General features: G+C 38.4%; 1 protein-coding gene and 3 non-coding genes across 4 annotated transcripts; 2 read left to right on the top strand and 2 right to left on the bottom strand.

Moving 5' to 3' along the window:
• Positions 1-13,230: 13,230 nt before the first annotated feature.
• Positions 13,231-14,422, bottom strand: LOC141714934 (uncharacterized). The gene is made up of 2 exons (XM_074518427.1): positions 13,907-14,422; positions 13,231-13,641 (listed from the first exon to the last, which is right to left on the bottom strand). Exons 1-2 carry the CDS (start codon positions 14,420-14,422, stop codon positions 13,231-13,233), a joined length of 927 nt encoding a protein of 308 aa, XP_074374528.1.
• Positions 14,423-39,371: 24,949 nt separating this feature from the next.
• LOC141715909 (small nucleolar RNA R71) lies at positions 39,372-39,478 on the top strand. The gene has a single exon (XR_012572651.1). It is a non-coding gene; the product is annotated as a small nucleolar RNA R71 (small nucleolar RNA).
• Positions 39,479-46,461: 6,983 nt separating this feature from the next.
• Positions 46,462-46,568, top strand: LOC141715335 (small nucleolar RNA R71). Its single transcript, XR_012572101.1, has one exon. It is a non-coding gene; the product is annotated as a small nucleolar RNA R71 (small nucleolar RNA).
• Positions 46,569-49,957: 3,389 nt separating this feature from the next.
• LOC141716134 (small nucleolar RNA R71) lies at positions 49,958-50,064 on the bottom strand. Its single transcript, XR_012572855.1, has one exon. It is a non-coding gene; the product is annotated as a small nucleolar RNA R71 (small nucleolar RNA).
• Positions 50,065-72,089: the final 22,025 nt, after the last annotated feature.

The following is a 72,089-nucleotide window of genomic DNA, read 5'->3' as shown; positions in this document are numbered from 1 at the left end:
GGACGCAAGTTTTCCTAGACGTTGTTAGGAAACTGTCTCCTAGGCGTGGATCAACAACGCCTAGGATGTATTGAGCAACAAAAATTCTGTTTTTCTGATTATTTAAAAAAATAAGAAAATTCCTTAAATATTTTCTGAAAAATGTTAATATTTCCAGAAAATTAGGGAAAATCCCAGAAAATTAGGGAAAATCCCAGAAATTAGGGAAAATCCCAGAAAATTAGGGAAAAATCCCAGAAAATTAGGGAAAATCCCAGAAAATTAGGGAAAAATCCCAGAAATTAGGGAAAAATCCCAGAAAATTAGGGAAAAATCCCAGAAAATTAGGGAAAATCCCAGAAAATTAGGGAAAAATCCCAGAAATTAGGGAAAAATCCCAGAAAATTAGGGAATAATCCCAGAAAATTAGGGAAAATCCCAGAAAATTAGGGAAAATCCCAGAAATTAGGGAAAATCCCAGAAAATTAGGGAAAAATCCCAGAAAATTAGGGAAAATCCCAGAAATTAGGGAAAATCCCAGAAAATTAGGGAAAAATCCCAGAAAAATTAGGGAAAATCCCAGAAAATTAGGGAAAAATCCCAGAAAATTAGGGAAAATCCCAGAAAATTAGGGAAAATCCCAGAAATTAGGGAAAATCCCAGAAAATTAGGGAAAATCCCAGAAAATTACGGAAAAATTCCTGGAAATTAAGATAATTCCTGAATAAAAGGGAAAATTCATTGTAAATGTGTAGGTCGCTCCACACTTTACGGAAAAATGAAACCCTGTAAGGGAACGAATAGACTTAACTTCTGCGAAACCTAATCGATGTTTCCCAAAAGTTGGGGGGCAAATGATAGGGATAAATAAATTATGATTGTATTATTAAATACTGCATTAATTGTACAATTTGTGGGCTGCTAGACCCAATAAAAAGATATATGATACTCAGACCAGAAAGGTTAAGCCTGATGGACCAGATCAGGCCTGATGGAATAAAAAAGGCCCAAAAGCCCTGATTATTAATTAATTTCGTAATTAATTAATAAGGGACAAATCAGATGTTGAAAAGAGTCCCGATAAGGATATAAATCCTTGGAGATTAGCCTCAAGGGGACCTAAAAGGATAAGGAATCAGTTTCCTACTATCTAGGACTCCAAAGTCCATTCTAATTATGAGACTTGCCCAGCAAGTCTCCTATACCAAGTCCAATTCAAGGACTCCCAACATCTATATAAGGGGTCTCACCCCCACCAATCAAAACTACGTTTTTTGGCTTGATTCTCTAACTCACAGAGATACGTAGGCATCTCGTAAAGGCAGAATTAAGCTACGAAACACGAGAGCAGCCATTAAAGGTCTTGAGCTCCCGAATCTTAGTAATAAATACAGCAAATAATAACCTTAGCTTTCTAGCCATTTTTTGATCTCCTCTCTCTTCTCCAATCCCGTTTCGGGTGGGAAACTTCATGACTGAATGGTAGGAAGAGGGGACTGCCTTGAAGGCATGTATCCCTGTTCTCCCCATGATAGCATTATAAGTTGAACTAGCCTTCACCACCACAAAATCCAGCATCTGCGTTGCTTGCCTTGGCTCCGTACCTATGGTGGTTGGTAATTTAATTATCCCTTCCACAGGACATTCTACTCCAGCAAATCCATATATCGGCATGTCGGTTGGTGTCAACTGGGAGTCGTTATACCCCATCCTTAGAAAGGTGTCGTGGAGCAAGATATCCACAGAAGCACCATTATCCACAAGGACCCTCTTAACCGGGCTATTTCCTATTATCGGCGTTATGACCAGCGGGTCGTCATGGGGAAACTTCACACCCTCTAGGTCGGAATCATCAAAAGCCAATGTTATTTCTGTCCTGGCCCTCTTCGGGGCTTCTCCAACAATATGCATAACCTCTCTAGTATATGCCTTTCTGGAATTTTTGGACAATCCAGCAGCAGTTGGACCTCCAAAGATCGTGTTTATCACAGGCCCTCGAGGTCTCGGCCCTCCATAAATGGTGTTTATAACTGGTCCTCTAGGTTGGGGATTCCGCCCCTGATCATCTTGGTCCCTCCTACGATCTTCAAAGTTCTTCCTTCCATTATTATTTCTGTCTCCTCCATCTCCAGTATACTTGTTCAATCTTCCTTTTCGAATCAAAAACTCAATTTCATCTTTCAACTGCCTACACTCATCGGTGTCATGGCCAACATCTTTGTGAAACCTGCAATACTTGCCCTTATCTAGCTTGGCGGGATCAGCCTTCAAGGGCTTAGGCCAGCGAATATCTCTGTCTTTCTCAATCTCCATCAAAATCTGACTTCTGGGAGCATTCAGCTTAGCGTATTCAGTGAACTTTTGCCCAGGTCCTCCCTTCTTGGGGGTTGAATCAGGGTTTTGTTCAGTTCTAGGATATTTATCCTTAGCGATATACTCCAAATCAGTTTTTCGCTTCTTGCCTCCAGTGGGCTCATTACTTACTACAGTCTTCCTCATACTTTCTTCAACCTTAATATACTTCCCTGCCCTCTCTTGGAGCTGCAACATGCTCTCAGGGGGTCGTTTGGCCAAAGACATCTTGAAAAACTCATCCCTAGTTCCTTGTTGCAGTGCTATCATGGCTACCTTATCATCAAGGTCTGGGACTTTTAAAGCCTCCTTTGTAAAACGATTCAGGTAATCTCTTAAGGATTCCTTAACTCCCTGCACAAGACTCATAAGAGATGCTGAACTTTTCTCATGGACTCTTCCACTGATGAATTGCTTAATAAAAGCCTGACTTAATTCTCTGAATGATCCAATAGAATTTGGGGGTAGGCGACTGTACCATCTTTGAGCCATACCCGACAGGGTTTGAGGAAAGGCCCGACATTTTATAGCATCGTTCACGGGTTGCAGCAGCAGTGCATTAGAGAATGTCCTAACATGATTAGCGGGGTCTCCCGTGCCATCATAGGCTTTGATAGTGGGCATCTTGAATTTCCTTGAGATATGGGCATTCATTATCTCTTCTGTGAAGGGTGGAGTTGGATCATCAGGATCTCCAAGGGGAAGGAGATTGCTTGGATCAGTTCTTGGGACAGCAGCCCTTCTTCTTACCGGACCATCCAGGTCTATGATAGGAGGAGGATTTCTCCCCCTAGGAGGTATGTGGGATCTGGTGGCTTGGTGAGCCTCCAAATCACGTCTCAGCCTTTGGATTTCAGCCTCATGAGCCCTGATCTTTTCCTGCACTTCTTGGGGATTCGCCCCTGGGGTGCTTTGGGGGCGTTGCCTTCCATCGGCCATTGGCTCTTTTCCAGGACGCCTCCTTCTCGGGGCCACTTCATCATCCGAAGATTCGGAGTCTCTCTCAGTGTATGGACCAGAAAATTCCCGATCCTCAGGGATAGGATCCAAACCTCGTATATAGGGGGGCGACCGCCCTCGTGCTTCGCTTCGCCCAGCATATCCACTTCCTCCAACCTCAGGGTAAAGGGGCATCCCATAAGGGGGGTTAGTAGTAACAATAGTTGAATATTCATACCCGACGGGTCGAGAATTCACAGGTATATGTATTTGTTGAACTTGAGGATTCGTACCTTGAATAATCGGGGGAGTTGTCCCTTGTGGCTGAGGATGAGTTGCCCCTGTCTGGGCTTCCCCCTGAGTAGATGCATAAGTTGAATGGGGAGGAACCTCCACGGTTGATGAAATCACCTGGGTTGTCCCTGATGGTGTTCCCTCCTCCAGAGTGCTGGTTGTTCTCCGTGTTCTCGCCATGGTTGTTGTTGCCTTCCCACAGACGGCGCCAAATGTTATGGATAAAAAGCTAAGGTTATTATTTGCTGTATTTATTACTAAGATTCGGGAGCTCAAGACCTTTAATGGCTGCTCTCGTGTTTCGTAGCTTAATTCTGCCTTTACGAGATGCCTACGTATCTCTGTGAGTTAGAGAATCAAGCCAAAAAACGTAGTTCTGATTGGTGGGGGTGAGACCCCTTATATAGATGTTGGGAGTCCTTGAATTGGACTTGGTATAGGAGACTTGCTGGGCAAGTCTCATAATTAGAATGGACTTTGGAGTCCTAGATAGTAGGAAACTGATTCCTTATCCTTTTAGGTCCCCTTGAGGCTAATCTCCAAGGATTTATATCCTTATCGGGACTCTTTTCAACATCTGATTTGTCCCTTATTAATTAATTACGAAATTAATTAATAATCAGGGCTTTTGGGCCTTTTTTATTCCATCAGGCCTGATCTGGTCCATCAGGCTTAACCTTTCTGGTCTGAGTATCATATATCTTTTTATTGGGTCTAGCAGCCCACAAATTGTACAATTAATGCAGTATTTAATAATACAATCATAATTTATTTATCCCTATCACCTATAAACAACTTATAAGTTGGAATTAAACCAAAGTCACTTATAAATCTATACTACAACCAATTTAGACTCTAACGCTCGCTTTGCGCTTACTGATTCTCTTAAGTCGCTCGAGTACCCTCGGCTCCACCATTTTTAATAAATTAACCATTACGAGTTTTAAGGCAATTCTTTCGCGAGTACCTTACCAACTGCCTAATCCACTTTACATAAATGTTTCATACCCCAATTAGTCATTTAAGGTCCTTAACCAAGGTTTCAAAGTAAGGCGAGGGGTAATGGTTCGGTCGCGAAACGCCGTTACTTAAAACGGTCGTTTCTCCTAAACCGTACATCGGAATCAAACGAACTACATATCAAAATGAAGCTCGTAACATGAACTATCTAATCATGGCAATGGTCAAAACCTAGAAGTGAGTTCACGGGTCCTAATGTTGAGAACAAAACAGCCTAAAGTAAATCGGACATTACGACGGCTATATTTACGCAATTTCCCAAATTTAAAACACTCCAATTCAACCCACAATCAATCCACAATCACAACCCAATCAAAACTCCATCCATACTACATCATAACAGCCCCAACAACTCAACATCAACAATTTATACTTATTCTTAAACTTGAATTTAACTATACTTAAGTTTATTAATCAACAATCCAAGAACTACCACTCCAAAAACTTCCCAAAATCAACTAATCTCTACATTTACAACTAGCAAACCTCTCATGAATTATAACAACAAAACTAAACCTAATTACTCAAATAAAGTTAGGGTTTGGAGGGGTTACACCTTCCTTGGAGAGTGGAGAATCAAGGGAATGGCTTGGAATCACCCTTAAAGTCCTTATCCAAGCTTAATCTGAACAAAACTTCAAGAACAAAAAATTTAGTTCTTGAAAAACACTATTCACCATCTTCTTCCATGATTTTTAGGAAGAGATTGTGGATGATTTAGGAGCTTAAACTTATAGGATATTCATAACTATGCATAAGGAGTCTTAGATAAATATCTTGCAATTTAACGAAGCCTGGAACTAGGTTTTTGATTTTTCTTTCTCTGGAAAAGAAGAGAAGCCGTGAGCAAAGATGAAGAATGGTGAAAATTTTTGTGTTTTTGGTGAAAATGAAGTGTTGGCTTGGTTGGTTGACCTTTTTGATTTGTTTTGTTACCTTTTTACCATGGTAATTTTTGTGTGGTTCTAATTCAACCAACAACACACTTGCTTGGTCATGCTTATGTCACCATGTGATGTCACCCTCCCTCCTTTGTCTTCTTCTCATTGGTTTGATGACATCATCCCCACTAATCTCTTTGATTAGCTTTTAATTATTTGGCTAATGACCGCTGATCTGTTATACGGTTCGCTTAACTTTCATTTTCGTTTATCGTTTGAGGGATCATACCCGGGATCTTATTACATAGGTTCCCTTAACCTTTCTCAATACATTATATTCCTTTTATGATCCTCTATTAAAATCCTTGAATTTAACTCCTTTTTATCCTGTTACCTTATACTCAATTCTTTCGATATCTGGTGGATATTCGGGAAAAATCAAAGTGTTCGGATTTGGATTCTGACGATCTTTACATACACTTATATACCACATAGAGTACTAATAATATCCCAGAAGATCAATAAAAGAACCCCTACATAGTGTGGCATGAAAAGTTTTCTTATTCAGCATAATCAGCAAAACACTATTCATAAGGGTTTCAAAAATTCCAAAAATTGGGGTTATTACAATTTCTATTGACTGACAAACCTCTTGAAGATGTTACACAGAAACATCTTGATAAGGTTATATCTGTTCAAGTGGTACTGGATGCTCATGACAAGCATAATGTCAAAGAAAATCTCATTTTATTTCTTGAAGATGAAAGAACATATCAAATGTCAGAATCAGATGTGCTGAACAAATCCCTGAAAGAACTTCAATTCTTTCATTATCTTTTAGAGATAAAGTCTGATATTACCAGGAGATGGTCAAAATTCATATTGAAGACCGTAAGAGATAAAGCAAGAATTTCTGGTTTAAGGGTTACAGAATTCATTCCAAATATAGTTGAAGATGATGGAAGTGAAATTCCAATGAAGAAGGATTCTGCTAAACTTGAAGTGATTTTGAAAGAGAAATGTCTATGCTACAATGAAGATTCTTCTTATCCAAGGGTAATAAGACTGGGTGATGGTTTAGAAAGAAACCATATTTCTGCTCTAAGGACTGCAATATACCAGATTGGAAGTCAGAGTAAAGAATTGAAGAAAGTCAAGACTATATTATCTCAAGTCCTGAGGAATAAAGAAGAAAAGCTAATATCAAACTTTGTCAAGAATCACTTTGGATTCAGATTGACTCAGTGAGATTGGTAAAAGCTAAAAGGACTGTAGTTGTAGTTAGCTATCTAGTTAAACTCTTATTACATTTGTACATAAATGTTTTTGACATCATCAAATCTATTAACTTGTATATTTTGCATAATTTACAAGTTGGGGGAGATTGTTAGATATATTTGAGATGTCATGTCTAATATGATTTGTGTTTAGTTTTCAGAACTTAACAACAGGACATATCAGGACTTACTGAAATCAGGACTTACTGAAGTCAGAGCTTAATATCAGAACTTAAGGTACATATCAGTACTTAAGTGCGGGAAGACTTTCAGTTAAGAAATGAAGCTGATTTACAGGAGAAGATCGAGACTAAAATAATAGAAGATATGCATGGAAAGAGTTAGAGGACTAGAAGACTTGTAAAATATATCTAATTGATATATTTTAGGAGACAGAATTGTATTCCATATCAATTAGAATATATCTTGTAACTGTGTACTATATAAACACAGACTTAGGGTTTACACTATATGTGTTATCATTATCGAGAAGACTATACATTGTAACCTAGCAGCTCTTAGTGATATTTGTTCATCACTGAGAGAGAACAACAGTTCATTTTGTAACAGAATTTATTAAATACATTTGATCTTTGTTACATACTTGTGTTGAAATCGACTTGATTGTATAAACACTGTATTCAACCCCCTTCTACAGTGTTGTGTGACCTAACAGTGTGATAGTTAATATTAAATGTGAGAGACTATGTGGTGTTCGAGGATTATTTGTATAATTAATTATTGATAACTCCTGGTGGCGGGGCTGCTCCTTCATTGCCGCGCCTGGATCCTTCGCTACTGTGGTGGTGTAGCTGTAGTGGGGCTCCTACAAAACAACACCAGAAGGGGGGTTTGGGTCCCGCGGCGCCTCGGCGTGAGAGTAAGAACTCACTTTTGAAGAAGATGAATATAGAAAGGAATAAGAGATGGCTGTGTGTGTAAGAATGATTAACCCCAAAACCTCACCTTCCTGGGCTATTTATAGCCCCAGGGTAGGGTTTTGGGGTTGATACCTTTAAATCGTAGTCGTTGGTTCTGGGAGCGGAGGACACCTGGCTGGAGTGGATGCTTTACACGTGTCAGTACGGGACTGGCTGAGGAATGTTTTGAGGATCCTCTGACACGTGCCCTGATTATTCCCATGATTGATGTGTGACAGTTGTCCCCATCATGTGCTTGGGCCAACGTCTCACGTGCTGGGATTTACCTCATAAGAGAATAAAGAAAGTAGCCTAGCAGAAGGTTAGGCTTGCGGGACTGAGCTGGTTAGGACTGGTAGCATGCGGGACTATTCCTTCCAGGAGCTGTGTGGAGTTAGGAGCCTAGGAGTAGCCCTTCCAGAAGCTGTATGGGGTTAGGGGCCTAGGAGTAGTCCTTCAAGGAGCTATATGGAGTCAGGAGCCTAGGAGTAGTAATCCTAGGAGATATATGTACCATCATGTGCCCCCCACTCCCTTATACAGATTTTCTGGATGGGGGAGTGAATTTGGGTTTGTTTGTAGGATATGAGCTTTGATTGTTTTATTTAGAAGAATTTGTGCTTTTCTTGACCCCCAGTCCAGATTGCGCTGAGTTCTGGGTAATCTGGACTAAGGTTGTTGTTTTTTGGAAGAGCTGAGCTTTTATTGCCCCCAGTCCGGATTGCGCTGAGTTCGGAGAATCAGGACTAAGGTTATTGTCTTAAAAAGGAGCTGAGCTTTTCTTGCTCCCCAGTCCGGATTGCGCTGAGTTCGGCAAATCAGGACTAAGGTTGTTGTCTTTGGAAGGAGCTGGGTTTTTCTTGACCCCCAGTCCGGATTGCGCTGAGTTCGGCAAATCAGGACTAAGGTTGTTGTCTTTGGAAGAGCTGAGCTTTTCTTGCCCCCCAGTCGGAATTGCGGTGAGTTCGGCGAATCAGGACTAAGGTTGTTGTCTTTGGAAGGAGCTGAACTTTTCTTGCCCCCCAGTCCGGATTGCGTCGAGTTCGGCAAATCAGGACTAAGGTTGTTGTCTTTGTAAGGAGCTGAGCTTTTCTTGCCCCCAGTCTGGATTGCGCCAAGTTCGACAAATCAGGACTAAGGTTGTTGTCTTTGGAAGTATTTGAGATTTTCTTGTTCCCCAGTCCGGATTGCGTTGAGTTCGGAGTATTTGGACTAAGGTTGTTGTTTTTTGAAGGAGTTGAGCTTTTTTTACCCCCAGTCCGAATTGCGATGAGTTCGGCGAATCAGGACTAAGGTGGTTTTCTTTGGGAGGAATTGAGCTTTTCTTGCCCCCCAGTCCGGATTGCGTTGAGTTCGGTGAATCAGGACTAAGGTGGTTGTCTTTGGAAGGAGTTGAGCTTTTCTTGCCCCCAAGTCCGGATTACACTGAGTTCGGAAAATCAGGACTAAGGTGGTTGTCTTTGGAAGGAGTTGAGCTTTTCTTGTCCCCAGTCCGGATTGCGTTGTGTGAAGGAGTCCGGACATGGAAGTTGAAACGGTTTTGGGGAATTTCCCCCCAATTATTTGAATTATTACAGCTGTAAGAATGTGGAGAGACGTGCCTCATTATTAGTTTTATTAAATACAGTTTTGATGGGCCGTTCAGATCTTTCCACGTGGCATGGTGTTATTATTTCACCGTGCTTATAAAAGGCACCCCTGGGGCTTTACTTTTTCTTTTTATTGCTTCGCCTCTTTCTCTTCTCTTTTTCTCTCTTTGTTTGAAGCTTTTCCGGTGTTCGTCGCAGAAGTTTCCAAGCTCACGACTGTTGATCGAGCGTCCCCAATCTCTCCGTAATCTCTACTTTGTAAGCTATTTTCCTTGCTTTTCTATTTTTCTCCTTTGTATTTTCCTCGATATTGTTTAGTTTGGATTGATTTTGTTTATGTCTCTGTGGGTTGTTTATTTTGTTGTGTTTTGTTTTTGTTGAATGTTGTATATGCGTGTATGTATATAACTTTGGGTGTGATTTGCTTTTTGATTCTTGTTGATAGTGTTTCTGGGTTTAGGGATTTTTGTTTGGGTCTGGACTTGGTGGCTTAGTCCGGACTAGGGATTTTGTTTTTGGAGTTTGTAATTGGTTACTGTTTTTGTGTTATTGCGGGCTCTGGGTTCAGAGTGTTAGGCTAGTTGAGTAGTCTGGAGTGGTTGTTATATTTTGGGTTTACGTTTGACTTGTAATAAAATTGAACATAGGGTAGTCCGGACCATGTAGCTTTCAAGATAAATAAACTATAGATTTTTAGACTAACCTTTATCATTTGTTTTAGGTTTATGGTCCGGACTAAAGCGCGTGCCAAGGCATACATAACTTGCTACCCGGGGCCGTCAGGTTCAGATTTGGAGTCCCCCAGTGATTCTGAGTGGGTTGAGGTGGGGAAGAAGGCTTCTACTTCGGATTCTGAAGCTATAACCAAGTTTCCGTTGCTAAGATTTCTTCTAAAAAGGTACCCTGCAGTCCGGAGGGTCTATGGGTTGAGAATCTGGGGTATTTTGTTAGCAAGAGTGATGAGATAGAAGATAGGTTTTATTATAGGAGCATTAGGTCCGGGTATGCTAGACAGTGAAATGCGGGTCCGGGACCTTACGATAGGGAAACATTTGATAGGAAATTCGCTGGCAGTATAGTGGCTAAGGAGCACTACGAGCTGAAGGATGAGTACGCTGCCTTATATCACGCGGCTCAGGATTCTGCAGTCCGGACTGCTTTTCAGTTGGACCCCCGGATCGAGTGGAGATGGCCAATTCCGGATGAACGGGTTCATCATAGACCGGCTGATGGGTTTGTTTCAGTGTGGCTGGAGCATCTCCGGTCCAGATGGAATCCTCATTGGCACTTGTTCCTGAAGCATCTGTGTAAGTACGTGTACAAGATCTCTCCGATGCAGATAACACCTAATGGTATAAAGTGGATGACTTGGTTTATTGCTACCTGCAATCAGTTTCAGGTGCAACCCACGTTCAAGCTATGGCATTATATCTTTCATCTGGTCTGGTCCAGTCAGTTCCCTCTCTATGAACTTCCGTTCCGGGCTCCGGAGTGCGGGTATGGTGGATCCTACAGGTCTGTAATCCAGCAATCTTCGTTGAAGTACTGGAATGGAGAGTTGATCATGCTCCGGGGTTTGGACTTGAACTATCTTCCCTACATTGCTGCGGAAGGGGTCCGGACTCGGTTCCGTAGGGTTGTGCTCTGGGGTGAAGCTATCCGGTTGATGTTTGCTTTTTGTGAATGTCCAGGTTTCCAAATGACCCGAGACACTTTCATGAATCATAGAACTATGCATAGGCTAGGCTGTAAGTAGTTTTCCTTTTTTTTCGGACTTCTTGTATGTTTCTTATATGCCTTCATCTGCCTTGATTCCTTATTGGTTTTGACTTGTGTTTTTGCTTTGTTCCTTTGTAGGTTTGCCGCACTATAATCCGGATATGTCGTCTTCAGCATATAGTGATGCGTTGAAGGGTCTTGGAAAAGCTTTCAAGTTTCCAAAGAAAACTGCTGCTGCTGGGTCCAGATTTTAATGCCTCTGTGGAGGAGGGATCCCAGAGTAATGTGGTTCCGAGACCGGAGCCCGAAGTTGATGTGAATCATTCTGCTCCGGAGCAGGATGATGAGATTGATATTGGAGATGAGTTTGCTAATCTTGAGGATCTTGGTCCTATAGGCAAAGCTCCGGGTGGTCATTTTGGAAGAAGGAAGAAGAGGCTTCGGACCCTTGGAAGCAAGCCTCCTCGGGCTGAAAACTTTGAAGCTGGTTCCAGGTCCAGGGCCGGTAAAGGAAAGAATGTTGATGATGAGAGTACGGATGTATGTGGTCCGGGGCTGGAGGATAAATTGCTCGTTTCATGGCTGGGATTCCTACTCAAGCTGACTGGAGGAGGATGAACTAGTTCGGATTTGATGCGACTATGAAGGAGTGTTCCCGGCTCTGGGGTCAGGTATATCTCCTTCTTGTTCTCGTTTCTTGTGTTGATTTGCCTTAGAATATTTTTCTAAGTTTTCCTTATATTTTGGAGCATGGTGGGTATATGGCCGGATCAGCTTCTCTGGCCTATAATGAGCTCAAAAATTCCCGGATTGCTATTGCTAATAAGGACTTTGAGATTGGCCGGCTCCGGGACCAGATCATTATTAAAGACACTTCTCTCTCCGGACTGAACCAACAGCTTGATGATGTCAGGACCCGGGCTGAGAATGCTGAAAAAGAAGCTTCTGATCTAAAGTCTGAATTGGCTGAGCTCCGGAGGCAGATGTCTGCTGTGCGTCCGGAGGCTGAAGTCATTGCGGAGTTCAAGAGATCCGAGGAGTATGACAAAGCTCTTGCCAATGTCGGTGCTCCGGAGATAGCCCGTTGCTGGTTGGTTGCGGAGCAACATAACAAGACCAATCCGGAGGCCGATTGGGACAGCTTTGTTACTGAGTTTATTAAGGCAAAAGAAGATTTTGAGCTTGGGCTAGGGGATCCGGAGCCGTTCGACGGGCCCTGCCCCAGTTTCCTGCCTGCTAATGCTCCGGAGTCTTGACTTTGTAACTTTGATATTTCTTGAAGACGTTTGATAACTTTGATATTTGTAATATTCGTACTTTGCTCCGGGCTTGTTCAAGTCCGGTGACTTTTTTAATGTTTGCTTTTCTTGCTGTTATTTTGCTTTGTTTTTGTAGTTTGTTTGTGCCTTAGAATATTTTTCCAAGTAAAAATTGCTTTACTAATCCTGAATAATTGCTTGTTCGGACTAGTAGTTAAGTTTTTGACTTGGCAAATTTATTCTAAGTAAAGATGGTTGCGCTAGTCCTGACTGGTAACTTGTCCGGACTAGTGGTTAGCTTTTTCACTTAGAAAATTTATTCCAAATAAAATGGTTGCATTAGTCCAGACTAATGGCTTGTCCAGACTAGTGGTTTCTTTTAGTTAGAAAATTAATTCTAAGTAAAAATGGTTGCTCTAGTCCTGACTAGCATCTTGTCCGCACTAGTGGTGGCTTTTAGTTAGAAAATTAATTCTAAGAAAAGAAAAAAAAATGGTTGCTCTAGTCCTGACTAATAGCTTGTCCGGACTAGTGGCGGATTTTAGTTAGAAAATTAATTCTAAGTAAAGATGGTTGCTCTAGTCCTGACTAATAGATTGTCCGGACTAGTGGTGGCTTTTAGTGAGAAAATTAATTCTATGTAAAAATGGTTGCTCTAATCTTGACTAATAGCTTGTCCGGACTAGTGTTGGCTTTTAGTTAGAAAATTAATTCTAAGTAAAAATGGTTGCTCTAGTCCTGACTAATAGCTTGTCTGGACTAGTGGTGGCTTTTAGTTAGAAAATTAATCCTAAGTAAAAATGTTTGCTCTAGTCCTGACTAATAGCTTGTCCAGACTAGTGGTGAGTTTTGCTAAGTATATAAAGGGGGAAAAGCTTTTCACTAATCATTCATACAAAATATAAGGAGACACAAATTAGTTTCTTGCCATATTGGCTACAAGATTTTTGGTTGCTTTTTTTGTTCTCCTACTGGTAGAATTTTCTTAGCCTTAGTCCATGCTAAGTGTTTGGGACTTCTGAGCCATCCACGTTCAGGAGTTTGTAGGTTCCTGGCCTGAGGACTTTTTTGATCTTGTATGGTCCTTCCCATTTGGGCATTAGTTTTCCAGTGTTTGTAGGATCTGAAGCTTCAGTGTCTCGAAGGACTAAGTCTCCAACTTGGAAGTTTTTGACTCTTGACTTCTTACTGAAGTGTTCTCTTGTTTTCTCCTTGTATTTTTCCATCCTTTCTATAGCCTGGTCCCAGACCTCATCGATTAGCTCAATGTTTGTTCTGAGTCCTTCTTCATTTGCTTCTTTTTCAAAGTTTATTGCTCTGTGGGAAGGAGTGCCCACTTCAATAGGAAGCATTGTTTCTGTTCCATAGCTAGCTTGAATGGAGTTTCTCCGGTGCTTGTCCTTGGGCTTGTCCTGTAGGACCAAAGCACACTTGGTAGTTCTTCTGGCCATTTGCTTTTGCTTTCTTTGAGTCTTTTTTCGATACCTCGGAGCAGGGTTCTGTTAGTTACTTCTACTTGGCCATTTCCTTGGGGATATGCCACTGATAATTTTTTGTGCTTGATCCCGCCTCCTGGAGGTAGGACTCGAACTCTGATCCAATAAATTGGGGCCCGTTGTCTGATACTAGGATGTGTGGTATCCCGAACCTTATCAAAATATTATCCATAAACTTTACGCAGTCTTGTTGATTGATTGTCCTCATAGCTTTTGCTTCAACCCATTTTGTCATATAATCAATAGAGACTAGCAGGTACCTGAGGTCTCCTTTGGCCCGGGGGAAGGGTCCCATAATGTCAATACCCCAAACAGCAAAGGGGATAGGTGACAGGACTGAGGATGATAAGACTGGGCTGATCCGGGACACATTGCTAAAAAGCTGGCATTCTTTGCACTTCTTGTTGAATTCTATTGCATCCTGATGAATGGTTGGCCAGTAGTAGCCTTGTCTTATAATCTTATGGGCTAGGGCCTTTGTAGACATATGGTCTCCGCATATCCCTTCATGCACTTCTGCCAAACAATATTTCGCTTCTTCTAGGCCAATACATTTCAGGATAGGAGATGAGAAGGTCCTGCGGTAGAGTATTCCTTCTTCGAGGAAGAACTTGGATGCTTTTGCTTTCAGTCTTTGAGCTTTTCCATTGTCTTCTGGGAGCTCTCCATTCTCCAAGTATTTGATGAAGGGAGTCATCCAGTTGTGATTGCTCGATCTCCAAGACCTCTCCGGATTGAATGGATGGTTTGAGGAGTTCTTCGAAATAAACTGAGCAGTCTAGATCTGATGAGTTCCGGACTAATTTGGATAGGGTGTCTGCTTCTTCTTTTTCTTCTCGACATATCTGAATGACTTGATGGCTTGGTATTGAAGCCAAGTAGTTTTGAACCAGGGCTTGGTACTTCGCCAGAATAGGGTCCTTTGCTATGTATTCTTCATTTGTTTGCTTGACCACTATCTGGGAGTCGTTGTAGATTTTTAAGTCCTGGACTCTAAGAGTCCTGGAGAGCTTTAGTCCTGCGATCAATGCCTCATATTTTTCTTGATTATTTGTTGCCGGGAAGCTGAAAGATATTGTTGTAACACCCTCAGATCCGGGGTCGGGGATCCGGGTCGTCACGAGTTCCATTTCCCTAAATAATACTTAACCTTAACAATCAACCAACTGCTGCGTACTGTGACCCCACAATACACACACACACACCACAAGCTATAGTCCCATAGATGAATACCAAAAATAACACAAGTCATTTTATTCCACAATTAAAAGCCATTACATCTTAAAAGGGTTCTGAATAAATTTACATATACCTTGCCATTATTACAATTCATATTATACATAAGTCTGGTTCATCAATAGTTGAAAACCTAGCCTATTGGTAGCTCCTACCTCAGCTACGGTGGCATCAACGCTTCCAGAGAACTGCGGAACGTTTCCTAACCACTTGCGAATTGGGAGCTTGGTCCTGTTCATCCTTTCTATCTATTGTTGTGTGATAAAAGAAGAAAGCAAGGGTGAGCAACAAGCCCACCGAAATAATATGCATAATAATTAACAATATATGAGCATTCTCATAGCACTCATGAAAGTCTTGGTCAAGAAGAAATGAACCAAGTTTGACCTCTTAATGCGACGAAGTCGCAAAATATTCAGTATATATACTTATATACTTTTCAAAATCTTTGAAATCTTCTGCCATGTATAACATACACAGAGTTCCAGTTTATAACTGTATAAAAATATCATTGCAAGGTGATCTCATATATCTAACCTTGTCTCAATGTTTTTCTGAAAATCTTTGTCATGCATAAGATAATCATTTACTAGATATAAGTTGAAAAGATGAAGTTACAAGATACTCCAATATACTTATATCCTTTCCGAATACTACTTGAACTACCACCGTTCAAGGTATAAATAGTTCATCACATATATGAAGCTACAAGGCATAACTTGTATAGAATCAATCTTTGAAATATCATTCAAAAGAAATGAAGTTACGAGATACTTCATTTGATGGAAACATCATTTTGAAAACTCGACCCTGCCAACACTCAACAATCGCCCAGCCGTAGCCTTTCTATCGAAGTGCTCTGGGTAGTGTTGCAGAAATATCCAACTGGATGATGAACTCATTACGGGAGTTTGTCGCGCCAGGAAGACCACTATTTACTTGTCAACCGAACACTGGACTCCTAAGGAATGTACCGTCTTAGCGGAACTTCCAGGCCATTTGGGCCAATATAATAAGGCTGGGCCGGCGCCACTCGACCACTTACGCCACTCCTAGTTCATATATAAAATACACCACAGGATCGGATCCCTCAGGTTTTGAGCGAGTATTTAAATCCCCTTCGAAAGGAGGATCTTAAATATAAAAATGAGTTTTGGGATCCGCCCTAACCTTTAAAAAAATCATTTTTGAAGACTCGAAAACATTTTTAAGAATGTTTGGAGTGATGCTGATTTAATAAAATAAATCAGTCCCAATATATTAGAAAATATATGAATATTATTATTTAAATAATATTCCCATAAAGAATAATCTTTATAAAAATAATCAAAGTAGAAGTTTTAAAACTTATACTTCAAATGAATATTAAATAACCAAAGATATACTTATACGAAAGTACTATCTTTATTTGAATAATCAAAAGTGCGTTTGATTATCGACACATTATTCTTTAATAAAATAAAGAATATTAATTAGTAAATAATCAGAGTCATAAGTCCTCGAATGAATATTCAAAATAATATTCATTAAATAAAATAAACGGAGTCATAAGCCCTTGAATAAATATTCAAAAAAATATTCATTAATAAAATAAACGGAGTCATAAGCCCTTGAATGAATATTCAAAATAATATTAATTAATAAAAATAATGTTATCGAATAAACCTTATTCGATTAATAGTTTTGAAAACTCTGACTAGTTTGCACTTTCTAACTCTCAAGTCAATCTTCCCACATTGTGGTTCTACCATCAAACTCTGACTAGTTTGATAGCCCTTCTCCCAAGCACTTGTCCCTTTTCAATCTATAACCCTTCCTGGTTGCTCCATATAAGTTACGTCTGGTTGCATGTCTATGCTCTCATATGCCCCTATTTGTCTGGCATCCGAATTATACTTCCTTAACATTGATACATGGAACACGTTATGAATTTGCTACAGGTTCGGGGGTAGGGCTAGCTCATATGCTAACTTCCCAATACGTCTTAATACCTCAAAGGGTCCAACAATTCGTGGGCTTAGCTTTCCTTTCTTTCCGAACCTCCTCTATCATTTCCCAGGGAAAACACTAGGTCCCCTACTTCCTATTCTTTGTCCTTTCGTGTCGAATCAACATACTTCTTATGTCCATCTCGGGCTACTACCAACCTTCCTCTGATTAGATCTATTATATCCTTGGTCCTTTGGACCACTGCTGGTCTAAGCATCTTGCGCTCTGCAACATCATCATATCATAAGGGAGATCGACATTGTCTTCCCTCAAGGATCTTATAAGGCGACATCTCGATAATGACATATGATCTATTGTCTTAAGAAAACTCAATCCGCGTTAAGTGATCATTCTAAATTCATTCAAGTCTATTGCACAGACTCTCATCATAGCTTCTAGCACTATGGCTTTTGCTTCGCAATACCCATTCTTTTCCAGTTTATAGTCATTACTATCTTCCGTACATAATACTATATTGGTTACACTTTTGCTCGTTAGCATTCTATAACCTTTTAATAACCACGTCAACCTTAGTATCACGAACGTGTTTCCATTCCGAATACCACCATAACTTTACTACTCCTTTTTCAGCTGTTTCTATTTTCCAAAGTTTGATCAATCATATAGAAGTAAAGGAATTTGTTGAGAGATCACTATGATCATGAACACTTGTTCTATTGCATAGTTAGTACAGAAGATGGCCAGCCTTTAGTACTTGACAAGCAATTAAACAACATGTGGTATCCTACTAGGCTTCTATCACACAGATAGATAGTCATTCGGCAATACCTCCCCTTTCTGGAAGGGTTGTTCTTCTCAGCTTACATGAAATGAAAAGGAGAGAAAAGAACGAATTGAAGAGAATTGTATAAAAATACTGCCACAAAATATCTGGCTTGGAACCTACCTCTGAACTATGGAGGTTTGTCATAGGAGAATAAAACATAAATGTATATATATATATCAACATCCAGTATTATCGTATCGCATTTCACATGCTTAAATATTTTTGCTATTCCGTCCATCATTCTATGGACCCATGCTCTCGCTCGAGCTTATAAACAATCACCTGTTAAAACTCCCTCGACAGCGAAAATTGAATCTGGGATTCATTCTAGACATCACCGTTACTAGAATTCTATGCTTGCACTGCAACCTTCCTCGTATAGTAATACGACTCTCTATTGATAAGAAGGAATAAGTATTCAATAGGTAGATAATCGACTTAATTAGTCTAACAATGATAACTTATACATCACCACAACCCGATTAGTGGTACTTAATATCAACATCCATTCCAATACAACTCTTACGGTTGCAATTAATCGGCTCATTACCCGCAGAATCATTCCTGCACTACTAGGGTCCACCGTTGACCTACTGTAGTCATTCATTTTCCATGAAGTCTTAATAGCTAACCATACAGAGTCCATACATCTCGTATCAAATTCTTCTAAGGAGGTAACATGATCACCTTTCATGATTCATGAAGAACACTCCTGATCCTAACGTACATTCATGACGTGAAACAAATAAAATTGCAGAAGAGTTTCAATGAAAGCAACGATAGCAGGTTAATACCATTATTAACCATATGTCTTTATTAGGAGACATGCAGCTCAAAGGTTCATTTAGTCCTTTCGTAATATGGTCCTGGCTTATCTTAAGATATGACCCTCTAAGATAGATAACCCGCTCACGGTGATTACAAAAATTAATATTTACCCAACTACTATCACGGTTGAGTATCGCACAATCATCAGAAGGAATGTCAATCTTCCACACCATAATACAATCTTCACGGCCTTAACCATTATCACTATATTCCTCTGACACGAGCGCCTATAATTGTCCTCTTACACTTAAAGTGTCGGCCACCTCTTTGGCATTTCTTGATAGTAATATTTCCTTACAATCAATGTCATTTTAACCACCTTCACTAAATTTTCTACCTCATTTCCAATCACTACTTGTGTGAAGATGTTTTCCTTAAAATCTGATGAGTAAAAAAAATATCACCATTTTTCCATAAGTTATTGCCTCAGTCTTTAGAGGTTAATCATTGTCACGACTGACTCTCGATCATACTTAGGACATCTTTTATCTTAGGTCCTAATTGCCCTGAACAATTTCGACCTTTACTGGTTCGATCCATACTTTCTCGTGGTTTAACACGTGCCCCACTTAGCATTATTATAACTACGTCACATTTCCTTTATCAAAATTCCTATTCTTGAGAACCTTGAATATACCTTTCTCCTTGTAAAACCTCTAAGGTTATCCTTAAATCCTTCATCATGTACACCCTAGGAACAGGGCATATCAAAATACCATTTACTAATACTAGACCCATTGTCTATGTACTTCTGATTTTTTTTTACTGATCTTTAAAGGTTGTTGCTACCTTGATCCTTTCCAATTCATACTGTCAAAACTCATGCTGTCTCTATTAAGGGTGGAATGCCAACCTTTATGCATTCCCCTAGGATTCATCTCAAGTTATCGAAGTTATATCCTTAATTCCACCTTTAAAAAGGTACTTGCATCCTTCCATGGATAAATCAAGTCATATATCCTTGATAGATTATCTTATTCATCATTCCCACCTCGATAGTCTATACCTAATTTCATAATAGTATCCTTATTCAAATTGAGGTCAATCAATATGGCCTCCAAAAGATAACTACGGTTATCTACTTTTCTTGCCTGATTTGGTAACGATAACAAGGATGTTCTGGAAGATATTGGTCGTGTTCAACATGAAAATCTTCTTAATAAATCCTCATTTACCTTTTTTGTTTATCTCAACAGTCATCTCAATATTGGGATATCTTTCCTACCCGGCGTCTCCTTTTCTGGGTATCATGCCACCGGTCTTACACTTCACATTCTTGAAGGTCACTTCCTTCATCCAATTTTCCTAATTTCTTACTTTCTTGTCTTCTCAGTCTATCCGCGTCTCATAATTTATCCTTCGAACTATCTCAAGGTTTCCTCGAATCCTCCCAACTTACAGGGGATAAAATATATGTATCTCTTATGCCTTCAACCATCAATTTTAACTCATGGTGAATTATCCTCATCCTGACGATCATATACTTTTCTCTTTCTATTACTACGAGTCTTTAGGGATTCCTCATACCCGACTCCCTTATCATTCCTCAAACTCTATTGCCTTTATGCTCCTTTCCACTTCAGTTTTTTTTCCTTTCTATTACAATCATTTCACGTACCCACTAATCATTGACTTCAAACATCACGTCGTTCTGGGATTCTTGTCCTCCAGACGAATCTTGACAACTTTTACAATCTTAGATTCATAATTCATCATATTCGTCCGCCTTTGTTCTGGCTCTTAAAGCTTTTACACTATCTCCATAACCTTGGGATTTACTTTCTCGAAAAAATTTTGACTGAACTTTAATCAGTTTATCATAACCTCTTGCTCCGTGCCTTTCTTGGTCTTTCACCAGTGGGTGGTCTCTCTCTTAGGAGGGTAAGTGACAAAAACAGTCTTTTGTGATTCGTCAATCATTTAGAATCTCAAATGATTCCTGTATTTCCTTTAGCCAGGCTCTTGCCTCGGCTGGGTCAGCTATTTCCTTGGAACTCTGAGAGCTTAGCGACTTAAAGGTCCTGAAAGAATTTCACACCACATTGTTTCCTCAAGGTGGTGGTTAGGGTAAAAGTATAAGTTTTATTTTAGGCAGGTCCATGGATTTCCCAATAGGAGTACCATCCTGGTTCTTCCTATCTTGCTCGACTTCTATTTTCTCAGTCTAAATATTTCTTTCCTACTCCCCATAATTGGGGTCATCTTTTAATTTAAAATCCTCATTTTCCACTTCATTATATTCTGGGTTCCTTATATCTTAATTGCGACCTCCCTGATTATCACATTCAAGGTTTGCCCTAATCTTATTCCTCGTGGGGGCATAATGCTTAGAAAATTTTGAGAATCTCTGGATATTTGTCTTACTTACTTTGCTTAAGTCTGTCCCTCGTTTAATCCTTGCATGATTGCAAATTATGAATTCTGAAGTTCTATAAACTTCGTGATACTCTCTTAAGTGTTAATAATGCAATTAACAATATGAACTTATCACAAACAAACTGATCTGAACTGAAATTAACGAATATATACTTAACCATTTGTTCGAGGGTACAACAACTAAACACATTAAAGAGAATTACAGCATTTGATCTGATCGCTTCTATCCCAAAAGTACTACCATAGATAATCATCTAGTCATCAAAACTAATCATTCATAACTTAGGCCAATCCTCCAAAAGCGGTGCTACATAAAACCCTTGTTTGATCGCTCTGGCTCTGCACACTACCATAGATCAAGAAATGCGGGCACGCACGACATCCCTAACCTGCTCCATCATAGAGGTGATGAAGTCTAAGATAGTCGCAAGTAGAGCTGGATCAACCTGACCCTCAAGATGGCCTCTAGCTGTAATTCGGGTGGTAGCCTCAATCTTGTCCATGCTATGAGCTAATCCTGCCGGAAGTACCCCGCCCTCAATTCTTGGTGCAGTAAGTCGGTCCAACAGATCACTTCTAACATTACGGGCCTCAGGCAGGCCACCCAAAGTCATATGATAATTAGCGATAAGAGAAGCCTGAGTGGTAGCATCTAGCAGTCCATGGGGTGCAGGTGGTGCAGACCCAGGAGATCCAAATGGATAACCTAGCATGGTATCAGGTGACAATGGTGCAGGAGATAAAGGTGGCATTTCCTCAGTAGGTGTTGGGCTCTGTACAGGGGAGGGAACAGGAATTGGTGGAACCTCATGGATGTCTACAGGAACCTCTGGAAGAGGGTCCGATACTGGTATAACCGGTGCCATGGAAGGCCCCACTTTTTCTGCCCTCATTATCCTCTGTGCCCTTGGTAACTCTTCATCCTCTAGTGCCACCCTCGCGGCCATTCTAGCTCTGGTAGTCGCCCTGACTATGGTCATCAATTCCTCAACAGTCCTCTCTTTATTCCCGTCAGGACCCTCCACGAGATCCTCCTCAGCAACAATCCCTTCTCGGATAACATCCTCAACTGCAACATTCCCAACATGAATCTCATCTGGTCCCTCACTAGGGTAATCTATCGGATTTACAATTTGATCTCCAACATGTAATAAAACATCCTCATGCTGATGCTCCTGAACCTCAGGGTTCGGTACCCCACTGCCCTATATGATAATGAACTATGTTACTACCACGATATTTATAAGGGTTCCCATAAGGGTTTTAACTGTCAGTACTACATTAGGTAGCCCGACTATGAACTTGGCAAGAGTTCTTATTATCTTAGTGAACTTATTATCATAACGCCACATCATCTCTCAGGTTTATAACGCTTGGCTCTGATACCATTTCTGTAACACCCCCAGATCCGGGGTCGGGGATCCGGGTCGTCACGAGTTCCATTTCCCTTAATAATACTTAACCTTAACAATCAACCAACTGCTGCATACTGTGACCCCACAATATACACACACACACCACAAGTTATAGTCCCATAGATGAATACCAAAAATAACACAAGTCATTTTATTCCACAATTAAAAGCCATTACATCTTAAAAGGATTCTGAATAAATTTACATATTCCTTGCCATTATTACAATTCATATTATACATAAGTCTCGTTCATCAATAGTTGAAAACCTAGCCTATTGGTAGCTCCTACCTCAGCTACGGCGGCATCAACGCTTCCAGAAAACTGCGGAACGTTTCCTAACCGCTTGCGAATCGGGAGCTTGGTCCTGTTCATCCTTTCTATCTGTTGTGGTGTGATGAAAGAAGAAAGCAAGGGTAAGCAACAAGCCTACCGAAATAATATGCATAATAATTAACAATATATGAGCATTCTCATAGCACTCATAAAAGTCTTGGTCAAGAAAAAATGAACCAAGTTTGACCTCTTAATGTGACGAAGTCGCAAAATATTCAGTATATATACTTATATACTTTTCAAAATCTTTGAAATCTTCTGCCATGTATAATATACACAGAGTTCCAGTTTATAACTGTATAAAAATATCGTTGCAAGGTGATCTCATATATCTAACCTTGTCTCAACATTTTTCTGAAAATCTTTGTCATGCATAAGATAATCATTTACTAGATATAAGTTGAAAAGATGAAGTTACAAGATACTCCAATATACTTATATCCTTTCCGAATACTACTTGAACTACCACCGTTCAAGGTATAAATAGTTCATCACATATATGAAGCTATAAGGCATAACTTGTATAGAATCAATCTTTGAAATATCATTCAAAAGAAATGAAGTTACGAGATACTTCATTTGATGGAAATGTCATTTTGCAAACTCGACCCTGCCAACACTCAACAATCGCCCAGCCGTAGCCTTTCTATCGAAGTGCTCTGGGTAGTGTTGCAGAAATATCCAACTGGAGGATGAACTCATTACGGGAGTTTGCCGCGCCAGGAAGACCACTTACGATGATCAGTCGTAGTAGTGCAACCCCACCATTTTCTACATGTAGAGGAGAACCTGTCGGATTTACTTGGAAACCGAACACTGGACTCCTAAGGAATGTACCGTCTTAGCGGAACTTCCAGGCCATTTGGGCCAATATAATAAGGCTGGGCCGGCGCCACTCGACCACTTACGCCACTCCTAGTTCAGGTGAAATCCATGACTCTGAAACGTAAAGCTCGTCCCCCTTTTCCCTAAGTAGAAACATATTGATATGGCTCCACCAAGAAGTCGTATCTAGTTGGAAAGGAAAACTCACCGATATTTCCCAGGCGATGCCTGTTAATGGATTAACTTGTTCCAAGAATTTTACTTCCCGAGTGTTGGGTAAGTAATCAAAAATTCTTTTATCAGAATAGCAACCTTGTTGCGAATATAAAATACACCACAGAGCCGGATCCCTCAGGTTTTGAGCGAGTATTTAAATCCCCTTCGAAAGGAGGATCTTAAATATAAAAATGAGTTTTGGGATCCGCCCTAACCTTTAAAAAAATCATTTTGAAGACTCGAAAACATTTTTAAGAATGTTTGGAGTGATGCTGATTTAATAAAATAAATCAGTTCCAATATATTAGAAAATATCTGAATATTATTATTTAAATAATATTCCCATAAAGAATAATCTTTATAAAAATAATTGAAGTAGAAGTTTTAAAACTTATACTTGAAATGAATATTAAATAACCAAAGATATACTTATACGAAAGTACTATCTTTATTTGAATAATCAAAAGTGTGTTTGATTATCGACACATTATTCTTTAATAAAATAAAGAATATTAATTAGTAAATAATCGGAGTCATAAGTCCTCGAATGAATATTCAAAATAATATTCATTAAATAAAATAAACGGAGTCATAAGCCCTTGAATGAATATTCAAAATAATATTCATTAATAAAATAAACGGAGTCATAAGCACTTGAATGAATATTCAAAATAATATTCATTAATAAAAATAAAGTTATCGAATAAACCTTATTCGATTAATAGTTTTGAAAACTATATCTATATATCTATATATATATATATATATATATAACATACTCGGGAACATCGACTCCCGGTTTTAGAAAATGTTCACCTTTGGGTCCCCTATACTAAGGGTATACGCAATTACTGCTTATCTCTAGCATAGGTATTATGCAACTAATAAGCATTTGAATCAACAGATATATATCAAGATTACGAAACAGACATGCATATATACCATATCACATGCTCCAATATATCGCAAGATTTGCTAATTAACCTTCATGCATCTATCACAAGATAATGCATATACATATGTATACATCACAACAACAGTATAACGGGTAGAAAACTTGCCTGAGCGACTGGGGGTGATAAATGGCTTGGGACGAGTCTGGTAACCTATAAACAACATATAAGTTGGAATTAAACCAAAGTCGCTTATGAATCTATACTTTAACCAATTAGACCCTAACGTTCGCTTTTGCGCTTAACGATTCACTTAAGTCGCTCGAGTACCCTTGGCTCCACCATTTTTAATAAATTAACCATTAAGGGTTTTAAGGCGATTCTTTCGCGAGTGCCTTACCAACTGCATAATACACTTCACATAAATGTTTCATACTCCAATTAGTCCTTTAAGGTCTTTAACCTATGTTTCAAACTAAGGCGAGTGGTAAGGGTTCATTCGCAAAACGCCGTTACTTAAAACGGTCGTTTCTCCTAAACCGTACATCAGATTCAAACGAACCACATATCAAAACGAATCTCGTAACATGAATTATCTAATCATGGCAATGGTCAAAACCTAACAGTGAGTTCATGCATCCTGATGTTAAGAACAAAAACAGTCTAAAGTAAATCGGGCATTACGACGGCTATATTTACGCGATTACCAAATTTTATCCTACTCCAAATCAACCACAATTCAATAACAATTCAACCATACAACCAAAATCCATCCATACATCACTAAAACAGCCCCAACACCTCAAGTTTTCCAATTTATATTATTCTCAAACATGAACTAAAACTATTCTTAAGTTCATTAACTAATAACCAAGATTTACAACTCCAAAAACATCACAAAACCAACTAATCTCTACATATTCAATCACCATGCTTCTCATGAACTATCCTACTCATAATAAGCTCTTAATATTCAATAACAATGCTAGGTTAAGAGATTATACCTTCCTTGGTGAGTAAGAGTAACTAAGGAGCTTGGAATCACCCTTGAAAGTCCTTACCAAAGCTTAATCTAACCAAAAACACAAGATCAAACAATTTAAATTTCTTGAAAACACTATTCACTCTCTTCTTAAATGATTTATTGAAAGAGATTGTGAAGGAATTTGGAGCTTAAACTCCTAGGATAGCCATAACTAATAATAAGGAACCTTGGATAATTACCTTGTAATTTAACAATGGTGGGATCTTGGATTTTGAAATTTTTCTCTTTGAAAAACAAGAAAAGCCGAGAGCTTCTCTTGAATAATGAGAGTCAACTTTGTTTTTGTGTTTTGTGATTTGTTTGGCTTGGTTGATCCACTTTTGTTTTGATTTATTACCTTTTAACCATGTTGAATTTTGTGTGGTTTATAATCAACCAACCTTCCTTTCTTTTTGGTCATGCTTAGGTCATCATTCTTATGTCATCTTCACATGCTTGTCCTCTTCTTATTGGTTTGATGACATCATCCTCACTAACCTCTTTGATTAGTTTCTAATTACTTGGCTAATGACCGCTGATCTATTATACGGTTCGCTTAACTTTCGTTTTCATTTATCGTTTGAGGGATCATACCCGGGATCTTATTACTTAGGTTCCCTTAACCTTTCTCAATACATTATATTCCTTTTATGATCCCCTCTTATAATCCTTGAATTTAAATCCTTTTTATCCTGTTCCCTTATACTCCATTCTTTCGGTATCTGGTGGATTTTTGGGAAAAATCAAAGTGTTCGAATTTGGATTTTGGCGATCTTTACATACACTTATATCCCATATAAAGTACTAATAAGATCTCAGAATAACAATAGAAGAACCCCTACATAGTGTGGCATGGAAAGTTTTCTTATTCAGCATAATCAGCAAAAATACTATTCATAAGGGTTACAAAAAGTTCAAAATTTTTGGGGTTATTACAATTACTGTCTGAATCTTGAATCCTTCTGGACTTTCGAGTATGAGTTCGGCTCCCGATCTCTCGCTTGTTGAAGAACCATCTACCTTTAAGGTCCAGGCTCCCAGACTTGTATCCTTTTTTGGCTCCTGATCCATGTCCATTGGTTCCGGTTGTTCTTCTGGGAAGTTGCATTCGATTATGAAATCCGTAAGTGCTTGAGCTTTGATGGCAGTCCTGGGAATGAAGTTTAAATTGAACTAGATCAACTCCACATCCCAATTGACAAGTCTTCCCGAGACATCTGGCTTGTGAATTATTTTCCTTAGTGGTTGATTTGTCACTACTCTGATTTCCCTCCCTTGGAAGTAGTGCCTGAGTTTTCTTGAAGTTGTGACTAAGGCAAAGGCGAACTTCTCCAATATTGGATATCTTGTTTCTGCATCTTTTAAGACTTGGCTTACATAGTAGACTGGTTGTTGTGTTCCATTCTCCTCCCTGATTAGGGCAGCTCCTACAGCTTGTGCTCTTGCTGACAAGTATAAGTAGAGAGGCTCTCCTTGTTGAGCTTTAGTTAGGACTGGTGGCTGAGAGAGGTAGTACTTGATTTCATCGAATGCCTTTTGGCACTCCGGATTCCAGTTCACCTCTTTTTTGTTGGTTGCTCCTTTGAGTAAATCAAAGAATAGTAGGCACCTCTCTGCTAGTTTTGAGACAAATCTCCTGAGTGCTGCTAAGGATCCTGCTAGCTTCTACACATCTTTTTGGGTCCTGGGAGCTTTCATCTCTTGGATGGCTTTTATTTTCTCCGAATTCGCTTCTATGCCTCTGTTGCTGATCACGAATCCTAAAATCTTGCCTGCTCCTACTCCGAAGGTGCATTTCTCCGGATTCAGTTTGAGTTGGTTCTTTCTTAGGTTGTCAAAGCACACCTTCAGGTCTTCTACATGTCCTGGTATGGTTGTTGATTTGGAAATCATGTCATCAACATAGCATTCCAAGTTCCTCCCAATCTGGGATTTGAATATTTTGTTCATGGCTCTTTGGTAAGTGGATCCTGCGCTGGTAAGTTCAAAGGGTAGCATCACATAAGCATAGACTGCTCTGTGAGTTATGAATACTGTCTTGGGGATGTCCTTTGGGTTCATCTTTATCTAGTTGTATCCGGAGAAGGCGTCCATGAAACTTAGCATGATGTGTCCGGAGGTGGCATCTATCAGTTGATCAATATTTGGGAGAGGATACGGGTCCTTCGGGCATGCATCATTCAGATCAGTGTAGTCCACACACATTCTCCATATGCCATTGGACTTCTTCACCATGACCACATTAGCTAGTCACTCCAGATATTTGATTTTTTTGATGATTCCTGCTTTGAGTAGCTTTTCCACTTCTTCGTCAATGGCTTTTTGCCTCTCCGGGGCAAAGTTTCTTCTCTTCTGTTTGACTGGTTTCTGTTGGGGTTGACATCCAAGCTGTGCATTGCTATGGACTCATGTAGTCCTGGCATGTCTCTTGGACTCCAGGCAAAAACATCTTTGTACTCCCGGAGCAATGATACTAATCCCTCCTTGAAGGACTCCTCGAGTCCTGACCCAACTTTCACTTTTTTGCTAGAATTGCTTTCATCTACCTGGACTTCTTCTGTTTCGACTACGGCTTCAATTTTTGCTTGCTCTTTGTTTGAAACCATTTGATGGATTCGGGCTTCAGAGTTCTTCTTCAGATAGAAGTTTACTTTTTCAAGTTCCTTGGTTACTTGCATGGTAGGACTAGCTCGGTCTAGGACTTGATTTGCCTTGTCCACTACCATGACTTGGTTGCTTGCCAGTCCTTCTGGACTTGTTTTGTTTGCTTCTTCCCGTGTCCGGGGTCGGTGCTTCTTCATGCTTTGTTGTTTGCGGAGGACTGTAGCCTTCCTTTTGTTATCTTGATGGGTTTCCGCCATAACTAACCCCTGGTTGTAGCATGTTTCAGCAACTCCATAATCTCCTTTTATCTCCCCGACTCCTGTCAGGGTTGGGAACTTGACCTTGAGATGGGAGATTGAAGTTATCGCTTGCATCATGGTTAGAGCTGACTTGCCAATGATTCCGTTGTATGAAGAAGGAGCGTTGATCACATAAAACTTGATGACATGAGTCACTTGGTTAGGAGCAGATCCAAAAATGACTGGCAGATATAGAGTTCCTTGGATCGGGACTAAGTTGTGTCCGAAGCCATAGAGTGGGTCCTCCCGACATTCATTTGAGTGGAGGCTCCCTAACTGCATTCTATCCACTGTGTGCTTGAAGAGAATATTTACCGAGGAGCCGTTGTCTATGAGCATTCTTCTTACTTCGTTATCAAAGATGTCCAGAGTGACAACCAAAGCTGCATTGTGATGAGGGTTGACTCCTTCGTAGTCCTTGCTGCTGAAGGATATCACCAGGTCTGGGAGTGATTGGATTGAGAGCACTTCTTCAGCCGAAGTCTGGGCTCCGGGGTGGGGAGTAGGATCCACCTAGGACCACATTGACTATATTCTTTCCTCTCTTCTATGCTTCCCCTTTGTTGTCCCGAACTAAGTACTTATTCATGTTCTCCTTCTTCACTTGGTCCTCAAGGAAGTACTTGAGTGATAAGCAGTTCTCAGTCTTGTGGCCATGGGTCTCGTGGTAACCACACTGCCTATTGTAAGGCCTACTCTCCGGAGGAGTTTGCATTGGTTTCGGAGGATAATAGAGAGGCTTATCTTTTACCTCTTACAAGATTTCTTCCCAGGTCATGTTGAGAGGAGTCCAGTCCGGCTCTTGTTTCGGCTCCGGGGGTTGCTTCGCGGGTCCTGGGTCACTGCTCGACTCCTTCTTAGGACCAAGTCTCTGGAAAACTGGAGTAGTTTTTCTTTTTGGCTTTGGTTGCTTTGCTTGAATTTCTTATCCTGATGGTAACCCCCTTTCGGTCGGTTATCAGTGTTTTTACTCCTAGACCCCCCATTCCGGGTCATCCTCATTTCCTAGAGCAGATCTGTTTCCTTAATGAATCTGGCAGCCATAGAGTAGGCTGCTGCCAGACTTTGCGGCTCCTTATTGATTAGCTCCACTATATATCTCTCATTGTGCTCTGGGTCCAAGTTTCTCCTGAAAATGCTTAAAGCTTCCCTCTCATCCAAACTTGAAACTTTATTGATTGTTTCCTGGAACCGGCGCATATATGCAGAGAGGGACTCATTGTCATGCTGCCAGATTATCTCTAGGTGACACATGTGCATTTCATGCATTTTGTTTGTCCGAAATCTCCGAAGGAAGGAGGCTCGAAATTCCTTCCAAGAGTGGATGTTGCGGGAGGGGATTCTGCTGAACCATCTCTCGGCCCCTCCCTTAAGAGTTAAAGTGAAGAAACTTGATTTCGTTAAGTCGTTGTAGTAATATATTTGCGCTATCTGCTCAAAGTAGTTCAAGTGCTCCTCCGGGTCTCCTAGTCCATCGAAGGAGTCAAAGTTGTAATGCTTCAAGTTCCGCTGCCGGGGAATGGCTTCCAAGGAATAACTGAAAGGAGTTAACGTTTCTCCAATTTCCACTCCTAAATCTCTGTCCATCTTTCTCTGCAGTTCATAGATCATATCTTTCAGGTCCTTCTGCTTCTCTTCTTCTTCATCATCAGAAATAAGCTCCGGAGTAGGATCTCTCCGGGTTCTTTTGCTCCTTTGCTTGGCCAGTAGCTTTTCTACTTCTAACTGTATTCTCTTTTGGATTTTTAGCTCAAGTTTTGCTTCTTCTTCTTTCCTGATTTGCTCCCGGACCTCTTCCAACTTTCTCTGCTTAGCAGCTTCTGCTTCTTTCTTGCTTTGATCTTTTTTGCTTTTCTTTCCTTTGGTTCCAATTCGATCAAACACAGATCTCTTCGATTGCTAGGAGTCCCCGAACTCCTCCGGTTCCTCCTAGAGTTCGGCTTCTTCTTGGAGCCGGGTCTGCTCCTGTCTGTATAGCCTGATTGCTTCTGCTAGTTCATCACTTGTAAGGTTGGTCATGTGCTCTTCGGCTACTGGAATGTTGGTGTACTTGTACTGATTGATCTCTATGAGGGTCCTGACATCCCTGGTGTTTACAATTCTCTCCACTACAGGAGTGTGTAGTGGCTGCTCCTGGAATGTTTCTCTCTCGGCTCCTGGGTCAAGGGCCTGGGAGTGGTCCAGCTCCTGGACCTGAGCACTAGTAGATGGTCTCCCAGAGGTATTCTTTCCTGGTCTTGCCATTTCTCAACAATACCAACAACAAATAACAACAATATGCTATAGAGAATATCGGTCTAAGGTTGCTTTATGAAATTTGCAGAAACTACCCAGAATAATAACAAACACTAACAAATAGATTCCTAGGAGCAGTTTAAACAATTTCCTGGGACTACTCAATGATGTAGTGTAACGCAAATGCCATATTCAAACTAGAGCAAAAACGATTAAAACTAACGATAGCTCACACAAACGTGGCTTAAATCAACAAAATGGGCTCACACAAACGTGGCCTAAAATAACGAGCACACACAAACGTGGCCGAAATAAATAACATTCATGCTTATGGAAGAGGTTGGTTGTTTGGGTTCTTATGAGTTGAATAAATGGACTCTTTCAAGAGTTTGTTGATGAAGGTGAATCCAGGGGCACCGAGACCCAAGGATGGAGCGACCCCTCCTTCTAGCGCCAAATGATACCTCCTGGTGGAGGGGCTGCTCCTTCATCGCCGCGCCTGGATCCTTCGCTGCTGTGGTAGGTGTAGCTGCTGTGGGGCTCCTACAAAATAACACCGGGAGGGGGGTTTGGGTCCCTCGGCGCCTCCGGCGTGAGAGTAAGAACTCGCTTTTGAGGAAGATGAATATAGAAAGGAATGAGAGATGGCTGTGTGTGTATATGAGTGTGTAAGAATGATTAACCCCAAAACCTCACCTTCCTGGGCTATTTATATCCCCAGTGTAGGGTTTTGGGGTTGGTACCTTTAAATCGTAGCCGTTGGTTCTGGGAGCGGAGGACACCTGGCTGGAGTGGATGCTTTACACGTGTCAGTGCGGGACTGGCTGAGGAATGTTTTGAGGATCCTCTGACACGTGCCCTGATTATTCCCATGATTGATGTGTGACAGTTGTCCCCATCATGTGCTTGGGCCAACGTCTCACGTGATGGGATTTACCTCATAAGAGAATAAAAAAAGTTTCCTAGTAGAAGGTTAGGCTTGCGGGACTGAGCTGGTTAGGACTGGTAGCATGCAGGACTATTCCTTCCAGGAGCTGTATGGAGTTAGGAGCCTAGGAGTAGCCCTTCAAGGAGCTGTATAGGGTTAGGGGCCTAGGAGTAGTCCTTCCAGGATTATATGGAGTCGGGAGCCTATGAGTAATACTCCTAGGAGATATATGTACTATCAATTATTAAGTCGTATTATTTTGTTTTTAGTTTAAAATAATTTTATTGAAGATTTATTTTCATAAATATTTGAATTGTCTCTAAAATTATTTTTACTATTTTATAATCTTAGTAATTATTTTTAGGAATTTATAAAATTTAGAAGACAATATTTCATCAATTATATATCACTAAATGATTTTCTAATTGTATTAAAGTGTAATTTCAATATTAAATTACAGAATATTTCAAAAATCATGAAACTCATATTTTCTTAAGTTTGGAATATTTCGAGAATTTTAAAATTATTTTGGGAACTTTTCGCGTTTCAAAAATGCTTATTAAATTATGAAATTATATTATTATTACTGAATTATTCTGAGAATTTTAGAATTTATTTAATAATTTTTTGGGTTATTTTCGCCCGCAAGTTATTCATTAAATCGCGTAAAACAAAACGAGAAAAGAGTTTCCAGAGTGATGTAATACGTGTTAATCTTTCAGAACAGGTCTTGATACGTGGCAGTTAATTTGATACGCAATTGCTACGTTTTGAATTTTATACACAATACTCATTCTTAACTTGATTAATCTCTCCCATTTCATTTCTTAATCTCTCATCTTCTCTCTCATCTCTCTCTCATCTCTCTCTTCTTTGCACTATCTCAATCTCTTTTCTCTATATCACTTCCGCTCGGTTCTCTGTAGCTCCTCCCTGTACTCCCTTTTCGTGGTAATTGCCGCTGTTCTTCTTCTTTCCTAGCCTCCTGTTATTGAGTGGCATTTATGACACTTTATAACGCTCCATTAAGCTTTGAATTGGTGTTTTTGAACTCAAGTTATTGGTGTTTTAATGTGTTTTCTAGTTGTATTTGCATTTCAGGCATTAATCCGGAATTCAGGTGAATTAGTATTGATTTTATGCTAATATGGTGTTAGGATGGTGTCCAAGGAATAAAGGATCGTGAAGACCAACTCATTGCAGCCAGAAAAAGAAGAAAAAGAGGTTTTATCCAGAAGGTCGGCGCGCCCGCGCTGTCATAGTGCGTGCCCGTGATTGAGGAACAGAAACACAGGGCGGCCGCGCTGGTCAAGCGCACGGCCGCGCCAGGTCGTGAATTCAGAATCCTGATTCTTGTGGGCTTTTGATTGGATGGACTTCTACTATGCATGGGCTGCTATATATACATAAATAAATCTCAGTTTTTCATAAGGGAACATACCATAGCTAAGGAGAAGGCTTAAGAAGACCGAAGAGCACAATTCAACGAAGGGGAAGAAAATCTAGTTTATACTTGTGATTCTTTGTTTTAAGTTGTAACTTTGGATGCTAGTTTTCTTATTCTTGAACCTTTACTTTTGTTTCAGTACTTGGTTTTATTAAGTATAAAGACTACGTTTATTATACCATGCTTTCATTGGAACCCTGATGATGAGTTCAATCATAGGACTAATCATTATCGTGGGGTTCTAACGGATTTATTTATGGATTTCTTTAGTTAATTTGTTTCAATGCTTAGTGTATAGTGATTGTATGATAACCTAGTATTGGTTGTGCTTATTCGTCTTGTGAGCGTCGCGAACTTATAAGATAGCGTGTTAATCTTTAATGAAGCGAAAGTGAATTTAAGGGTTTAGAACTTGCCATGCTAGCATAGGTTCATGTGATATTGTTATGCATGATTCGTAGGTAATTTTAACCATCTTACTTGCCCTATGTAATCACGAGGAATAACTTGTGCATTAAACTGTTATGTTGTCAAATTCTATAGACATATATGATCTCAACATAATTGGTAGACATATATGATCTCAACATATAGAGAGTAGCACAAATCAAATCCAAGTCAAAATCCTCAGCAGTCTTCTCATTCCAGCTCTCCTCCGTGGGCTTCCTCTATCTCTTCCCAATCGCACGGCGAATCGCCGCTGGTTGATAATCAACCGTCATCCCCCGGACCACAGAATACCCATTCTTCTCGGCCTTCACGTTCGTATAGAACTCGCAAACCACGCCCATCAGCACTGCTTCAGGAGACTCATAAAAAGCTATCCACCCCTTCTCAGCAATCATAGGCAACAACTCACAATCTCTCTCCGATGGCAAAAAGCCCCTCTCCTTCAGAATCGGCTTCCCCAGAAGCCTAGTGTACTCCTCCTCAGTAGCCCTATCATTCAAACGAGGCCTCGCAGTAGTACCCCTCGAAGGATCAGCAGTAGGGACAGTGTTGTTGCTATCAATAGTCCTTGCTCTCTTGGGTGCCATCGAATCTGAATAAAAGTGCTTGAGATTTATGTTTTTATGTTTGGGAGAGAGTTGAAGTGTAGAAAGAGTATGGGAGATATATGGGATAGGTGTATGTTTATATAGGGTATGGATTAGGGTAGAATTTGATTAGGAGTGGGTTTAAGGGTTAAAATCATGGGATAATGGGGAAATAGGTCGTGGGTTAATGGGCTGTATTTTGTTTTTTATTTTTCTGATTTTTTTTGGATTTTTATGAAACTAAAAATTTTTCTCCCAGCCGACCCCTGAGCGGTCGCTCAGGAGGCTACTGGAAAAAAAAATTTCTGGCCCCGTTTTTCTGATTTTTTGTGGTTTTGGATAGGTTATTAACTTCTAAGGGTTCCTGCAACAACAAATCATGGGTTGCCTCCCACGAAGCGCTTCTTTTTCGTCATTAGCTTGACATTGCGTACCGTCCTCAAGTTGACAATAAAATGGCACTAACCACTTCTCGATTTGCCGTGTCCCCATAGTAGTGCTTCAAACTGCTGACCATTAACCTTGAATGCTTGGTCCAGATCATTCTCAAAAATCTCCATCGCTCCATGGGGAAATACAGTTTTGACAATAAAAGGTCCAGACCACCTTGATTTCAACTTCCCAGGAAAAAGTCAGAGACGAGAGTTGAATAAGAGAACTTGTTACCCCGGAACAAATAACTTAGGATGTAGCTTCCTATCGTGCCACCTTTTCACCTTTTCCTTGTACATTTTGTTGTTCTCGTACGCTTGGAGTCGAAATTCATCAAGTTCATTAAGCTGAAGCATTCGCTTCTTTCCAGCTACATCTAGATCCAGGTTCAACTTTTCAACTGCCCAATAGGCCTTATGCTCAAGCTCCGCAGGTAAATGACATCCCTTACCATACACCAGTTGAAACGGGGACATACCAACTGGAGTTTTGTATGCTGTTCTGTAAGCCCAAACAACTTCATCGAGCTTTAAAGACCAATCCTTCCTTGACGGACAAACAACCTTTTCTAGAATGCGGTTGATCCTTCTGTTAGATACTTCCGCTTGACTATTTGTTTGCGGATGATAGGCAGTAGCAACTCGATGATTCACGTTATAACACTGCATCATAGAAGTGAACTTACGGTTGCAGAAATGCGACCCTTCATCACTTATGATTACTCGAGGCGTTCCAAACCTTGTGAAAATCTGCTTATGAAGAAAATTCAACACTGCCTTTGCATCATTTGTCGGTAGAGCTTTGACTTCTACCCATTTTGAGACATAATCGACTGCCAGTAAGATGTACTGATTGTTGCAGGACGAGACAAAAGGCCCCATGAAATTGATTCCCCAAACATCAAAGACCTCGACTTCAAGCATCATATTTAACGGCATCTCATCCTTTCTCGTCAAATTTCCCACTCTTTGGCAACGATCACACCTTAAAACAAATTGATGAGCATCCTTAAACAAGGTAGGCCAGAAAAAACCTGCTTACAGAATACGAGCTACTGTCTTCTCACCACCATAGTGTCCTTCATAAACTGTGGAGTGGCAGTCTCGTAATATCCCCTCTGTCTCACAGAATGGGATACATTTCCTGATGATCTGGTCAGCTCCCTGTCTAAACAAATACGATTCATCCCACATATACCACTTCACCTCATGCAGAAACTTCTTTTTTTGAGCTGTGGTCAAATTAGGAGGCATTATATTGCTAACAAGATAATTCACAATATCTACAAACCATGGCTCTTCCTCCTGAACTGCGAACAACTGCTCATCCAGAAAAGATTCGTTGATCAATGTTTTATCATGTGAAGTAGACTCGGGATTCTCCAATCTAGAGAGATGGTCAGCTACTTGATTCTCAGTACCTTTTCGATCTTTGATCTCTAACTCAAATTCCTGTAGTAAGAGCACCCAACGAATGAGTCTCGGCTTCGAATCCTTCTTGGAAACCAAATAGCGAATGGCCGCATCATCAGTGAATACTGTCACTTTTGTCCCAAGCAGATAAGATCGAAATTTTTCAAAACCAAACACTATAGCCAAGAGCTCCTTCTCAGTAGTGGTGTAGTTCATTTGGGCCCCATTTAAGGTCTTGCTAGCATAATAGACCACATGATAGAGATTATTCTTGCGCTGCCCAAGAACTGCGCCTACCGCATAATCACTCGCATCACACATCATCTCAAAAGGCTATGTCCAATCTGGTGCTGTAATAACTGGTGCAGTGATCAAACTCTTCTTAAGAGTCTCGAATGCCGTCAAACATTCATCATCAAATTTGAAAGCCACATCCTTCTCAAGCAAGTTGCACAGCGGCTTAGATATCTTCGAAAAGTCCTTGATGAAATGCCGATAAAATCCAGCATGACCAAGGAAACTACGGATTCCTTTCACAGAAATAGGTGGTGGAAGATTTTCAATGACTCCCACCTTGGCTTTCTCCACCTCAAGACCCTTGCTAGAGATCTTATTCCCAAGAATGCCTTCACACACCATAAAATGACATTTTTCCCAATTGAGCACCAAATTAGTTTCCACACACCTTTTGAGCACGGCATGAAGATTATTCAAACATTCATTATACGAATTTCCAAAGACGGAGAAGTCGTCCATGAACACCTCGACATTATTGCCAATCATGTCAGAGAATATAGCCATCATACATCTCTGAAAAGTGGTCGGTGCGCCACATAACCCAAACGAAACTCTACTGAAAAGCAAACGTGCCAAATGGACAAGTGAAGGTAGTCTTTTCTTGATCCTCTGGTGCAATACAAATCGGATTATACCCCGAGTAGCCATCCAGAAGACAATAATACTCATGACCAGCCAACCTGTCAAGCATCTGCTCAATAAACGGAAGAGGGAAGTGATCCTTCCTCGTGGCCTTGTTCAACTTTCGGTAGTCCATGCATACTCTCCATCCTGTGACTGTTCGAGTGGGGATGAGCTTGTTCTTCTCATTTTCTACCACAGTAATACCTCTTTTCTTAGGCACACATTGCACGGGGCTCACCCAAGAACTGTCAGAAATAGGATAAATGATTCCTGCATCCAGCCACTTCAGAATTTCTTTCTTCACTACCTCTTTCATGGTAGGATTAAGTCTGTGCTGTTGCTCAACAGTTGGCTTACTACCCTCCTCGAGGAGAATCTTATGCATGCAATATGAAGGGCTGATCCCCTTGATGTCTGTTATGGTCCATCCAATAGCTGATTTGAATTCTCTCAAAATCCTTAAGAGTTTGTCCTCCTCACTACCTGAAAGGTCAGATGCAATAATAACAGGTAATGTAGATGCATCACCAAAAAAAGCATACCTCAAGTGTTCAGGCAATGGCTTAAGATCCAAGGTGGGTGCTTCCTCAATTGATGGTTTGAGCTTTCCTTCAGCATTTTTGAGGTCAGAAGTACCAAGAGATTCAAACGGCATGTCCAGCTTTCGCCTCCAGGGAGAAGCATTAAGATATTATAATTGCTCATTGCCATCCTCATCATCACTGTCAAAATCCCCCACTAAGGCCTTTTCTAATGCATCAGACATTAGCATATGATCGAAATCTAAAGTAACCGCAGAATCAATCAAATCCACTTTTAAGCACTCCTCATCTTCTGTAGGGAATTTCATTGCTTTGAATATATTGAAGGTCACATCCTGATCCTGCACCCTCATTGTAAGTTCACCTTTCTGCACATCTATCAAGGTACGGCCAGTATCCAAGAAAGGTCTTCCCAAGATTATGGGAATCTTCTTATCTTCCTCGAAATCCAGAATAACAAAGTCTGCAGGAAAGAAGAGCTTATCCACCTTGACTAGCACATCCTCCGCTATGCCTCTTGGGTAAGTAATAGAACGATCAGCCAATTATAGAGACATGTAGGTGGGCTTCGGATCAGGCAAATCCAACTTTTTAAAGATCGACAACGGCATCAGATTGATGCTTGCTCCCAAATCGCAAAGGCATTTGTCAAAAGACAACTTGCCAATGGCGCAAGAAATGGTGAAGCTACCTGGATCTTTAAGCTTTGGAGGTAACTTTTGCTGCAGCACAACACTGTATTCTTCCGTTAGAGCAACGGTCTCAAGGTCATCCAGTTTCACCTTCCTTGAAAGAATACTCTTCATAAACTTCGCATAACTAGGCATTTGCTCCAGAGCCTCAGCGAAAGGTATATAGATGTGAAGTTTCTTGAACACCTCCAGAAACTTACCGAACTGCTTATCCAGCTTTTGTTGTTGTAATCTCTTCGGGAAAGGTGGTGGAGGATAGAGCTGTTTCTCCCCTGTATTACCCTCAGGCAGAGTGTGTTCAACAGTAGTCTTCCTTGGTTCCGCCGCTTTCTCCTTTTGCTTAACTTCTTCATCTCCAACTTCAGCTTCTCCTTCTTTTGCCTTTTCAGCATCAGCAACTTTCCAAGATCTTAAGATAATAGCCTTGACTTGCTCTTTAGCTTCCTTCCTGCCTGGCACTTCCGTGTCACTGGGAAGTGTGCCAGTTTGGCGATTGAGCACTGCATTGGCTATTTGACCGATTTGATTTTCCAAGGTCTTGATCGACACCGCCTGACTCTTGCATAACAGCTTAAGTTCCTCAAAATCAGCTCTAGTGGGTGCAGCTGCACCTCCCTGTTGAGGATATGATTGCCTTTGAGCATACTGCTGTGGTTGCTGGAATCCAGGTGGATTGAACTGTTTACTCACACCTTCCTGATATGGTGGCTGAATAGCATTCTGATTATTACCCCGGCTGAAATTGGGATGATTTCTGTTGTTAGGATGATAAGTAGCTGGCACAGGCTGCTGTTGTCACTGATAATTGTTCACATACTGAACAGATTCATTAACAAGAGAACACTGATCCATAGCATGAGAACCTGCACAAAGCTCACAGACCATAGCTATTTGATTGACTCCATAGGTAGCTAGAGAATCGACCTTCATAGACAACGCTTGGAGCTGCGCTGCAATAGCGGTGGCTGCATCAACTTCCAGAATACCTGCTCCCTTCCCAGGCATCATCCTTTGAGTGGGGTTTTGATGCTCATTTGCAGCCATAGTCTCAATAAGATTATAAGCCTCAGTATAGCTTTTGGCCCACAAGGCGCCTCCAGCTGCTGCATCGAGCATGGGCCGAGATTGGGCCCCTAAACCATTATAGAAACCAGTGATCACCATCCAATCGGGCATTCCATGATGTGGACATTTTCTCAACATTTCCTTGTAGCGTTCCCAAGCTTCGCACATAGATTCTGTAGGTTACTGCACAAACTGAGTAAGAGCACTCCTCATAGCAGCAGTCTTGGCCATTGGATAAAACTTCACCAGAAACTTTTGCGCAAGATCTTGCCAAGTAGTGATGGACCCAGCTGGTTCAGAATGTAACCAGTCCTTAGCTTTATCCCTCAGTGAGAATGGAAAAAGCCTCAGCTTGATAGCCTCATCAGTCACACCATTATATTTGAAAGTACTGCAGATCTTGACAAAATTCCTTATGTGCATGTTGAGGTCTTCAGTCGCAGCTCCTCCGAAAGAAACAGAGTTCTGTACCATCTGAATAGTGCCCGGCTTGATTTCAAAGGTGTTAGCTTGGATAGCCGGATGAAGAATGCTTGACTGAATGTCATCAATTTTAGGCCGAGAAAAGTCCATAAGAGCTGGATCTGCCGGAACAATACGATCACCCATGTTTACTGGCTCTTTTTGCTCACTTCCTGAATCCGAATCTTCAAAGTCTATCTTCTCCGGAATATCAAGAACTTCGTCTGTCTCCTCAACTGTATCTAAAGTCCTCTTGCGAGTACGAGAACAAGTTTGTATAAACGCTCGCTAAAGTACCTGAAACACAACCAGAAACAATAAGTAACACGTCTTAATCACTGAGTCCTAACAACCAATGATGGTAAATACATAAACTAAACAAATACGCCGAGTCCCTGACAGCGGCGCCAAAAACTTGTTAAGGCGAAAACATGCACTAATATTCACGCAAGTATACACGTTCGCAAGTAATATAGAATACTTTCCAGTTCGTTCCCACATAGACTCGGACTAATTATGTTCAATTAAACTCATTCACCAATGTATGATTACTTCTCAATGTTAAGACAATAACACTTAGATTTGATTAACTAATTATGAACTATAATTAACTACTAGAATTAAACACTTAATTAACACTTAGAATTAACAATATTAAAACACTCATGAGATCACAACTTCATTACTACTTCCTTCAGTAGTCATTGTTATTACCCTTAGCATGCAACAACTGATGATATTAATCGAATAACACAAAACTGATAAAAGCCAACTTTCATTGTACTAATACCATTCTATCAAACATCCACAATTAAGATAGAAGTTGAATATGCATCAATTATGTTGAGTCCCTATATGTCTACAGAAATTGACAACATAATGATTTAAGAACAAGTTATTCCTTTTGATTACACAGGGCGAATAGAATAGTTAGAGTTACCCACTAATCATGCAGACTCGTACATGAACCTATGCTAGCATGGCAAGTTCTAAATCTCGAGATCCACCTTCGCTTCACAAGAGATTAACACCCTATCTTATATGTTCGCGACGCACATAACACGATTACGCACAACCAATACTAGATATCATACAATCATTACACACTAAGGTATTAAACAACTAACTAAAGAAGTACATAGTAAATCCGTTACGACCCCATGATCACGATTAGCCCATGTTAGCACTCATCGTCATCATGGGTTCATATGAAAACATGATAAATAAACACAAAAGAATAATAACTAAACTAATTATATTAAACCAGAGTATGTCACAAGAGTAAATAGGTTCAAAGCAAAGAAAACTAGCATCCAACGTTACAACGAAATAAAGAATCACAAGAAAATATGCTTCCTCTTCATTGCGATGTGCTAAAACGGTCTTCTTCCTTATCTCCTTCGCTCCTTGATTAATACAACGATCCAACACCCGTGAAACGTCTCTGAAATCTACTTATATAGGAGTCCCATAAAACCCAGATTACTCAGAAGTTGGAAGCCAAACAGAATTAGAAGCCTAAAATATTAAATCTGAAATTACGACCCTGCGCGGCTGCTCAGCAAACTGAGCGGGCGCTCAGCTTCCTGCGCGGCCGCTCAGCATAGCTGAGCGGGCGCTCAGACCCCTTCTGGAAAAATGGTCTGTTTGCTCCGTTTCTTCACTGTAATCTGCTCCTCTCTTCCCACTTGAAATGCTAGACACATGCCAAGGCCTATTATTGATAAATTCTTCCCCTAAATGCAACTAATACCCTGAAATGCAGAAACAATAGAAAAACGCATCAATTACACAAAATACTTGATTTCAAGACACCAATTTAAGCTATTATAAGATGTTCTAAGTGGTATAAAATGCCACTTTGTTAGGGCGAAAACACGCGCTAATATTCACGCAAGTATACGCGTTCGCAAGTAGTATAAGATATAAATCAGATTCGTTCCCACAGAGACTGGTTTAGGTTAAGTTCAATTTATGCACCTATGCAACAATGTATGGTTATCGCTCAATGCTAAGACAAATAACAAATTGGGTTTTTATTAAACTAAGAGATTATACTAAATAACATTAACTAAGAGAATTGAAGTTGAATTACTGTATATGACAAACATGATATCCTAACTTCATTAAATACTTCATTCAATAGCCTTATTATTTTTAACCTTAGCATGTGATGGTGAGGACACTAATCAGATAACACGAAACTGATAAACGCCAACTTTCGTTGCACGAGTACCATTCTACCAGACATCCACAAAAGAGATAGAAGCTGAATAGGCACCAATTATATTGAGACCCTATATGTCTATAGAATTTGACAACATAACGGTTTAAGCACAAGTTATCTATCTTGATTACATAGGGCAAGTAAAATGGTTAGAGTTACCTACGAATCATGCATACACATACATGAACCTATGCTAGCATGGCAAGTTCTAAACCTCTATATTCACTGTCGCTTCAATAGAGATTAACACGCTATCTTATATGTTAGCTACACACATAAGATGAATAAGCACAACCAATACTAGGATATCAATCAATCACCACACACCAAGATATCGAAACAAATTAACTATTGAAATCCATAAGTAAATCCGCTAGAACCCCATGACAACGATTAGCCCATAATCGAACTCATCGTCACCATGGGTTCCAATGAAAGCATGGTATAAACAAGGTCTTAATAAACTAAATAATAATCAAAGTACGAATAAACGAGATCTAGGTTCAACAAGAACGAAAATGAGCATCCAAAGTTACAACTAATTCAAAGAATCACAAGTTGAAAACAAGATCTTCTTTTTCGGAGTTGTTCTGTGCTTCTAGGTCTTCTCCTTGGTATCCCAATCTTCTCGGATGATGAAAACCCTTTTTTTAAGTATATATACGCCCCTAGTGGACCTGGACCCTTAAAATCATCAAATTCCACTCAAAAAAGGCTTTTTCAGCGAAATCAGCGACCAGCCGCGCCCTGAGCGGGCGCTCAGCTCTCTGAGCGGGCGCTCAGCTCTGCTGAGCGGGCGCTCAGCTACTGACTGGGAAAAATATTCTGATGAATCTTGTTTTGGCCATAACTTGAGTTCTACTCGTCAGAATTAGGCGATTCAACTGCCCACGCGAAGCTATTGAGATTCTCTACAACTTAACAATGGCCTTGGCTTCCAATTCTGATCACTTTTCATCATATTTCCTTTAAAAGCTCTTTTCTTCATTTAACTGATACCTGAAATACAATAACACAAAAACACATCAAAATACCAACAACTTGAGTCCAAAACACCAATTTAATCTTGTAATAAAGCATTCCAAGTGGATATAAAATCCACTTATCACACCCCCAAACTTGAATCGATGCTTGTCCTCAAGCATAAACAGACTCAAAACTACAAAATAAACCTAATACATGAATGCAACTACGTGAATGCAACTAAATGACAATGCAATCGATCCCCTCAGAATAACCATAACCAAATGAATAAGCCAATGCCTCTAAGAATGCAATAACTTGAAACAGAGTTCAAATAAATCCCACAAACCAACTCATAAACCAGAAACGTGTGGGTGTGGATGCTTAACAGATATACTCTCGATACTAGATCAATAACCCTAACTTATCTATCATTGAAAACAATCAAAAGTTTATAAACAGAATAGACAATAAACGCATTATGACTCACAACACCTTCTTTCTACTAGAGTTATACAAGGATTCACACTATTATTGAACACATAGCAAAGATGCTTATTTGATCGTGCAATGAATGAGGTCCTAAAAGACTTATACAATAATACCCATGTAGCGAGTGTTAGGTTAGCGGATCCCAGACTATAAAAGCCTTAGGTCACTAGGCACAAAGTCCCCTAGAACTTAATAACTCGAGTATTAAAGAGCTCACTCTTAATCAATTGTGCATAAACACATACTTTTTTTCTTTCTTTTTTTTTCTCTTTTTTCTTTTTTTTCCTTTTTTTTTCAACACTTTCTGAATGAGTGCGTTTCGCTCCATCTCATTCAACCCTAGACTACTCATAAAAATATGAGCCGGCTACTAGCCATTTGACGCCTAGCCTTACAACAACTAGCAATGAAATCCAAGTTTTTCTCCAGATAAAAAAAAATCAGTGTTTTTACGTCATTACGAGAATATCACAAATTCTAAATATAACCAAGTGATTAAATCTCAACAACAAACAAGTATGATCATGATCTAGATCAAAAGCAACCCTATAAGACTTTGTGAAAATATTTATTTCTGGCATGCAAATCAATTCATTAAGACTTAAACATCCCTCTATTCCTCATCACCACACTCAAATCAACATCAACTTATCCAATATCATAGTTCATCTTAAGGGATCATGCTAAATATGCATGCAAATGCAACTATATGAAATTACATAAAAACAAACAAATATGTCCTAAATGAACAATCATGCAAAAATATGAATGAACTAAAACTAAACATGCAATATGGATCTATATGGATCTATATGGACATACACTACTAATCCTTACATTATCACCCCCAAACTTAAAATTTTCAATGTCCTCATTGAAGGTAATAATAAGGATTTCAGGCATACCTAATTAGCGGGAGAGTCACCCTCGTCGGGTGGAGGATCAGGTGGCCAATCAACCTCGCCACCAGTGTCTCGAACAACAATACCGAAAGCGTGTGTCAAATCTTCAGCAAAATGACGGTGAATGTCGTGCATGGCCTCCATACGCCTAATTACTCGCCTGTACTGCTCGTCACCAACACCAGTCCTATCAACTACCTGCTGCACATGAGAAGAACCCTCTATAGGAACTGGAGGATCCGTTCGGCTACCCTCTACATTATCAAAGATATATCCCAACCCATTTTCAGGGGGTGCACCTAAGAATGAATAACTCAAGTGATCTAGTAGTGGGTTGAGCTCAAGTGTGGGAGCATCTTCAATAGACGGCTCGAGACGCTCCTGAGAAATTTTCAGCTCTGCTAACCCAAGAGAATCGAATGGCACATCCAACTTCCTCTTCCACGAAGGTGCATTCAAAACCTGCAGTTGCTCTACTCCTTCTTCATCTTCAAAAACTGAGTCGACCCGCTCTATTTTAAAGCACTCTTCTTTTTCTGTGGGTAACTTTATTGCCTTGAACACATTAAAAGTGACCTTTTGATCGTAAACCTTTATCGAAAGCTCTCCTTTTTGCACATCGATCATAGTTCGGCCTGTAGCCAAGAATGGTCTTCCCAAGATAATGGGAATCTTCTTATCTTCCTCGAAATCAAGAATTACAAAGTTAGCAGGAAAGATGAGTTTATCCACCTTGACCAAGACATCCTCCACTATACCTCGTGGATAAGCGATGGAACGGTCAGCTAGTTGCAATGACATGTATGTTGGTTTCGGCTCAGGCAGACCAAGCTTCTTGAAGATAGATAAGGGCATCAGATTGATGCTAGCTCCTAAATCACATAAACACTTGTCGAACGATAAGTTTCCTATGGTGCAAGGAATAGTGAAGCTTCCAGGATCTTTAAGCTTCGGAGGCAACTTCTGTTACAGCACAGCACTGCATTCCTCCGTTAGAGTCATCGAGCTTCACTTTCTGAGAGAGAATACCTTTCATAAACCTTGCATAGCTAGGCATCTGTTCAAGAGCTTCAGCGAAAGGTATGTTGATATGAAGTTTCTTGAACACCTCCAGAAACTTCTCAAACTGTTTATCCAGCTTTTTCTTCTGCAGCCTTTTAGGAAAAGGAGGTGGAGGATAAATCTATTTCTCCCCTGTATTACCCTCAGGAGGAGTGTGTTCCACAGTAGTCTTCCTTAGTTCCACCTCTACTTCCTTCTGCACATCTTCTTCAGCCACAACTGCATTTTCTGAAACTTGAGATTTTTCTGGCTCTTCGTCTTGCTGAACTTGGGGGCTTGCGACCTTTCCAGACCTTAAGGTGATGGCGTTCACCTGTTCTTCAACTTCCCTCTTGCCTGGATTTGTTTCTGTATCACTAAAACCGTTCCTGGTGGTCGATTCAATAAGGCATTAGCAATTTGCCCCTATTTGGTTCTCCAGATTCTGGATAGAAAGAGCCTGGCTTTGGCATATAAGAGCCTGGTTTTTGCACATAAGCCTCAACTCCTCCAATTCAGATTTTTCATTCGAAGATAGACCTGCATCATTAGTTTGTTGTTGAAGTTGGAGTTGTTGTCTTGGTGTAAATTGTTGCTGAAAACCAGGAGGGTTAAATAGCTTATTTGCAAACTGCTGGAATGGCTGTTGCATCGTATTCTGATTGTTGCTCCAGCTGAAGTTAGGATGATTCCAGTTTTCAGGATGATAAGTGTCTGGAACTGGTTGCTGCAATCTCTGAAAGTTGCTCACAAACTGAGCTGAGTCGCTAGATATAGCGCATTGTTCTGTCGCATGCGGACATGCACACAACTCACAAACACTAATTATCTGCTTAACACCATAGTTAGCCAGAGAATCGATCTTCATAGACAACGCCTTTAGTTGAGCAGTGATAGCTGTAGTTGTATCCACTTCAAGAACTCCTGCTACCTTGCCCTGTGGATATCTCTGGGTTGGATACTGATATTCATTAGCAGCCATCAGTTCAATTAGATCATAAGCTTCCTTATAGCTCTTTGCCCATAATGCTCCGCCTGATGCTGCATCGAGCATGGGTCTGGACTGTGCTCCCAACCCATTGTGAAAACAAGTGATGATCATCCAATCAGGAATTCCATGATGAGGACACTTCCTAAGCATCTCCTTGTAGCGCTCCCAAGCTTCACTTAGCGATTCTCCCGTTTGCTGCGCAAATTGAGTAATAACATTCCTGAGTGCAGCTGTCTTCGCCATAGGGAAGAATTTAGTAAGAAACTTCTGAGCAAGATCTTCCCAAGTAGTAATTGAACCAGCTGGTAGAGAGTGTAACCAGCTCTTAGCCTTGTCCTTCAGAGAGAATGGGAATAGTCTCAGCTTCACAGCATCTACGGAAACACCGTTGAACTTGAAGGTGTCGCAGATCTCAATGAAATCCCTAATGTGTGTATTGGGATCTTCCGTTGGAGAACCCCCAAACTGGACTGAAGTCTGTACCCATTGAATTATGTCGGGCTTGATCTCAAAGGTATTAGATGTGATAGATGGCCGGACAATACTAGATTAAATGTCATTGATCTTGGGTTGAGAAAAATCCATCAAGGCTTTCGTTCGTGCTGCTGGATCTCCCATTGTAATGAGTACCTGAAACACAAACAAATAAACTGTGAAAGTAAAAGAATCGGAGTCAGTGAACTTTAACGACCACTGATGACAAGCACATAAACTAAAAATTAACACCGAGTCCCCGGCAGCGGCGCCAAAAACTTGTTAGGGCGAAAACACGCGCTAATATTCACGCAAGTATACGCGTTCGCAAGTAGTATAAGATATAAATCAGATTCGTTCCCACAGAGACTGGTTTAGGTTAAGTTCAATTTATGCACCTATGCAACAATATATGGTTATCGCTCAATGCTAAGACAAATAACAAATTGGGATTTTTATTAAACTAAGAGATTATACTAAATAACATTAACTAAGAGAATTGAAGTTGAATTACTATATATGACAAACATGAGATCCTAACTTCATTAAATACTTCATTCAATAGCCTTATTGTTTTTAACCTTAGCATGTGATGGTGAGGACACTAATCAGATAACACGAAACTGATAAACGCCAACTTTCGTTGTACGAGTACCATTCTACCAGACATCCACAAAAGAGATAGAAGCTGAATAGGCACCAATTATATTGAGACCCTATATGTCTATAGAATTTGACAACATAACGGTTTAAGCACAAGTTATCTATCTTGATTACATAGGGTAAGTAAAACGGTTAGAGTTACCTACGAATCATGCATACACATACATGAACCTATGCTAGCATGGCAAGTTCTAAACCTCTATATTCACTGTCGCTTCAATAGAGATTAACACGCTATCTTATATGTTAGCTACGCACATAAGATGAATAAGCACAACCAATACTAGGATATCAATCAATCACCACACACCAAGATATCGAAACAAATTAACTATTGAAATCCATAAGTAAATCCGCTAGAACCCCATGACAACGATTAGCCCATAATCGAACTCATCGTCTCTATGGATTCCAATGAAAGCATGGTATAAACAAGGTCTTAATAAACTAAATAATAATCAAAGTACGAATAAACGAGATCTAGGTTCAACAAGAACGAAAACGAGCATCCAAAGTTACAACTAATTCAAAGAATCACAAGTTGAAAACAAGATCTTCTTTTTCGGAGTTGTTCTGTGCTTCTAGGTCTTCTCCTTGGTATCCCAATCTTCCCAGATGATGAAAACCCTTTTTTTATGTATATATACGCCCCTAGTGGACCTGGACCCTTAAAATCGTCAAATTCCACTCAAAAAAGGCTTTTTCAGCGAAATCAGCGACCAGCCGCGCCCTGAGCGGGTGCTCAGCTCTCTGAGCGGGCGCTCAGCTCTGCTGAGCGGGCGCTCAGCTCTGACTGGGAAAAATATTCTGATGAATCTTGTTTTGGCCATAACTTGAGTTCTACTCGTCAGAATTAGGCGATTCAACTGCCCACGCGAAGCTATTGAGATTCTCTACAACTTGACAATGGCTTTGGCTTCCAATTCTGATCACTTTTCATCATATTTCCTTTAAAAGCTCTTTTCTTCATTTAACTGATACCTGAAATGCAATAACACAAAAATACATCAAAATACCAACAACTTGAGTCCAAAACACCAATTTAAGCTTGTAATAAAGCATTCCAAGTGGATATAAAATCCACTTATCACACTTATCAATGCCTTAGTGTGTGGTGATTGTCTGATAACCTAGTTTTGGTTGTGCTTATTCGTCTTATGAGCATCACGAACTTATAAGATAGCATGTTAATCTTTAATGAACCGAAAGTAAATTTAAGGGTTTAGGACTTGCCATGCTAGCACAGGTTTATGTGTTATTGATATGCATGATGCATAGGTAATTTTAACCATCTTACTTGCCCTATGTAATCACGATAGATAACTTGTGCATTAAACTGTTATGTTATCAAATTCCTAGATATATAGGGTGTTAATATAAATGGTGTCTATTCAGCTTCTATCTTTTTTATGGATGTCTGGTAGTATGGTATTCGTACAACGAAAGTTGGTGTTTATCAGTTTTGTGTTATCTTATTAGTGTCATCACCATTACATGCTAGGGTTGAGAATAATAAGGCTATTGAATGAAATATTTATTGAAGTTAGAATCCCATATTTGTGTTATATATTATTCAACTTTCTTTAATCTCTTAGTTAATGTTCTCTAGTATAATTCTCAATAGTTAATCATAGTATAATCAAAACCCAAATTATTATTCGTCTTAGCATTGAATAATAGCCATATCATTGTTGCATAAGTGCATAAATCACAAAGTTAACCTAAACCAGTCTCTATGGGAACGAACTATAAATAATTCTATATTACTTGCAATCACATATACTTGGGTGAATTTTAGCACGTGTTTAACGACTAACAAGTTTTTGGCGCCGTTGCCGGGGACTCGGTGTTAACTTTCAGTTTATGTGTTTATCATCAGTGATCATTAATGTTCATTGACTCGAACACTGTTATTTACCTACTCTTTTCCTTGTCGTTTTTGAGGTACTCTAGCGAGCGTGTATGCATACGCGTTTGCGGGCTCGTAAGAGAACTCTGGCTTAACTCTGTAGTGATTCAAAGGGAAGTTTTTCAAGATGAAGAGAAAGTAGAAGAAGAAGAGAAAGTCGAGGAACCAGCTTTAATAGTGATGGAAGATCAAGCAGAAATTCCTAAGGCTTTGATTGACTATTCTCAGCCTAAGATCAATGATATTTAGTCGAGCATCATCAGACCAGCCATCTCGGCTAACAATTTTGAGATCAAGTCGAGCCCGATTCAAATGATAAAGAACTCAGTTCAGTTTGGGGGTTCTCCTACAGAAGACCCCAACATGAATATCAGGAATTTCATCGAGATATGCGACACTTTCAAGTTCAATGGGGTGACTGAAGATGCTATCAAGCTGCGACTCTTCTCATTCTCTCTGAGGGATAAAGCAAAGTGCTGGTTACATTCTCTACCACCAGGGTCTATCACCAAATGGGAGGATCTTGCTTCAAAAGTTTCTCACTAAATTCTTTCCTATGGAGAAGACTGCTGCAATCAGGAATGCTCTTACTCAGTTTGCACAACAAACTGCTGAATCTCTGTGTGAGGCTTGGGATCGATATAAGGAGATGCTAAGGAAGTGCCCACACCATGGCATGCCTAACTGGATGATTATAAACTGTTTCTATAATGGTTTGGGTGCTCAGTCTAGACCTATGCTCGATGCAGCGTCTGGTGGAGCCTTATGGGCCAAAAGCTATAATGAAGCTTATGAGTTGATTGAGCTTATGGCAGCTAATGAATACCAGAATCCTACGCAAAGAATGTTGCAAGGCAATGTAGCAGGAATTCTGGAATAGATACAACTACTGCTATAGGTGCTCAACTTCAAGCTTTGACGATGAAAGTGGACTCTTGGCTAATTGTGGAGTTAATCAAATCACTAGTGTTTGTGAACTTTGTACGGGGCACATGAAACTGAGAAGTGTACTATTTCTAGCAAATCAACTCAATTTGTGTGCAACTTTCAGAGATCACAGCAGCAAGCTCCAACCACTTATCATCCTAATAACCAAAATCATCCTAACTTCAGTTGGAGCAACAATCAGAATACGGTGTAACAACCTTATCAGCCATACACAGTAAAGCAATATAACCCTCCTGGTTTTCAACAACCGCAATATGCCCCTAGGCAACAACTTCAACTTCAGCAGTTGCCGTAAGCTAATGAAAAATCTGAATTGGAGGAGTTGAGGCTCATGTGCAAGAGCCAAGTTGTTTCCATCAAGACCTTGGAGAATTAGATTGGGCAGATTGCTAATGCATTACTGAATCGTCAGCCTTTCATGCTTCCAAGTGATACTGAAGTGTCAGGCAAGAAGGAAGCTAAGGAGCATGTTAAGGCAATTACATTGAGGTCTGGTAAGGTATCAAATCCTAAAAAAACTAAAACTCTAGAATCTAAAGTTGAGGCTGAAGAAGAAGAAGTGCAGAAGGAAGCAAAAGTGGAACCAATGACGACTACTGTTGAGCACACTCCTCCTGAGGGTAATACATAGGAGAAACAAATCTATCCTCCACCTCCTTTTCCTAAGAGGCTGCAGAAGAAAAGGCTAGATAAGGAGTTTGAGAAGTTTCTGGAGGTGTTCAAGAAACTTCACATCAACATACCTTTCGCTGAAGCTCTTGAACAAATGCCTAGTTATCTAAAGTTTATGAAAGGTATTCTCTCTCGGAAGGTGAAGCTTGATGACTTAGAGATCACTATTACATACACCATTGGAAAGGTGTCATTTGACAAATGCTTATCTGACTTGGGAAATAGCATCAATCTGATGCCTTTGTCAATCTTCAAGAAGTTGGACTTACCGGATCCAAACCCTACTTATATGACTTTGTAGTTGGTCGGTCATTCTATTACTTATCCACGAGGCATTGTTGAGGATGTTTTGGTCAAGGTGGATAAACTCATCTTTCCTGCTGATTTTGTAATTCTTGATTTCGAGGAGGATAAGAAGATTCCCATAATCTTGGGAAGACCTTTCTTGGACGACTGACCGAACCTTGAATGATGTGCAGAAAGGTGAGCTTACCATGAGAGTGTTGGATCAAGATGTAACTTTTAATGTGTTCAATGTGATGAAGTTCCCTACAGAAAAAGTGGAGTTGGTTGATTATGTGGTTACTTCAGAACTTGATCAATTGCTAAGGTCTGATGCCTTAGAAAAGGCCTTGTTGGGGAATTTTAATAGCAAATATGATAAAGGGGATGAGCAGTTACAATTTATGAATGCTTCTCCCTAGAAGAGGAACATGGATATGCCTTTTGAATCTCTTGGAATGGAGGAGCTGAACAAAGCTCCTAAGCGCCTCAAGCCATCTATTAAGGAAGCTCCTACTCTTGAGTTTAAGCCTTTAACTGAACATTTGAGGTATGCGTTTTTAGGTGATGCATCTACTTTGCCTGTTATTATTGCATCTGACCTTTCTGGTAGTGACAAAGAAAAACTCTTGAGAATTCTGAGAGAATTCAAATCGGCAATTGGTTGGATGATAGCAGATATCAAGGGAATCAGCCCTTCTTATTGTATGCATAAAACTATGCTATAGGAAGGTAGTAAGCCTACTGTTGAGCAATAACGGAGGCTAAATCCTATCATGAAGGAAGTCGTGAAGAAGGAAATTCTTAAGTGGCTGGATGCAGGGATCATCTATCCCATTTCTGACAGTTCTTGGGTGAGTCCAGTTCAGTGTGTACCAAAGAAATGAGGTATCACAGTCGTCGCTAATGAGAAGAATGAGCTCATTCCTACTAGAACAGTCACGGGGTGGAGAGTTTGTATGGACTATAGGAAGCTGAACAAAGCCACTAGAAAAGATCACTTCCCTCTGCCATTTATTGATCAGATGTTTGACAGATTGGCTGGGCATGAGTACTACTGTCTTCTGGATGGCTATTCAGACTATAATCAAATTTTTATTGCTCCTTGAAGATCAGGAGAATACTACTTTCACTTGTCCATTTGGTACTTTCGCCTTCGGAAGGGTTTTTTTTGGTTTATGTAGAGCATCGGCCACATTTCAGAGATGCATGATGGCTATCTTCTCTGACATAATTGGTCAAAATGTGGAGGTGTTCATGGATGATTTCTTTGTGTTTGGAGATTCATTTGATGAGTGCTTGCAGAATCAAGGCGATGTTCTCAAGAGTGTGTTGTGACCAATCTGGTTCTCAATTGGGAGAAATGTCACTTTATGGTGCGACAGGGCATTATTCTTGGACACAAGGTCTCTAGTAAGGGTCTTGAGGTGGACAAAGCCAAAGTGGGGGTCATCGAAAATCTTCCCCCACCAATTTCTGTTAAGAGAGCTCGCAGTTTTCTTTGTCATGCGGGGAAGGCCTTAAGTCTTACTCAACAAAGAAGAATGCACTGTTATTAGCAAGAAAACTGGAAAAGTTGCTCTAAAAGGAGCAATTAAAGGAAGCTTGTTTGTTGCAAATTCTGACTCAACAAATAAGGATGGTGTTTGTTGCTTTTACACCAATGCATGAGAAGAAGTAAACAAGCTATGTCATAAAAATCTTTCTCACTTGAATTTCAAGGAAATTAATACCTTGTCAAAAAGGAGTTAGTAAGAGACATGCCTAAGTTGGAGTTTGCTCAAGTTGATGTTTGTGTAGTCTGTCTGAGAAGAAAAATAAAGAAACTACTCAACAGGATAATCATGAAAATGGAAGCTCATCTCATACACCTGAATTTAATTACACAAACCCAGGGGGAGAAAAAAGATTTTCAGATACTTGAAGGAAACTTAAAACTTGGGATTATGGTATCCTAAGGGAATTGGTTTTGAAGCTGTTGGTTACACAGATGCAGATTTTTCTGGATGCAGGATTGACAGAAGAGTACTACTGGAAGCTGTCAATTTCGTGGACTAAGTATTGTATCCTGGTATAGCAAGGATCAACAAACTGTATCAACTTTTACAGCTAAAGCTGAATATTGTACCAACAGAAAAACAATTAGCTGATATTTTTACTGAACCTTTGGATGAAGCAACTTTCACCAGACTTGTAGGTGAAATTAAATGCTTAACTTTTTCATCTTAAGGCAAGAATTCAACTAATGTTTTGCAGCAAATTAATCTCCAGTAAATCAAAATTAATTTGATTAAATTGGAAACTAACTGAAATATGAATTATAAATATTTCAGAAATCTCTGCATATTTGTTTCTTAAATTCAAATTCAACTTGGAATTTTTCAAATTCTAAGTAAACTGCTCAGTTGTTAATTTACATTCTTAATATGTAAAATTAACACAAGGCAGAATTACATTAACCAAAAGTATATAGAGAACTAAGTTTTCGATAAGTCAAATTGACTTCTCGACAAATCATTTTAGGACTTCTCGAGTGAGTCCTCGATAAGTCAATTACTGACTTCTCGAGTGACTTCTCGATAGGCTTAATATGACTTATCAATAAGTTTTTGTAGAGTTCTCTAGTAGTATTAATTCATGGAGTTCTCTATAAGCGTAATTTTTGACTTATCAACTCAGAACTGAAATAATTTAATTTAATAAATTATTTGGTAAAATACTTTTGGAAAATTTATTCTAATTTTATTTTGAACTTGTTCAAATAAAAGTTGGAATTAAGTCAGTCCACCTCTTGGACAAACTGGGTATTTATTTGACATCTCGATAAGTCAATTTTGAGTTCTTTAAAAGAATAATTTAAAATGACTTCTCGATATGTACTTCATTTCTTAAAATGACTTCTCGATAGACAAACTCTAAACGTCTATTTTTAAGTTCTCGACAAGTCATTCACTTTTACTATAAATACCCAGACTTCTCGATACATACACATACTTACAACTTCGAGATCTAAATTAACCTAGCCTTTCAAGCAAAAACCCATTTCTCACTCGTCTCTACTCCTTTCTCAAAAATTCTTCTTACCCATTCTCTCTTACTAAACTACAATGTCACAAAACACTATTAGAGCAACTATTCCAGAGAAAGGAACAAACTTCTTGGCTTTTACTGACACTAACCAAGCCCCTGACAGTTTCAAAGGGTTTGTGAAATTTATGTCTAAATCGTACATTGCAGGAGCCTTGACTGCTAATCCAGTGTTGTACCTGGATGTGTTGCATGCTTTTTGGACTATAGCTGTGGTGAGGACTGTGATGCATGATGATGTTGTATCTTTGGTAGTGACTTGCTCAGTTGGAGGTCAACAAATTGAGTTCAATGAGCAGGATGTGAACCTAGCTTTGGGATTGCCTATTGTAAATCTAGTGGAAGTGCCAAATCCTGATGAGCTGATTGAGTTTCTGGACTTCATCAACTATGGTGGAAGAATCAACTTATCAAGCCTAAACAGAACTAATCTAAGGAAGGAGTGGTCATTTATTTTTGATTCAGTAGTGAGAGCCTTTACATGCAGGAAGACAGGATATGACAATATTTCAAGTGTGGTACAAAAGCTAGTGTATTCAATTGCCCACAACAAACACTTGAATGTTGGTTTGCTGATCCTGGAAGAACTTGCAACCAGGCTGACTATGCCCCTGTCAGCTAGAGGTAAGGAAATTTTCTTTCCTAGATTCATTATGTCTACTTTAAATAATAAAGTAGAAGACATACACCTACTAAATGGTATAGATAGTACTAAATTAGGCAATTGTAAGCAAGTGTCCAAAATAATATTTGCTTCACTTACTACAAAGAATAAGGTCAATGTAAGTCTGAAAATCACTCCATTTATGTTGGAGAGGTTTAGGACTTATCCTTATCCTATGCCTGACATGAGATCTAATGCACAATCTAGCACAGCTATGATTCCTGAACCTGTGGAAGTACAAACATAGGATCACCAACATGGATCTTCCCAAGTTGCAACCATTCTTTCACAACCTTTAGAAGCTAGGAAACCAACTACCTCATCTTCTCAAAAGGGTGAGGTCTATAAAAAGAAGAGAAAGGGGATAAACATGGCTGTGATGGCTGAGAGTGGTGAGGAGAGAGCTGAAAGAGAGACACCTCTGGTCAAAAGATCCAAAAGGAGTAAACAAATTGAGCTGACCACTCTACCCTCCTCTACATATCCTTCCAGCAGGATGCAGTTGTAAAAACAACCAGGAGTGAGTCTGCACAGCCAACTATAAGAAGCAATTCAAGTGTATGGTAGGAGGATCAAGGAAGGCACACACTGTGAGGACACATCACTTGAAACTCCCTCATCTATTCAGGGGGAGCTGCCAACACTCACAACTGAGCAACAAATTCTTATAACTAAAATTTCTTCTATTCCAACTCCACTTGAATCCACTTCTCAAGTACAACAATAATCAAGTGACTTGGCTCAAGAAGTTTTTCTCACCTCCCAGACACTCCATTTAGATGGTGTAAGGCTACATGCTGGGGTAGACCTTGATGACACCATCACAAACATGGGGGATTAATCAGTTTTTATTGAAAGATTTGAGGGTAGTAATCCTGAGGGGGAGCTATCTAAATCCTCTCCAATTCAATTGGAGGTTTCTCATGTAGGGACAACTCCCTTCACAACCCTAGCAGATATTGTCTTGGCAGTTGAAGCTAGGAGTATAATTGCCCATGATCCTTTCATAAGGGAGGAAAATGTAGCACAATCAAGTTCCAGTTTGTTGCAAGACACACAAGGGTTTGAGGCTGGTGTACATGACAGTAACCCAGTCAAATCCCCTCCAATTCAATTGGAGGTTCTCACTACAAGTGGAGGACAACACACTGTCAAAACCACAGAGCAATCTGTGAGTCAAACTGTGACCCCAGTCACAGGTGTTTCTGATGAACCATCCACCTCACAACCTCAACAACCTCACATACTCTCTCAGTGGCTATAAGAATCTGCTTCTCAACCAACTTCTGTAGATGATCTACTAGTAGAGCAGATATCTGGACTGGCCAACATCTCACAACATCTCCTGACTTCAAATATGAACAAACAGGACTATCAAGCTATCATGCTTGCTTACAATGAAGAGGTTGAGGAGTAAAAGGAGAAAATTGTCAATGATGCTGAGCCAGATGGGAATGTGGATGCATGGATGTCTGATGCCATTGCCTTGGAGATGAATCAAGTTCTGGCCAGATTCAGAGAAGAGTACGTTACTATTCTGGGCAGCAATGCAAAAGACTTGAGTCCATAAGCTGTGTATAATGCCATTATAGATGTATACAAAGTTCAGCTCAAAGCATTTCATCTGTTTGGTAAGGCTCTTGAAATCAAGCTTACTGGCCATGAAGATAGAATCAGGAAACTGGTAAATGAGAAAATGGACAAGATCATACCATCTCAAGAGAAGATCTCTTCTAAATTCAAGCATTTTTCTGAGCAAATGGCTAGGATGGATCTTGCCTCTATTGAGAAGGAAGTCAAAAACCTCAAACTCTATTTCACTAATCTCCATACAGTGATCCAGCAACAAATTACTCACTCAAATGAGACCAAGGTCCAGCTGGATCAACTTCACCAGAGTAGATATAAGCCTTCAGCTTTGCTAATGGAAGGGATCAAATAGGCTGTAGAAGAACACTTTGGCACATCTAGCAGCTCTTAGCATCCTGGATCCACTTCATCAAATCTGCAAAGTCAGTCTCTATAAGGTCAAGTCACTGTATTGCAAGATTCCAACTCCTCTCTCACTGCACAGGTTCAGGCCTTGACATCTCTTGTCAAGAGCCAACAAATAGATATCCAAACCATGGTGGAGTCCCATAAGCATCTTCAAATGTAGAATTCTATAGCTTTGGGAGCCATCATAGGTAAACTCAACATATCACTACCTTCTCTGCCTGAACAAGTAAGGCCTAAAATTCCTACTCCCCTCTTTATGCCTGTCAACAAGACTAAGGGGGAGATAGAGGCTAGGTTGACACGATCTAGGTCATCTCAACAGCAAGTCCAAGGGGCTGAAAAAGAAATCTAAAGAAGTTGATCTTGACATGGAGAGACTCATTAGGTCTGCAGAAGGACCTAGTCTGAGAAAAGAGTTTGAAGAACTACTCAAAGACTTAAAAGCTTCTCTCAACAACAATTACTTCACATATAAAAAGGCCCTGGAAAAGACAATCAAATTCAAAAGAGTGATCAAGGTCAATAAGGACAACTTTCTGGAAGAGAAGATAGTGGTTAATGTAAATGACTCAGGGACAGACATAAATATGCAGGTGTCCCTCAATTGCCTTGTCTCAAGGAGGGCATCTAAGTTAGATATCTTCTCTCAAGGAGGGCATCTAAGTTAGATATCTTCATCAGCAAAGTTAGAGCTATAACTCGTGAAGATACCATGCTATTAACTGCACTGAGAGATGCTCAAGTAGCTGCCTTCCCCGAAGCATATCTATAGCCAAACAAGGGTATACCATACATTTGTCCAACCAGTAGACAACTCAGACATTTCTAATATCTCCAAACACTGTGTCATGAGCAACAAGAGGCTTATCATGATCCTAGGAACTACCTTCAAAGCTAAGAAAAACAAGAACAATAATGATATGGAAATGATAAGGCTACTGAGGAGATATCTGAAAAATGCAGAAGCCAACTTGCCCAAAACATAGTTCAACACGAATGACTTGGATGATGAGCAGAAGAAGAGTGATCAAAATCCTTCGGGCTTAAATCCTAGTCAGTCTAGTAAGCCATCTGGGAGTAAGGGTGGAGAGAAGAAGAAGGAGGATGACAAGAAAGAAGAAGAAAAGAAAAGAAGAGGTGAAAGGAAGAGTAGAAAGCCTCATGATAATTCAGAAACTCCAAAAACCCTAAAAATCCAAACACAACCAACTCAAACCTCAGCTCAACCTACAACATCAACTATCTCAAACATTAAAGCTTCCAAACCATCTAAGCCAAAATTTCTGTATAAAAAACAACAAATTCTTTCCTAAAAATTCCAATCACCTCAAGCCAAACTAATCTCAAGAAAATGACAACCCTACCTTTAGCCAAACCTTCACTAAAATTCAAGCACAAATCTGTTGGGAAAAAGCCTAAGAAAGTCAAGCCTGCAAAGAAAGTGGAGGTTACTGAAAGGGCCATCTGGAAGTGCTTTAAAGAATCTGACTTTCTACCTCTAAATTGGTGCATCTCAGATGAAGACCATTTCCAACATCTAGCTGAGGAAATTGTTAGAGTCTAGATTTTATCCCTTAGAGAAGTTAGGGTTTATTTTAAAGATGGTATATTCACTCTTCTAGACAAAAAGTTAATGGATTCTTTGGCTCCCGCAGAAATTAAGAGAGTGATAATTTTGTTAAAGGAAAAGGATACTACTACAAGGGCATGTAGATCATCTCTAGCTGAATGGTTTATTGAAAGGGAGGAAACAAAGAAAAGAGATGAGGCTGAAGCTGAAGCTGAAGAAAGAAAAAGGAGGCATGATAAGAAATAGACATGTTCATAAAAATATCTGAAGAGTTGAAAGAAAAAGGAATGAGTAGCATCTCTAAAGATGGGAAATTTCTAAATATCAGAGCTGGTGGATTCTCAAGATTCTACCTAGTGGTTCTGGACCAAGGTTATCCTAAGGCAGCAAGACAAAAACTTGTAGAAGCTTTAAGTGGAACACTTATCATAGAAGAACTTGAAACTCTTGATCATTTATAAGATAAACTTAGAGAAGAAGCAGATGTAAAAACTGTCTTTACCTGAGCCTTGTAATCGTTGAACTTTGTGAATCTTATGTTGTACAAGTTATAATTCTATCAAGCTCTATGTATTAGTTTTATTCTATATCATTTCAAACTTGGGGTTAGTCTTGTTAACAGGCATGAATTTGTGTTAAGCAATCTTCTCACAAATTGGGGGAGATTGTTGTAAAAGACATGCCTGCACCTTAACAAGATTAAGACATTTTGTCAACCCTAAGTAAGTTGTATTGTTATCTTAATCTGTATTTTATACTTGTAACACTTAAAGTCTGTAAATATACAAAGGAGCAGACTGGAGCCTTTTTCCCAAAACAGTATCAATCCTAAGAATTCTATCTGGAAGAAGATCAAGAAGATCATGCCTCAGAAGAATTTTGAAGAAGCTTGGAGTTAATAAATATGTTTGAAGAAAAATACTCTAAGTCAAGATCTCTACAAGTCACATATTTAATGTTATAGAGAAGTCATTCGAGAACTCTAGAATGGCTTATCGAGAAGTCAGGAAAGCTACTAGAAAACTTAGAAAGATATCGACAAGCCAAATTGAAGACAAGAACATTGGAGATATCGATAAGTCATTTCTTCACTAGAGAACTCAGAGTTATCGACAAGTCTACATCCATTAGAGAACTTTGATTTAGCGATAAGTCAAGTTCCACTAGAGAACTCAGAGATATCGATAAGTCAAAATTCACTAGAGAACTCAGAGATATCGACAAGCTAAAATTCTATAGAGGACTCTGAGATTTTGACAAGTTAATTTGACTAGAGAACTCTGAGAAATTGACAAGTTAAGAAGCCACTAGAGGACTAAGAGTTATCGATAAGTCAAAGTGAAGATGTGAAGACTAGAGATCTCGACAAGCCAAAATTCTCTTATAGAGAACTAAAGACCTCTACAAGCCAAACTAAATATAGAGTACTAGAGATCTCGATGTACAATCAAGATGACAAGTGTTCTATAGACCTAAACTGGAGATCTCGATGTACAATCTCAAAGTACAAGGTTGCAGATCAGTTCAATATCCAAGATAAACAATCAACAAACAATCCAACAGCTGGATTGACAAGTCTACAAAAAGCAGCTTCAAGAATGTGCAAGATCAATGGTAAAGATTAACTGACAAAGGAAGATTAAAGTGAACACGGGATGATAAAGATATGCTAAGCCAGAAATGGAAGATCTGCTTTTTTATAAATAGAAATGACAAGTGACAGTTTAGAAAAGCTAATAGCATGTCTTAATACACACTGTGTAAACCAGCAGTTAACTGAGTTATAAAGTTAACACTGGTCCTTAGTCAGTTATAACAATTTAGATCAAATTTCTTGTAACACTCTCAAGAAGAAGCTAAGCTCTTTATCAACAAAGAGCCTAGAAATTTTATAGCAAAACAGTCTTAATTTAATATAAAATTAAGTGAGGTTTAAAGATCTGTGTTCTTTATTTTTTTGCAAGTTTAAATTCTGCATGAACAAATTTCACTACAAGAATTAATTTACTTTGTTCAACCATAAACATTCAAGAAAAGCTCAAAAATAGTAAAATACATTCACCCCCCCTATGTGTTATTCATTTCCTAACAGTTTATTTATTCTAAAAAGTTAATATTTATATACATATACAATAAAAATTTAGCTAATAAAAAAGCTAAAAATTATATATTTTTGATTAAAAATAAAAATATATCGGTAATTTGTAATATGTAAGGTAGTATTTATAACACAAAACTATAGTAAACAATAAATGAATATATAATATATAGATACACGAATGTATAAATATTATTTTTTGCATTCACCTATTCAGGTGAAATACATGATCATTCTGCAAACAACAGCGGAGAACCATACATTTATAGGTTGAATGGGAATAATTACCATGTCTTTGATGTCTTGATACCTGATGATGGTGACACACCTAAATTATATGAATTGTACATTTATGACACCAAAAATGAAGTAAATGACAGACTGTGATTGGTTAACGTTGCAGATCGGTAAAATGTCAGTGCAGTAGTTATTGAAGTTCTCATTAGTACGCTTAACAAAACTAATGAATTGTGCCAAGATTTCAGAATGGCCCGTGATCGGTTTGTTAATAATTATATAATATATTTGATGGTGGAGCTAAATGTTTATCGAGCGCATAGTGGTAGGGAAGACCATATTTATACTTCTGATGATGTTGCTGGTGTAATGATTGTTGTTACTAATACTAAAACTCATAATCATGATTATTGTCATTGAAACATGTATGAATAATTTGTAGCGTGTTTCTTACATCCACCCTAAACTTATGACACTTCAATATCCACTTTTATTTTCCAATGGGGATGATGGATACCACAATAAGATACCCTTTACACATGGTGTTTCAAATGTGCATAAAGATGGTGTTTCATTAATATGAAAAATTATTATTCTTACATATTGACAATCCAAGAAAATAAAAGTATATTATAGAATATTGCACTATGTTTTGGACATATATTTCATGAATCATTCTACCTATCTCTTTACTGATTTCCTTGTAACTCCATTTTCAATATATTTAGGTTAGACAACTCGATTGGGTGGAAGAATTTTTCAACAGTACATCGTGGATGCATTTTCTTCAATAGAGTAGACACGTCTGTGGTGGTTTTGAAAAAACCAAACTACCTTGAATAACGATTTATACAGTAACATATACGACTTAGTTCATAGCGGGGATACCAGTAGACTACATCCAATGCTAGTAGAGGTGTAATTCTTCTAACTGGATAATTTGGATCAAAAAGTTATATACAGCAAAATTTTCAGGATGCATTCATTATTTTTCGCCATGTAGGTCACCCAGATGTGCTCCTAACAATGACTACTAATACATCTTGGGATGAAATCCAAAAAAATATGGAGCACCAGCCAAATTATGAAATTACTAATTTCCTAGATATAATAGCAAGAGTATTTCGGTTGAAACTTGATCAATTGACAAAAAACATTAATAACCCACTTTGGGGTTTCTATTCGAGGTAAGTTGCATTTATTAGATACTATTAAACCTTTAGTTTATGATCAAGATAAATTTTTTATATAATATCAATTACCATTTTGTTTTAAATTAATGTACATTGTAGAGCTCCAAAAGAGACACCTTCCTCATGAGCACATGTTTATTTGACTTGATAGTTTCTCTAAAATACACGGAATTGAATATGGAAAAATATGTTTCTGCTGAAATTCGTAATTCAGAGAAAGCTCCAGATGGGTACGCTGTTGTTAAAGCATATACGATGCACGACCAATGCAGTTTAAAGAATTCGAAATCTCCATACATGTAAGGTTTTAAATGTATTAGGCATTTCCCCAAAAAGTAAGATACATATTTAGTTTTTGTTCTTCATAAATCTATATTCCAACTTATTTATATCAAAATTGATTATGAACAGCCTTAACATAATTTTAACTAGGACTTGTGTACACACTATTTTTGAAGAAAGTGAAATTCCTTTATGCATGCGACAACAGAAAAAACATACTATAAAGAAAGGAAATGCAAAATTAGACAATCAATTGGTAGTTCCTTACAATCGTGATTTGTTAGTAAAGTATCAATATCTTGTGAACATTGAGATCTGTTGTCATGCACGCAGTATTAAGTACTTATTTAAGTAAAGTCTCAAATTTCATGACACTTACCAATACTTTCTTGAAGTTTTATCATATTTTAATGGATATGCTTGGTCCATGACATCTTAAAGTGGTCATTTTTGGTTATTTGTTGCAGGGGCATCATGGCAATTTTTTATCCAAATTAAGGACCCTTAAGGCCTCTCGTGTGAATCGATTAATGTAGTCCCTCATGGATTCTTTCAATCTTTTTTCCAAGTTAATAAGTGATGCTGAACTTTTCTCATACACCCTCCCACTTATGAACTGGCTTATTAGTGCTTGACTGAGATATCTAAAATATTCAATCGAATTTGGGGGTAGGAAGTTATACCATCTTTGAGCCACGACCCCCAAGGTTTGGGGGAATGCTCTGGACTTTTTATCATCATTCACCAATTATAACAACAACGCATAAGAAAAATTCCTTACATGATTTTTCGGAACACCGGTTCCATCATAAGCTTTGATAGTGGACATCTTAAACTTTCTTAAGATATGAGCATTCATAATTTCAATATCCCGTAATTTTAGAATTGGATTATTAATAGAATAATAGAATAAAAAGTATTAAAATTAGATAAGGATTAAGATTTAAAATTGAATTAGATTTATGGGCCTGAAATTTGGATCAGATTCTAATATGGATAACTTGTAGGTTAAGATATAGGGTTTTACAGCATTCTAAATACACCATATTCGTCTTCCTCATTTTAATTATTAAAATTCATAGGGCTTTCAGGCACAAAAATCAGCAGTCTTGTAAAATTTATAAACCATTCATCATAAGTCAGAATTCGTTGGTTCTAAACTTTACGGAAAGACCTTTTCGTTCTCTATAACTTTTGTGTTTCATGTTTTTCAAGAAAACATCGTTCAGAGGGTCAAAAAGAGTAAATTCAGATCTGGTAAGATTTTGAAGTAAGTTTCCGATCGATATTGCTAGTGTTTTCCAAATTATGTGGTACGCGTTTATATTTGATTATCAAAATTTGGGCTAAGTGATTATATATTTGAAAGTATGATGTGTTACGGTATATGTATTCTTGTGTATATGTGTGATGTCTAGACGATAATTTTGGATCTTTGATTTGTGTCATGGTTTGTGAAAATTTCGAATAAGAACTTAGGACCGTAGTCACCAAATTGTAGTGACAGTTTTTTGAAAATTTAGGACCGTTATCACCGGGTTGTAGTGGTCGTGGCATGAATTATGGATTTCAAATTATTGTTGTTTATGTGTTTTGTGTATTGTGTGTATCGAATAAGAATAAGAATAAGAATGTGTATCGAAAGTATTTGTTTCGTATATCGTATATCGTATCATATTTTGTTATATGTGTTCATGTTACTTGGCCAACTAGTTGGATCGATTGGTCTCTTGCTGGGCTTCGCAGCTCATTCTTTCAATTTTCAGGTTTCGCCTAAAAGTTCGAGTTGAATAGAATTGGAGTTCGAGGACTTAGGTTTGGAGTGGTTTGACTTTGGGACTTCTGCTTTTAGCTGCACTTTTGTATTGTAACCTTAGTAATAGATTTTGGATTATTAATTGTATTTTGTATTAGTTTTGATTTAGAATTAATAGTCCGGAAGTGCGGGCTGTTATAGTTGGTATCAAGAGCAGGCTATCCTTCGGAGTGTATTAGGTGTGGGACTACTACATTCTCTAGGATGCGTTCCTGTGGACCACCGTTTGACCTGTAGGAGATTAGAGAGAGTAGATGTTTAGGATTGTTGTGAATTTGGGGACCAAATTCTTTTTAAGGAGGATAGTATGTAATATCCCATAATTTTAGAATTGGATTATTAATAGAATAATAGAATTAAAAATATTAAAATTAGATAAGGATTAGGATTTAAAATTGAATTAGATTTATGGGCCTAAAATTTGGATCGGATTCTAATATAGATAACTTATAGGTTAAGATATTGGGTTTTGTAGCATTATAAATACACCATATTCGTCTTTCTCGTTTTAATTATTAAAATTCGTAGGGCTTTCAGGCACAAAAATCAGCAGTCTTGTAAAATTCATAGAAAATTCATCATAAGTCAGAATTTGTTGGTTCTGCACTTTACGAAAAGTTCATTTCATTCTCTACAACTTTTGTGTTTTATGTTTTCCAAGAAAATATCGTTTAGAAGGTCAAAAAGAGTAAATTCAGATCTCATAAGATTTTGAAGTAAGTTTTCGATCGATCTTGCTAGTGTTTTCAAAATTATGTGTTACGCGTTTATATTTGATTATCAAAATTTGGGCTAAGTAATTATATATTTGAAAGTATGATGTGTTACGGTATATGTCTTGTTGTGTATATGTGTGATGTCTAGACGATAATTTTGGATCTTTGATTTGTGCCATAGTTTGTGAAAATTTCGAATAAGAACTTAGGACCGTAGTCACCGGATTGTAGTGATAGTATTCTGAAAATTTAGGACCGTTATCACCGGGTTGTAGTGGTCGTGGCATGAATTATGGATTTCAAATTATTGTTGTTTATGTGTTATATGTATTATGTGTATCGAATAAGAATAAGAATAAGAATGTGTATCAAAAGTATTTGTTTCGTATGTCATATATTGTATCGTATTTTGTTATATGTGTTCATGTTACTTGGCCAACTAGTTGGATCGATTGGTCTCTTGTTGGGCTTCGCAGCTCATTCTTTCAATTTTCAGGTTTCGCCTAAGAGTTCGAGTTGAATAGCATTGAAGTTTGAGGACTTAGGTTTGGAGTTGTTTGACTTTGGGACTTCCGCTTTTAGCTGTGCTTTCGTATTATAACCTTTGTAATAGATTTTGGATTATTAATTGTATTTTGTATTAGTTTTGATTTAGAATTAATAGTCCGGAAGTGCGGGCTGTTACAATAATCCCCTTCATGAATGGTGGAGTTAGATCGTCAAGATCTCTAGAGGAGGTAAATCATTGGGATTAGCCCTTGCGATCTCTATTCTCCTTCTTCTTCTTGTGGTATCTTCCAAATTGATGATTAGAGGAGCACCCATGGGTACACTTGATCCTTTAGCACTCAACATATCTAGGTTATCGCATCTCTAAATCATGCTTCAACTTTTAGATTTCAGCTTCACGAGCCCTTAACCTTTTCTCGATACTTCGGGAGCCCAATCCTTGGGGTCTTTGAGGTTGGGAACATCCTCCTCCGGCCTTCAGGTTGGGAACGTCCTTCTCCATCATTCTTATCCCTGTTAAATCTTCTTTTTGATGTGGTATCTTCATGAGTCTGGTGTTCATTATCCTCCGTGTATGTTCCAGAATAGACACAGTGTTCTTCAAGGATTAAACTCGAACCTTGAATACATTAAGGCACAAACCCCTCTCGAGTTTACCGTTGGAGTTCACTTCCTCCAACCTTGGGAATGTATTGGTTCCGAAAGGAAGAACTGTAATGGACATTAAGGATCCAAGCATTTCGGTATTCAAAGGCACATTCACCACTTGTAGTTGGAGATTCTCCCCTTGTGAACTTGACTCTTGGAGTTAGAGATTCGTCCCTTGAGGTGTGTTTGAGCTACGGGGTTTTCAGTTTTGATTAGGGTATCCCTGTAAGAAGTGACAGTTGAGTGTGATGGTACTTCAATAGTAGATGCAATGGTCCAAGTTGAGTTTACCGGTTCTTCAGTGTTACATTGTGTTCTTGTCATGGTTGATGTTTTTTTCCCAAAGACGGTGCCAAATGTTACAAATAAAACACTATGGTGTATTTATTTTCTGGGTTTACGTCACTTTCAGAGCTTTAATGGTTGTTTTTGTTTGTCGGGAATAATCCTTGTCCTTAACAAGATATCTATGTATCTTGATACAAATTGAAAATAAAATCAAAAACATAGTTCCTGAATGAAGGGTGAGTCTATTTATATAGACTTTGATAGTCTAGGAGGTTAAGTTAGAATTAGGATACTTGATGGAAAAGTCTTTATCTTTTATTGGAGTTTGGAGCCCTATAATGTAGATATCTTATTCTTCATATGATTTCTCTTATTATACATGCTTCAGAAAATACTTTCAATAATAGGCATATTGGGGCTTTATTGGACTTAACTGTCATGACAACAATGCAGTTTAATTAGATTCAGTATGATCCACATCTGCATGAGACGTTAGATGTGAGCTCTTTAAAATCATTCTCTTATTCTAAATCGAAACAACCTCGAAACATCTTATTGGTCCTAGGTTGTAATTAACAAAATAGTAATTACCCGGCTCTATATTCTACCTAGATTGTAATTAATAAAGTAGTAATTATCAGACCCTATTACCCTATTTTATTGGGGTTTTCTGTTCGGTCAATTTGGGTCTAATTAATATAACTTTAAACGTATGTTATTTCGAAGTCTTATATGCCTTTGAATTTTGATTATATTCAAAATTAATAATAAATATTAATTGATATAATCTTAATGCATGCTAGTGAAAGTAATGAACATTTACATAGAAAAGGGTAGTATGGTAAAATACTAATAAAAATAATTGAAACATACCCATATGTATTATAATAACCGGTATATGCCCGGTTATGACCCGCGGGTAATGATATAGATGCAATAAGTCTTGATACGTAATTTAATTTAATGAAATCCACTAAGCTATGTAAGGAAAGTGTGGCATACTGATTATGAAAATAATATGCCCGGCTTAAATTGCTCCTTACTTTCCTCAATTACATTGATTTTCAAAATTCAAAGTTTGAATTTATTTACCATCTACCAATATGGTCTCTACAATCTCTATGATATTGAAACTATCATGAATAATGAAGAACCATCTTCGTTGTTATCTGAATCCGACATAGGTATGAGACAAGTCTCTCTTCCTAGTTTTATTTATACTGATCCTATGAGTATTTGGTAATATATGTATTAAAATCCCTTCGATTTTTTATGTCATAAACGTCCTTCGTCTTACATTCGCACTACCTCACCCAATTATATATACTCATACTCATGTTTTTTATACATTGATTTCACTTATTTCACTTGTAATCATATATGAATTTCCTTGAATCACGGGTAATCAAATGCTGAGCTCAAGTTACAGCTCTGGATACTTTTTTGCAAAATAAAGGGATGAAACTACAAAATTATGGAGAGAAAAATGTCCCAGTTGGTTCCAGCGACGACCAATACTAGACTATTATTACAATTTTAAATATGTACTTAAACTCATTTGTAATGATGTCAATGTATAGTTCTTATATGCTTACACTAATTAAATGTTCTCTGGTTATTTCTGCTTATATATCATACCAAGCCAAAAATTCACTTAATTTATTTCGTAGTAGTTTGATCATATTGGAATATTGTTCATGTTTAATAATCCTCCTTATAATTTATCTTCATTTTTTTAATCCATTCAAAAACTAGGAAGCGTGAAAACTGCTACACAAAGAAGTTTAGTGCATTCCAATAGTAGCACTATAGAAGACAATGTTAAGCGTCGAGGACATGGGTCGAGTAATAATACTATACTACAGAAAAATATAAAAAACTTGACTCTTACACAGAAGTTCACTATATTCCAACAACATCACCGGGGAAGTTAATGTTAATTCTCGATAACGTGAACCTAGTATTAGCACCATACCAAAGAAAATAAGGAGAACTCAACGATGACAAATAAGTTTACTGAATTTCAAATTCAACACTAACCAATTCAGCTCCATACATAGTATTGCATCGTCGTGTATTTCTAATGGTGAGTTTAAATGCTATAGTTTTTAACTGTGACTAATGTAATTGTTTTTCTTTTAATTATACTGATTACTTTTCATTATCGTACCCTCAAGGACTTGGTAATACCGCATTTGACAATTTGTAGAGAATACTAAACTGAAAATCATTTGTCAATTCTAATGGTAGTATAATTATTCATTAAAATTATTATATATAATAATTAATGTCCATATTGTGCTTGTGCTACAATTTTAAACTCAATTTTGGTTTTTTAATACTGTTGATGTTCCCATTTTCTTATTTATATTATCAGATATGTCAAACGTTTAAAATCTACATTAATTTATGTTTGCATCAAGAACTCCTCTGCATAACATTACCAACCAGTCACTTGATCCTGAAAATTTGAGCACAAGTACAGGTGGACAAAACTCCTAGATATACAACTTATGAAGTATTCCTGCTAATTTGACTAAACATTTTCTAATAAATGTATAAATGTGCCTACCTATACCAATAATTAAGGTGGTCTTATGTTAAATTCATTTTTGTGATGTTTTTCTTAAAAAAGAACCAAACTTCACAATGTTCCAAGTAATCATAAACAGACGACCCAAGAGGAGATTATCCAAATATCAAGGTACGTGTATAGAGGAATTAAATATAATAGTAAATAATACTTCAATTATTTTTTTGTAAAACCAATTTTAACATAATATCCTTAAATTTAAGGTAAATGACTTATGATGGCCAGAATAGTTTCATAATTACCTAATCATAACCATAAAAATAAAACTTCTAGACTCATATCACCAATTATAAACATAAAGCAAGGTAATGCCTCCAATATCCAACATAATTTGTTTTTATTTATAATTGCTGTTATTTTTGTATATTAAAGTCTATATTCTTCCATCAATATTTCGAGACAGATACTAGAGGTTGGAAGTCAGGTGTAACATCTTTATTTGTATAATCAAGCATCATAATCAATTCAGGTTATTCAAAACATCTAAACTTTACTTCCTACAATAAGCTATGTATTTTTTACACATTTATGATTAGAATTTTTTTTCCAATAGATCAATTTGAGGGTTCATGTAGGGAACCCTCTTAGGGTGGCTTATTTTATGAACCTAAAAATTTGTTTGATAGTTTAATGAAGCTGGAGAAGACTTCCAGTGTGAAGAAAAATATTTTGAAGAAAGTATGACATTCTTTACTGATTTCTTTAATCAGTTCTAATAATTATCAGACCATATATATGGAATGAAATTGCAATTATTAACGTTTATGTTAGAGGTTATATGTGTTAGTGTTTGTGCCCTAGAGACAATATTATGTTTTATTTATGACATTTGGATTATTAATATTTATGTTCTATCGATTATTCTTTTAAATAATTTATTAAGTCTTAATTTACTATGATATAAATATTAGATTAATAAATATCCTTGAAATATGATATAAATTCTATATCTCTAAGTACGTGACTTAAAAATGAGATTATGTGAATAGTATCGATATTCCTAAATATCCCTAGTCGAGTATTATTATTAAGGGATAATAATAATGCATTAAGACCAATGTGTTTGTTACTAATGATCACATCTCATTGATCATATGTATAGTGATACTAAAATAAAAAACACAGGCATATGTAAATATACATGGTGCTGGATAGACCCAACGTGGGATTCTACATGTATGTTGTTTCATAAGTAGTTCTCATAGTGATAATTATGTAATAGTTCTTCAACTTGAAATCATTATATTTCTATGCGATGATTAATATACTTTGATTACATCAAAAAGTTGCCTTTGAACGGGTAATGATAAAAGTGGACTTCAGGTATATTAAGAATCATGTGAGAAATATGAATGATCTAGAAATGATTTAACCCTCCTAATTATTGGAGAGATATTATTGGCCTCTTGTGTGAGCTAGACTATGAAATGCGTAGCGCCATGCTCAAATGTTGATTTGAAATGATAGTCTACTCATTGATCAAGGAAACCTGGATTAAACCATGAAGAGGATGACACATAACATGCCTCGAGTTTAATCTATAATATTTGGTTAAAGGGATTATATTACTTTTACATTATTCATGAAAGGTTTAACGGATCACCGATTTAATTATAATTACTTGGGTAGCAATGATGTATTACTAGATGTCACTCATTATTTATAATTTAAATATGAGATATTTAAATTATTGTCAACGTAATAATAACCTATTGGGTCACACAAAGAAAGCATAGAGGGATTCAGATTTCAATTAAAAAGAAAATTTGATTATTTATTATTATTTAAGTTGGACTTAATTAATGGGATAAAGAACACAGATCTTCAAAACTCACTTAATTTTATATTAAAATTAAGACTATTTTGCTACAAAATTTCTAGGCTCTTTGTTGATAAAGAGCTTAGCTTCCCCTTGAGAGTGTTACAAGAAATTTGATCTAAATTGTTGCAATTGATTAAAGGACCAGTGTTAACTTTATAACTTAGTTACTGCTGGTTTACACAGTGTACAATAAGACATGATATTAGCTTTTTTAAACTGTCACTTGTCATTTCTACTTATAGAAAAGTAGATCTTCCAATTCTGGCTTAGAATATCTTTAGCATCCCGTGTTTACTTTGATCTTCCTTTGTCAGTTAATCTTTACGATTGATCTTGCACATTCTTCAAGCTGCTTTTTGTAAACTTGTCAATCCAGCTGTTTGGATTGTTTGTTGATTGTTAATCTTGGATATTGAACTAATCTGCAACTTTGTACTTTGAGATTTTACCTCGAGATCTCCAGTTTAGGTCTATAGAACACTTGACATCTCGATAAGTATATTGGCTTATCGAGATCTCTAGTACTATATATTTAGTTTGGCTTGTAGAGGTCTTCAGTTCTCTATAAGAGAATTTTGGCTTGTCAAGATCTCTAGTCTTCACATCTTCACTTTAACTTATCGATAACTATTAGTTCTCTAGTAGCTTCTTGACTTGTCGATATCTCAGAGTTCTCCAGTCAAATTTAGCTTGTCGATATCTCAGAGTTCTCTGTCAAAATTTAACTTGTCGATATCCCTGAGTTCTCTAGTGAATTTTGACTTATCAATATCTCTGAGTTCTCTAGTAGACTTAGACTTATCGATATCTCTGAGTTCTCTAGTGGAACTTGACTTATCGATAACTCAGAGTTCTCTAATGAATGTAGACTTGTTGATAACTCTGAGTTCCCTAGTGAAGAAATGACTTGTCGATATCTCCAACCTTCATGTCTTCTTGACTTGTCGATATCTCTCTAAGTTCTCTAGTAGCTTTCCTGACTTCTCTATAAGCCATTCTGGAGTTCTCGAATGACTTCTCTATAACATTAAATCTGTGACTTGTAGAGATCTTCACTTAGAGTATTTTTCCTAAAACAACTTTGTTCAACTCCAAGCTTCTTTATAATTCTTCCGAGGCATGATCTTCTTGATCTTCTTCCAGATGGAATTCTTAGGCTTGATACTGTTTATAAAAAAGGCTCCAGTCTGGTCCTTTGACATTTTTACAGACTTTAAATGTTACAAGTACAAAATACAAATTAAGATAACAATACAACATACTTAGGGTTGACAAAATG

The sequence above is a fragment of the Apium graveolens genome, chromosome 3 (assembly GCF_009905375.1).
Source record: "Apium graveolens cultivar Ventura chromosome 3, ASM990537v1, whole genome shotgun sequence".
Lineage (NCBI taxonomy): Eukaryota > Viridiplantae > Streptophyta > Magnoliopsida > Apiales > Apiaceae > Apium > Apium graveolens.
Note: the sequence above shows the minus strand (reverse complement) of the source record. Positions and strands in the feature narration are given on the sequence as shown.

What these genes read in the sequence shown, in the direction of transcription:
- LOC141714934 (XM_074518427.1), bottom strand. Translation starts at nt 14,422, where the DNA reads ATGACTCCCTTCATCAAATACTTGGAGAATGGAGAGCTCCCAGAAGAC. An exon ending in CAATCAATCAACAAGACTGC is followed by an intron (nt 13,642 to 13,906) that starts GTAAAGTTTATG and finishes TTGGTCCTACAG; the next exon opens with GACAAGCCCAAGGACAAGCA.